This window comes from Polypterus senegalus, chromosome 3 (assembly GCF_016835505.1).
Source record: "Polypterus senegalus isolate Bchr_013 chromosome 3, ASM1683550v1, whole genome shotgun sequence".
NCBI lineage: Eukaryota > Metazoa > Chordata > Cladistia > Polypteriformes > Polypteridae > Polypterus > Polypterus senegalus.
In genome coordinates this window covers 67,175,433-67,247,521 of record NC_053156.1, presented here as the reverse complement: position 1 = coordinate 67,247,521, position 72,089 = coordinate 67,175,433, and the positions used below count along the sequence as shown (strand labels likewise).

Genomic DNA, 72,089 nt, shown 5'->3' with positions numbered 1-72,089 from the left:
AAAATTTCTGCTTGGAAGTAAAGTATGCTTTAACCATGAATTTATATATATAATTCACTAAGTCCATGGCAAGCAAGACGCACGCAAGACAGAGCCACGCCCGCCAACTCACAGAGACCCGCCCACCAACGCTAAGACCATGGGATATGATGACAACTCACAGAGCCACACCCAGCAACTCTAAGAATTCACTAAGTTCATGGCAAGAAAGACGCATGCAAGAGAGAGCCCCACCCACCAACAATTCACTAAGCAGCCGACCATGGCACACGAACGACAGAGCCACACCCGCCAACAATTCGAGCGAGAGCGAAAGCATTTGCCAAGAATGTTTTCATTAATCAAGAACGAAAGTCGGAGATTCGAAGACGGTCACATACTGTCGTAGTTCCGACCATAAACGATGCCAACTGGCGATCCGGTGGCGTCATTCCCATGACCGGCCGGGCACCCAACCGGATAACCAAAGTTTTTGTGTACAGGGGGGAGTATTGTTACAAAGCTGAAACTTGAAGGGATTGACGGAAGGGCACCACCAGGTGTGGAGCCTTTCACTTAATTTGACTCAACACGGGAAAGCTCACCCGGCCCGGACACGGAGAGGATTGACAGCTCTTTCTCGATTCTGGGGGTGTTGGTGCATGGCCGTTCTTAGTTGGTGGAGCGATTTGGCTGGTTAATTCCAAAAACGAACGAGACTCCTGCCTGCTAAATAGTTACGCGACCCAAGAGCGGTCGGCGTCCAAATTCTTAGAGGGACAAGTGGCTTTCAGCCATGTGAAAATTGAGTATTAACAGGTCTGTGATGCCCTTGTATGTCCGGTACTGCACGCGCACTACACTGAATGGATCAACGTGTGTCTACCCGGCGCTGAGAGGCGTGGGTAAGCCGTTGAAAAGTCAACGTGGCTCAGAGGTGCATGTGGACTGTACCACAGACAAAAGCAACTCGGGTAAGGAGTTGGGGGCGGGCACATGAGCAGGCAGTGCGTACTGAACAAGCGCCGTCCAGCCCCCTCGCTCTGGGAAGAGAAGGTGCGATGGCGCTCCTCCAGTTTTCAGTCATGGACAATTATATGTTGGTTCATAGCGTGCATTGTTGTAGTGTTACTTTTCTTGGTGGTTTATTTAATTACGGATATTTCAAATGCTAATTTTTTCCCCCGTGCTTAAAATTCATTAAAAAAGTGGTGTGATTATGCGGGTGGGTTGGCTAGTATATTATAATTCTGTTGTGTGATTTCAGATGCCATTGTATAAGTAACTGTTCTAATAAAATCGTGCAGTGTGAAGAACAATATCCTGCGTGTAAAAAGTGAATCAAATGCGACTTAGTGCATGTATATAGGTGTTCACATTTTTTTTTTTTTTTTTTTACTTAGGAGCTGGACACTCACTTTATACATATAATAGCCATCCCCCGTGACTCAGCCCGCGTAGTAGTGAAAGAGGACAAACTTTAAAAACCAATAAACAAAAAGGTACCTCTGCCTAAGCGCGGGCAAGGTACAATCCAAAATGCAGAGGTAGACTGACTCCCCACTCTTGACGTCACTCTTCCCCTCCCCTCAGCCTGCAGTGAATATATCGATCTTTGATTCTTAGCGCGATGAGAGAAGTCACAATATCAACCAGAATATTCAAGCAAATTCTAGAAAAAAACCCGATCTCAATCTGTTAAGTAGTTCTCTCGTTCGCTAGCTAAGCAGATGTAAGATACACCCTGAGGCTGGCACGTGAGTGAGCGGGCCCCTCCCCCCTCCCCTCAGCTTGCTGCGTCTTGCTTGGATTCTCGCAAATAAATTGGTAACGCAAACAAACGATGATACGTAACGCGATGATAGAAGTCGCACGGTAATGTTCAAGCAAATTATAGAAAAAACCCCAATCTAAATCCGTTAAGTAGTTCTCTCGTGAAAAGCGAACAGATGTACAGACAGACGTTCGATTTAATATATATATTGAGATATTTTGTGATTGAAAAAGTATAAATTACAGCAGCATACCAGTGCTTTGTCCGGCCTGTTTCCTGCCTTAGGCCGGTTGCTGCTGGGATAGACGTGAGCTCTCTGCATTCCTGAACTTAATTAAGCGGGTTTGAGATGGTTATATAAAAATATTAGCATACTGTTTATCATGAGATTGTTCGCGTTCAAAGAAATTTGTAATTAAAACATTATCTTCTGTCGTATGTTAGACATAACCATTTATATCTGAGGTAGACTCCAAAATTACAGTATTGACTCACTATGTGCTGGGAAATAAAAAGTCATGACCTCTGCACTGTTTGCCAGAATAATTTGGTTATTTTTTTTCTTGTGTGTGTATATAATGAAAAACCTGGCTTTATTATAACTTATCGTTTGTTTGTACTTATGTGGTGGAGTACATTGAACTGACACAGTACCTCTCCAAGAGGCCAAATTTGAATCCTGGAAATGTTATTACTTCTGCACAGTGTGTGTATTCTGTCTGTCTGAGGCTGGGAGGATTTTTCTTCAGGTGCATTGGTTTTCCTGTCTGAATTCAAACGTGAACAAGTCAGATTAACTGACAGCTCCAAACTGACCCAGTGTTAAGAACATTAGACCAATCCAGATGAGAACAAGCCATTCAGTCCAACAAAGCCCACCAGTCCTATCCACTGAATTCTTCCAAGATAACATCAAGTTGAGTTTTGAAAGTCCCTAAAGTGCTACTGTCTACCACACTATTTGGTATCTTATTCCAATTGTCTGTGGCTCTCTGTGTAATGAAAAACATCCTAATGTTTATGTGAAATTTACGCTCAACAAGTTTCTAATCGCGTTCTTTCAGAGCTCATTTTAAAGTAACAGTCTCGGTCCACTGTACTAATTCCCTTCATAATTTTAAACACTTAAGTCATGCCAGTTAGACCTCTTTCGCTTAAACTGAAAAGGCTCCACTTGAGTGAATGTGTATGTGTGCGTGTGTGCACAAGTGTTTCAAGGGACTGGCATCTTATTTAAATTGCTTGCTTCCTAGTTTCCAATGGTGGCAGAATCGGCTCCAGCCTCACCACAATCCTATATTTAAGTTAAGTGGGTTTTAGAAAGGAAGGGTGGATGGTTTTACTTCTGTATAACTGCTTGTTAGGTGGATTGTTGACTTTAAACTGGAGAGTGTAGATGTATGTTTGAGTGCGTTTTATGGTGGATTGGCATTCCATCCAGGGTTGATCACTAGAGTGTCTACTTGATATGGACTCTGCATTGGAATATTTGTGTCACTGAACAAAAGAACATTTTTTAGATACTTAAAAGTTTGAGGAAATTATCAAGTACGTAGCCCATTGTCAGAGTCGCTTGAAATTTTTTAATTCTGTCCTCATTTTCATGAAACATGCTTTTTTTTTCCACTTTACATCTGATGACTTTACCACCCTGGATGCTGCTTTTTTATTTGGCTTCCTGGGCAGTGCCAGTTTTTTGTGTATTACTCCATAATTTCTCTTTTTTTTGCCTGGACACGTCAGTGCCTGTATTTGTTTCCATGAACTGATCTTTTTTTTTTTTTTTTTACCATGGGGTTAGTGACATGTGGCTTCATTTTATCACAGTAGGTGTGGTTGCTCTCAGTTTGATGGTACAGCTTGGCACTAAGCAAAAAAAAAATCCTGTAATCAGTGTGAACAGCCAGAAACTTTTAGAAGGAAGTGTCTGTTTACTCTTCGTGACATATAACTCTATGCCAGCATAGTTAACAGCAAAGATAGTAGGTGACCATGAGCACCTGTTGTTCAGCCCTCTTCTAGCTCAACAGGATCAAATAGTAAATCATATCAGCACAAAAAGCTCAGTTTTATGGCTTGTGAGGTCAAGCCAGTCCCTCTGGTTACATATTACCAGCATTCTTCTTTGAACAGTACAATAACTTAGTGTCACAGCTCCAAGTACAAAGTAGCTCTTGTCTATCCTGGCACCAGAAACATGGAGATATATAGTAATGGCTTGAGGGCATGTCCCATTTTTAAAAATTGAAAGTATCTTCTGTTTTTCCTTAAGATTAAAACACAGAAAGCCAAAGTTAGGAAATTATCCTGATTCTCTATCAAGTGAAACCCCTCAATATATATATGTTTATGGTAGACACTCCTAAAGCTTAGAGGACAAAATCGGCCTATCCATAATTGTCATGATGACACTGTTCACAATTCCAAAAGTCTGATAAATGATCTTCCTTGTAGGTGTAGTGTCATTTGCTCCAGCATTTATATTAACACTAAAGATTGCCTAACCCAGGGGTGTCCAACTCCGGTCTTGGTGGGCCGCAGTGCCTGCAGGTTTTCATTCTAACCGTCTTCTTAGTTAGTGAGGTATTTTTGCTGTTGATTCACTTGACTTGCCTTTATTTTAATTGACATGACTCAGATGCCTTAGTTGTTTCTTTTTCCTTAATGAAGATACATAAAGAAAGGTGAAGATCTCAGTCATTTTGGTCTACTCAGGTCACCAAAACATCTTAGAAAAAACAGAAGCAGTCTGCTGTGGCAGCAACACATCCTGATATTCAATAAGGGCTTTAATTAACAGCAGGAATTGGCTTCTTGTTTAGAAACTGGTTGGAATGAAACTGGCTGGAATTTGACGTTCCAATTAAAGGTCTGATGTTGGCTCGTTTCACATCTCATTTGTGTTTGGCGGCCATTTAATGAAGAAATGAATCAATTCAGAGGACTGAATCCTTAACAACAGGGTTATTAAAATGAAGGGAAAAGGAGTTAATTAGCAGTGAAAACTGGTCGCTGATTAAGAAAAGGGTTAGAATGAAAACCTGCAGCCCACCAGGACCAGAGTTGGACACCCCTGGCCTAACCTCACCTCTATGATAATGTTAAAAAAAAAACCCCATCCGCAGGCCCAGCATTATCATTTCCATGACCATACTGTTACCTTTACCGTCTAGACACAAATGGTTTCTTGTTTGTCTAATTGTACCCAAGCCTTCTTTGGAGCTGTAAACTATGGCATATACCATATTAAGTGCTTGATTGTATTTTTAAGAAGCATAAAGGGTCAGATTTTTATGAGGTACTTTTGCTTGTTTTTTTCATGCCTTCTATCATTGTTTAGTAATGTTTAATGGGTGACATATGTATGTTTTTTAGTTAGTGATTTTTGAGTATCCAGGTGATTCTGTATGCTGTTTTTAAGATCAGAATCGGAACCACTTTTATTCGCCAGTACTTAATGTACAGGAATCTGCTTATAACAGAACATAACATCACATACAAATAACATAAATAGCTTAAGTTAAAAAGAAAAACTTCTAACAAAGTTGTAGAATAATAAAACTATAAAGGAGATGTCCAAATGATGATGTGCAAGTGAAAAGTGTGAGTGTGTAATGTGTATGCACATTAACCCTAACCCTAATCTGTGACAGACGGGTATCAGCAAGAGTGAAAGGGAAGGTCTACAGGACGGTAGTGAGACCAGCCATGTTATATGGGTTGGAGACGGTGGCACTGACCAAAAAGCAGGAGACAGAGCTGGAGATGGCAGAGTTAAAGATGCTAAGATTTGCATTAGGTGTGACAAGGATGGATAGGATTAGAAATGAGTACATTAGAGGGTCAGCTCAAGTCGGACGGTTGGGAGACAAAGTCAGAGAGGCGAGATTGCATTGGTTTGGACATGTGAAGTGGAGAGATGCTGGGTATATTAGGAAAAGGATACTAAGGATAGAGCTGCCATGGAAGAGGAAAGAGGAAGGCCTAAGCGAAGGTTTATGGATGTGATAAGAGAGGACATGCAGGTGATGGGTGTAACAGAACAAGATGCAGAGGACAGAAAGATATGGAAGATGATCTGCTATGGCAACCCCTAACGGGAGCAGCCGAAAGAAGAAGAAGAAGTATAATGTTTATGCACGTGCACACACATATATGTACATACACTATACACACACACACCTCTTGATAAGTATATGACAGACCACATGAATATACAAAGAAGACCGGCTAAGTTACTGGTTTGACTGGGCTATTGAGGTGTCTGTTAGTTTTAGTTATGACCTGACCTGAAGCATTTACCAGAGGAGAGTTTTTGGAATAAGTGATGAGCAGGGGAGATGAGTCCGTGGCGAAAATTTGGACATGGTTAGTGACACGAGATGTATACAGGTCTGCAACAGATGGAAGGGCACAGCCAATTATTTTCCCAGAAGCCCTCACAACATACTGTTATTTAAATCTGGAGTGAGCTGTTGCTGAACCAAACCGGACCATGATGGAGAATGTTATTACACTTTCAATGACGACTTTGTAAAATTGAACTAGGATTGGCTGGGAAATATTTAGTTTGTTTAGTTGACATAAGAAGTAAAATGGGTGCTGTGCATTTTTAGTGATGGAGGTGGTGTGAGTGTCCCAGCTTGAGACTGTTTGTGATAGTTGTGCCCAAAAAAATTAAAGATTTGTGTGTCTTTATAGTGAAACAGTGAAGATCAAATGACAATATGTCATGCTTCATACTTAAAGTTTTTACCACAATTTGCCTTACTGGACGGGTTAAAAAAAGAAAGGTTTTTTGGGGACTTATCTAAGCGACTCATACAGGCTTGTAACTGTTTCTGTTGCAAGGTTGTATCTAAGGCTTTTATTTCATTGCTGATAAGATAAAATCAGGTTCAATATCCACTCGTTGTCATAGGAAAAGCAAGGACAGCCTTACGTCAGCAGGGGTATATAATCCCAAATGAGGCAGAAAGTTCACTTTTTCACTGAAGCGTGTGCAGGAATAGTTTCCTGCTCCCAGAAGAAACAACATAAAAGTGAAAATTCACAAAAAAACAAGAACTACTAGAGAGCATTTAAACAACTGGAACCTCTGAACCTGTATCTGGACCTTTATCTCTAAAGTGTTAGCAGAATCACTGGCGTGTCAACATGTGTACTGGAAAGTGTGCCAAGTTTATTGGGGTATCTTTGTACCCCTTGGCAGTTGCTGCGATCATCTGTAACATTTTGCTCTTCTTTCCTGCTTGGGATACTAAATACGTGCTGGAGGATAATAAAGGTGGCAACAAGACCATTACAGAAGAAGTGAAGTATATGGGTGGCCTCGTTGGTGGAGGTATCATGGTAAGGAGAGGCTGGGTGGGCATGTGTGGATGACCCGTTTACAGGGTTGATGTGAAATATTAGAAGATGCAATTTTGCAAAACAATATTCTGTTTATTTTTTATAACGATCTCTCCTTTCTTTTATAAGCTAAGAATCCATTTTTTTTTCCTGTGTGGGGTTGTAGCATATCTGGGCAGGATCAGATGTAAGGTGAGAACTCACTAAGAAGGAGAAGCCATTCCGTTACGTAGTTTAGTTTAAAAAAAGATCAATATACACCAACAAAACTACAAATGTATACATTTAAGTATAGCCTTTCAAAGATTCTTAAAACTTTTAGAGTAATTGTAAAGGGAAGAAAAGAAAAAAATTCAATGTACAGCAGGTCTCAAAGAAAAGTCTCAAGGGACCACACGTAACGAATCTGTAGAGCAGTTGCTCATTCAACCCCTTCTTGGCCATTTTGTGCAGACTACTGGAAATTCTTAGTAGAATAAGCCAGAGCTCATATGACGATAGAATATCTAGGATGAGATTGTGACCTGGAGGTCAGGATGGATGCCACAAGGCAGCAAGAAGACGGAGAGAATGAGAAAGTGAAGGCAGCCACTAATGGTTATGATCTCAAAAATTATTAAACACCCACACAGGCAGCTTTAAGAGACATATGCTATAAGATGTCCAGTGTTCACTTCACACAGGTCAGTGTTATTACTATCATTAAGCGATTTGACTAAAATGCCAAGACTAACAGAGACCCCTCTAATATTGGCAGGTAGATTATTTCAGAGTTTTAGTGGCCCTTGTGGCTAATGTCTCTGCCTCTTTATATTATTCTTGGATTTTGTTTATATAAAAAAAAAAGAATGGCTCTTGTAATTGTAATGTACATTTTAGAGCTTGAATGATATGTAGTTCAGTAAGGAAAAGGCAAGGTTTAATCATGAGGTACAGAGAACAAGCTTCCCAGTTCAAGGTTCAAATCTTTAGTACCTGAAGAGCCATACTGCTACAGCTACAGGTTCAATCATTAAGCTTATCGCCTTTACCAGACAGTGCTGAGAGAGCTGTTATCACACAGCGCTTCCTGTGACATTATAAAAGAAGCAGCGTTGTGCTAACAGTGGAGATTATGGCAGCCTAATGGGACGGTTATTAGCAGTGCTGACTCACAGATCTAGCTTTGTGGGCTCAAATTTCACTATCTGTGTGAACTTCACATGTTCTCACTGTGTCTGCGTGGGTTTTGTGCCCACATCCTCAAAGACATGAGTGTTGTGTTAATGCCCCGACATCCAAACCTGAATTGCTTATGCCATAGGCCCTGGCTAGTTACAACCTTCAAGTGGATTGCGCAGATATGACTATGCTATGTTAATTCTCCCGGTTTTCCCTGGCTTTGTATTCCATATTTGTTTGTCTCCTCCAAGTGTCCAAAGTCATATGGATTTCTAACAGCTTTCCATAGCTTTTTTCAGCTGGAGCTACTTTGCTGAGCGCTGGCGTCCTACATGTTTGGTCATATAATGCAGGACCCGTACACAACTGGTTAATATGACACTGTTTGTTGTGCATGTAAGACTCTTATGGTATGTGTTATGGAGAGTGTTAGTACTTTATTTGTAAATGTGTTCATAAAAATAGAGTAATAAAATACAGGGCTTTGACTCAGTGTGGGGTGGAGTACTATAGTTAAAGTAAAAAACAGGTTTGTTCCAAAAGGACGATGTCCTCTGATTTTTTTTTTATGTGTTATCAGATTGTGCCCTTTAATTGATGCCAACAAAAACTGGCAACAGCTGTTTAAAGCCAGTCCACTACACCACAAGTGACTAGTGTGAACAGGGCAAGGACCTCAAGGGTCTGAAGCTGATTTAACACAAACCCCTTGTGTCAAAAATCATGCAATTAATGGGAACAAGGACCAGTGCTCCACAGAGACCAGTAGACAAAGGAAATGGAAACGTAACAAAAATGTTAATACTGAACAGTGTTAGCAAACATGCCAGAGAGTGGCAATATGCAAGGAATGATTTCACTGTACTCGGTACATGTGACAATAATGTCCCTGTAATATGCTAAAGGCCTAATGGAAATAGACTCAACCCAGTGTGCACAGCTAACTGTTCATGGCAATAGGTTACTGGTTAGTGGCACAAAACGTGGCATCATTTATCTCATGAAAACAGAGGCCTACATCAGGTAGAAGGCCTTAAATACCAAAAACACCCTCCATTTTGCAATAAAACTAGCAGGTTGGGACCTACCTGTGAAATACACATTCACTGGAGGTCAACACTTCATGGGAGTCCATGACCTGTACACCTCTGTCCTGAGCCAGGCTTTAAATTGCTAATAGGAAGGAGAGGAGCAGTATCCATTGGAAACTGGAGACTGGAACCTGTTTGCTAAAAAGCCTGAATGACTATGCTAGATGCAAGAACTAATCTGGTAGCAACCGCTGATTTTTAGAAATAAGATTATTAACTGAGGATATTATAGGACAAGCTCCTAAAATGCCATCTGAAGCTGTGTACTAATATGATATTCAGTTTGATTAAGTAAAATGTCCTCTGGAGTGCTGGCCCCTTTTTCACATTGGAAATGTGTCATTGACCTTGAACTTTGTGCTTCATGCAACTTGTGTAAAAGATAAGCAATCGATTGACTTCAGGACCCCCCTGTCATTTCATTCTCTTGTACAGGGTATCCTTGTGTTACAGCTAACAGGCATGTGCTGTGGTGTAAGTGGACCCTCATGATCATTGTAGCAGACGTGGGTCACAATGGCATTGCTGCCTTTGGCTGATCTCTGTTCATATATATTTTTTTTTCTCTCCAGGTCTTGATCCCTGCCATTCATATCCATGCCACAGGGAAACAGGGCTGCTGTGCCAATCGATGTGGGGTAAGTTTGCCAAATGGGGAATGGGGTTGAGGGAAATCAATATGGCAAATAAAGGGTGAAGCAAGTGGGGAAAAAGAACAGTTTCATGTCATACCTTTTGTATCTTGCAGATGTTCCTGTCCATTGCATTTGCTGCAGTAGGGGTTGTTGGCAGCCTTTACAGTTTGGTGGTGGCCTCTCTGGGCCTTGTGAATGGACCAACATGTCTATTTGAAGACAGCGAAAAACAGCTTACATGGGGCACTCCGTTTATGTCCAACAAAGAGTTTGGGTAAGTTTGGAGTAACACTAAACACTTAAGATATATAAATACACACTCCAGGATCAAAGTGGTGTTAAATCAGAACCTTTGTTCTGCAACCAGACTAAATGCTGGTAACATGTTGCCCATAAATGAAAAAAACTAGAAACTCTTCATCCTTCTAGTCCTTATGACATAATGCACTTCATATATTTATTATTACTGTTTATCTATTTTAAATGTTGTTATGGCTGTGCACGAAGCAAGAAGGCAGGGACAATCTCTAGATGAGACACCGGTCTATTTCAGGGCACAGTCACACACACCCACCCATACTCATTTGTGCAGTCTCCAGACTACCTGACATACTGGATTTTGGATGTGGGAGGAGACCCATAGACAACATGGACACCCCACACAAATGGAACTGTGAAGCAGCACTACCCCAGTGACATCATACCGCCACAACTAAGATGGATAACTTGCAAACAAATTTGGTTGCTGCTTTTGTTATGTGAGATAAACAAATCTGAAAATGAAAATTTGATATTTTTCCATAGGCACCACTAAAAATGTTCGCCTTCTGCTGCATGTCTTCTTTCCACAGGAATGACAGCTACTTGTTTGATCCAAATTCATGGAACAAGTGCAAACAACCAGAAAACGTGGTTGAGTTCAATGTTATCCTCTTCTCCATCCTGCTGGTACTCGGCATCTTGGAGACGCTCCTGTGTGCCTTTCAAATGATCAATGGGCTCTTCGGCTGTCTGTGTGGCACATGCGGGAAGAAAGGGGTGAGTACCTGTCCTTAGGAGGCTGTTCATGGGCCTCCTAAACATCATGGGTTCATGTTTTGTATAGAGCCATTTCAAAGAAAAGCCCATTTTAACTAATTCTAAGTAGAAGGAAGAAAAAAATAGTCACTCTATCCCTAAACCGGGGTGTGAAAAAATCACAAAAGTAAATGAATGTTCAAGAAGAATGCTGAGCATCACTTTTTTTTGTTTTTCTGTTTTTCCAGCGGCAAGCCTAAGACTCCATTTTGAACTCCTTTCACCCTGATGATGGACGCATTGATGGTCATTTTCCAGTTGTTTGACTGAAGGCACACACCAAATTGAGCTGAATGTAGTTAGTCATTTATGTCACAAAAAGAACTTTTTAATGTATGTTCGTTCCTTGAATTGTTTTTACAATTGTGCTCAGCAAATGTTAAATTCAAACCCTGCTTTATTCTCGGAGATACCTAAACTGACAGCAAAGTGCAATTTACAAGGTGCCCTTCCACAGATAGGGTTAAGATGGAGTAGGAAAGTTGTGTAGGCTAGGGCCATCTTAACATATGGGCATAATGGGCAATGGCCGAGGGCATAGGGCCCATGAGGTTTCTGATGCCTATGCATGTTATCAAAACAGGGGCCACAGTGCACTACTTTGCTCGGGGGCCTATGATACTGTGAAGACAGCCCTAGTAGGCCCTTCAGGTCAGCAGGTAACCGAAGCCATTACTGAGAGTGTTTCAGCCCTCATGCTTTTACAGAAAACCCCAACTTCTGCTGAGCCAGTCTTCATCTTGTGAGAGAAGACTGCCTTTATTTCACCAAAACTATGTTGTTTTTGGTTGTAAATACCAAAAAATTGACCACCACTCAGAAACGTGTACTTTGAACATGTGAAAATCACATCCTGTGTGTTCCAATTTAACTCCTGTCCTAAGGGTGAAAGTGGAGGTGACCGTCTTACAAGGGTCTTTATCGACCATTATCCTGTAAGATTGGCATTCCTAATGTCACTGTATATACTTGCAAACAAATTTAACTTTTAAAAAATAAAACCTTAAAGCATTGCACTTCTACTTTGAATTTATCAATCCATCCTTCCATTATTTAACTGGTTGTCCAGTTCAGGGTCACAGGAAGCTAGTGATCACCTGAGTATTTGAGAATCAGTCCTACAGAAACCAACCAAGTTTAGTTTTAACAATGATTTACATAAAAAACAAAACAGATAAATAATAAGTAAATGTAAAATGAGAACAGGACAGCTTGGTCTTTGATGAGATTTCTTTGTGGCCGTATTATCCTTAATGATTAAAGAAATGTTTGGTGTGCACCAGCTCTCTGCTTTTTAAAGGAGGACGAGGTGGAGGATGAGGAGGCTGCCTCCTGTGGCGAGTTGTTTGCACATTTGCTATGTGTGTGAAATGGTGTCAAGAAATGGAGAAGGTAAAGGACAGGATATATATTCAGTGTGAAAACCTAAGCACATGAAAACAATAAAGCTTTATCATTTATAGAATACTGTTAATTTGTATATATTGCATAGTACTGCTACGTTTTTATGAAAGAATGAAAATATAATATTGTATTACAGTTTAATGTTCATGCAGATAATATATATATATATTGTTGCATATGCTGCAATAAAAAGAGCAATATTTTAAAAGACACACTTTGCATTTGTTTTATGTTTCAGTGTATTCTTTAGCATTTTGTTTTATTCTTTTAGTGTTGATAATAAGAATAGATAGATAGATAGATACTTTATTAATCCCAAGAGGAAATTTGCATACTCCAGCAGCAGCATACTGATAAAAACACTATTAAATTAAAGAGTGATAACAATGCAGGTATAACAGACAATAATTTTGTATAATATTAATGTTTACCCCCTGGGTGGAATTGAAGGGTCGCATAGTGTGGGGGAGGAACGATCTCCTCTGTCTGTCAGTGGAGCAGGACAGTGACAGCAGTCTGTCACTGAAGCTGCTCCTCTGTCTGGAGATGATCCTGTTCAGTGGATGCAGTGGATTCTCCATGATTGACAGGACCCTGCTCAGCGCCCGTTGTTCTTCCACGGATGTCAAACTGTCCAGCTCCGTGCCTGCAATAGAGCCTGCCTTCCTCACCAGTTTGTCCAGGCGTGAGGCAGCCCTCTTCTTTATACTGCCTCCCCAGCACACCACCGCATAGAAGAGGGCACTCGCCACAACCGTCTGATAGAACATCTGCAGCATCTTATTGCAGATGTTGAAAGACGCCAGCCTTCTTAGGAAGTATAGTCAGCTCTGTCCTCTCTTGCACAGAGCATCATTATTGGCAGTCCAGTCCAATTTATCATCCAGCTGCTCTCCCAGGTATTTATAGGTCTGTACCCTCTGCACACAGTCACCTCTGATGATCACGGGGTCTAGGAGGGGCCTGGTCCTCCTAAAATCCACCACCAGCTCCTTGGTTTTGCTGGTGTTCTGTTGTAGGTGGTTTGAGTCATACGATTTAATAATAAGACATGCTGTAAGCCTCAGTTGCAGCAAGTAGCAGGAATGGGACATAAAAGTGCCAGCAAACAAGGCAGACATGTTGATGAGAAAAACACAAAACATGTAGACAAAGATAGACTGACAGACTGAGTACTGACCAGACCAGGACAGCCAAGATTGACTGACATGCTGCTTCGCCTGAACCATGCTGAGCTGCTTGAGCTGAACACGGCTGTCCCGTCACTGAAAACGCAAAAAGCAAGGTATCAATTTTAGAAGTTTATGTCAAAGTTGCTAACTGATATTTTGCATGTAGTCCTCTGTGATGGAAGCCTCCTAAGATGCTTGTAATGTAACATTGTCATTACTACAAACCAAAATGAGCAACTACAAGCTTAGCAATTAGGAGAACAGGGACAACATTTGTTTTCAGTAATAAAGAGGGACAGGAAGGTGTTGTGAAACAAGAAGTGAGCATCTTTCACTGACGTCACACCTCACAAATACTCTTATGATTTTCAGTCATTGTGTTCTTTTATGTAATTTTAAGGAAAATCAAAGTGAGGTTTAGACTATCGTGGCATGCACCATTTACTATCAGTTGTGTTGTGTGACACCTCCAGTGATTCAGTCATACCACTCTTAACAGTCCCTATAACTCTCTTCAGTTCAATAAGACAAAATCAAACTGGTTTAATTTTCTCACAGTAAGTAACAAGAGTTAAAAGCTAATGAGTGCTCTATCAGAACTACAATGCAAAAGCTGTAAAGAACAATGGCACCTGCAAGGAAAGATGGAAGGTTAGTATTCTGGGCTGTGCAAACAGACAGGTTGTCGTCAGTCTTTGAAGCCAGCTACCATGTCACGTAGCTGAAGCAGAAATCTTGACAACTTTAAAAAAAAAAATAACTGCAGGAGATATTATTATTACTTAGCCGATGCCTTTATCCAAGCCAGCTTATAACATCTGATATACAATTGGTTACATTTCTTTTATTTTTCTAGGCAGGTAAAGTGACAAACTATTGTCACACAGTGTCAGTAGGGGAATTTGAATCCACAGCCTCAGTCTGAAGTCCAGAGCCTTAACCACTATGCCTGTCAACTGCACAATAACAGCACAGCTTAACCCAACAAACTTAATTGTCTGAATAGTCTCTTCTTGTTGGTGAAATTAACATGTCATTTAGCCCAGCATAGCTTGTCAATAGCATAACTCTCTTGAAGATAGAACATCAAGTCAAAATTGGCCTTACTAATTTCTACTGTTCGCGTGAATATGCATTATGGTCTTCCCTATGTTTTGAGATCTACCACCAAGTAGCACATAAAATGCAGCAAAATCCAACAGACAAGGATAGACCTGGGGCCTCATAAAGCTTGCGTACACACATTTCAAGCCTTGGGATTTATAAAACAAAACTTGGGGGAACATGTGTATGTTTATGGCAACACTGACCGATGCTATGCAACATTTCAGAGAAGCTGAGAACTGATGACACCCTTGACAAAGTATAGAAACGCAGCCACACCAGCTAAATGACAAATCACATTTATAATAATTCATATCACCAAGCTGTTATTAAAATATGTGTTGACATGAGAAACATATTAAAGCTCATAGGTGATGAATAACAGCAGTAAGTCGAGCCCGTTTCCAGTGAAAGTTGGACTCTGCCAGGGCTGCCCTTTGTCACCGATTCTGTTCATAACTTTTATGGACAGAATTTCTAGGCGCAGCCAGGGTGTTGAAGGGGTCCGGTTTGGTGGACTCAGGATTGGGTCACTGCTTTTTGCAGATGATGTTGTCCTGTTTGCTTCATCAGGCTGCGATCTTCAGCTCTCTCTGGAGTGGTTTGCAGCCGAGTGTGAAGCGGCTGGGATGGGAATCAACACCTTCAAATCCAAGACCATGGTCCTCAGCCAGAAAAGGGTGGAGTGCCCTCTCAGGGTTGGGGGTGAGATCCTGCCCCAAGTGGAGGAGTTCAAGTATCTCGAGGTCTTGTTCACGAGTGAGGGAAGAATGGAGCGTAAGATTGACAGGCAGATCGGTGCAGCGTTTGCAGTGATGTGGGCTCTGCATCGGCCTGTCGTGGTGAAAAAGGAGCTGAGCCATAAGGAAAAGCTCTCAATTTACCAGTTGATCTACGTTCCTACCTTCACCTATGGTCATGAGCTATGGGTAGTGACCAAAAGAACGAGATCATGAATACAAGCAGCTGAAATGAGTTTCCTCTGCAGGGTGTCTGGGCTTTCCCTTAAAGATAGGGTGAGAAGCTCAGTCATCCGGGAGGGGTTCAGAGTAGAGCCGCTGCTTCTCCGCATCGAGAGGAGTCAGATGAGGTGGCTTGGGCATCTTATCAGGATGCTGGACACTGGACTATACTGGACACCTTCCTGGTGAGGTGTTCCGGGCACGTCCAACTGGGAGGAGGCCCTGAGGAAGACCCAGGACACGCTGGAGGGACTATGTCTCCCCGCTGGCCTGGGAACGCCTCGGGATTCCCCCGGAAGAGCTAGAAGAAGTGGCCGGGGAGAGGGATGTCTGGGCCTCTCTGCTCAAGCTGCTGCCCCGCAACCCGACCTCGGATAAGCGGAAGAAGATGGATGGATGGATGGAAGGGATGAATAATGATTTCAAGGGGACCAATGCTATGTATTTGCACTGCAGAACTTTTTTGTTTATTCATCAGTTTATGTCAGCTACCTGTTGTCACTTCTCAGGGAACTGGCCAACAGGTCAGGAATATCTCAGCCAGCTTCACTCCATCATGTCTGCTGTGCTGAAAGCCATTTAACAGCCAGCAAACCGCTACATCCAGTTTTTGTCAACATAAAAAGGCAAAATGCAGGAGGGTCTGGTGAAAGTTTGTAATTTACTGCACTCATATTGCAATAAGGGCACCTATCAAGAATAAAATTGCTTTTGCTAACTGTGAGCAGTGGCATTCCATTCATGCAAAATTCAGCTAAGATAAGTGGCTAACAAATGTTAAGACTCAGTGGCCTGTATCAACCCATGATTCTTTATTTTAAGGCAAATTCGCTTTGATGGATGTGACAGTACTGTTTCTGGTGAATGACTTGTTGGTAAGGTAACTGGCTGAACCTTTTCATGTGGGCTGTACTAGTCATTATAACAGCAATCATTACATGTGCCAGGTGATAGTGTCTACCTGCTCAGACGATGGTGCCTTACACCTATCCTGAACCACCAGAGTGCAGAGGAGAGGTAATTTAATGTTATGCATTAAAGCCAGGTACTCTTGAAGGTGGCATGGTCTCGACGTACCCGGAGGGAGGCTGCTCTACCAGCCAATGAAGTTCAGCAGCATTGTGACTGCATATTTAAAAAGTGATGGGGATTTACAAATGGTAAATTACATTGAAATGTGTGTATGGCAGGTTTTATAAATCTTTTTTTTTTTTTTTGGCGTGCATATTTTTTCTGGTTTTTTTTTGGCATGTTTTCACACTTGAACTCACGCAAAGTTTTATAAAAAAGGTCCTGCCCTAAACATTTGGTCTGATCCTCAGATATCCTGACCCCAAACTCAACATATGCAGGCTTCAGAGCCTACACAGGCTCCAAAATGTGCAGAAGGATCTTACATAATAAATGTCGCAAAATATTTACAAAAAATGGAGAAGGGGAAAACCAGCACACCTTTGATTCAACAAAAAAAAAAGATAAGAATATTATATTTAAAAATAATTACAGAGATACTAAAACAACTGCAAAAATTAAGGCAGGAGCATAATACAGAACAAAAATAGGTTTGCCAAAAAGGCAGCAGCTAAACAAAACCAGTACCTTTAAACAAGTCATGTAATATGGTTTAAAAATCATCATCTACTTTATAATAAAATGCGACTCTGTGTGTGTGTGTGTTTCGGGGGTCCGGTCCCTCCAAGCAATCTGATTGATCAGGCTGGCTTTGGTCTGGCTCAGTGGTAGAGGTGATGACATGATATTTTATGTGTTCAATTCCAGATTGTGTCATTTTTTTTTATTTTTTACAAAACTAAACAGCTAAAACTGAGTATTTTAACAACAACAAAGCAAATGAGTTACTAACTGACACTGGGTTGCTAAATACTAATGAGGTGATACCCAAGGCACCTTCAAAGAAGGAATGTATCAGCAGAATATGAATGATGTCTTCACAGTGAGTAATGGAGGAACACTATACCATTGGTAATAGTCAAAAAGCGGACAGGAGGCAAGCAACAAACCTCACAATGGCAGAATCTGAGAAGCAGGCTTTACAGAAACGTAATCAAGAGAGGAAGCACCAGCCATGACAAACTGAGACACACAAGGATACAGACAAAAAGGCTTACGAGGACTGCTGAGGGTAAACGTAGATCAAGAAATATTACGTTTTTTTTACATATATTCTATTACCTCTCTTTGACAGGTAAGGTAGCTGATATTAAATAAATAGAATGATAAGACTGAACCAAAAACATAATAAAATGAAAAATGATATTTAACAAATAGCAAAACTTGGACCAGGGCAACAACCCTTACTATACTATAACAATCTGAGCCTTTTCTCTCAATATTCTGAATTTTTATTCATTCGCTTGACACCATTTTTGTTTTTGCATGGTCACCATGGCACAGCTGCAGCCATGCTGTTTATAGCTGCTGACACAGAGATCTCGCTTCACCTGTATCACATGGCAGTGCCCAGCAGTGTGCGTCCGAGTTTCGGATCTAATGCTAAACCTCCAGCCTCTTTTCTTTAGCAATAGTGGAAGTTAAAAGGCACTTCTGTGAAAATTTTAGTATTAATCAGTCAGTCATTATCCAATCCACTATATCCTAACACAGGGTCACGGGGGTCTGCTGGAGCCAATCCTAGCCAACACAATTCGCAAGGCAGGAAACAAACCCCAGACAGGGTGCTAACCCAATGCAGGGCACACACACCCACACACCAAGCACACACTAGGGACAATTTAGGAACACCAATGCACCTAACCTGCATGTCTTTGGACTGTGGGAGGAAACCAGAGCACCCAAAGGAAACCCACACAGACACGGGGAGAACATGCAGGATTTTTAAAATGTTTACTTTCTATCTCCTATTTATTTTGCATTTTGAGTTCTTGTACTTGGTTCAGATTGCTGTTTTTGCTTATTTTGATCCTCACTCACCCCCTAACTGTGCTCTTATAAACATGAATCCATATGCTAGCTTTTCAGGGATCAGTCACAACCTTTAGCCCCTGTTGTCTCTTAGGTGTTCAGTACAACTATCTCCCACACCAATCAGTAATATGTTTCAAGTGTCTATGGTTCTCTGCACAGAAGAAATAAATATAATTTACCCCTAACCAGACTCCATCTGTGTCCTGTTTTCTAGCTGAAGGACACACTTTATGAACAGGCAACCATATTGGTACTAATCAAAGTGTAGTGTGAAATATTTTAATATGACTTGGGCTAATTTGTTGTAGTAAAGTTACAAGAAAACAAATTCTTCTTTCAAAGTTTCAGTCTGTGTTTTGTTATGAGCTTGAGATTTCCCAAGCATGTAAATCCCAAACAGTTCCAAATATGGCAACAAGATAGGTGGCTAGTAACACACAGTTCTGTTTGACAAAAATTAGCTCTGATGTACATGAAAGCAAGAAAGAGTTGCGAGCAAAGGCAATCCAAGGAAAACAAAGTTCCAATATTCCAATATGAAATGCAAAAAATAGTCAAAATTCAGAACATAGAGGTTAAATATCTAGTAAACAGCAAAGCAGAAGAATATCACCACTCCCAGATACACTCCAATGAACCGCAAGGGACTGTGGCTTGCTCCTGCCTTTATAGGGCTAGGGGCCATCCCTTCGGAAATGACCTACAAAACACAAGGAACACAACACAGGCATAGGAAACACAGCAGATAATAAACAAAAGTAACATTAACATAAATCAATGACTCAAAGATTAACAAAAAAAAATAACATAAAGAATAATTTGAACCCCAGCCAGGGAAATATAACTTTTTTCTATTAGTCCACAAATAAGTTTTCATAAGCTGACATTAACATTAAATTTGTTTCAGTTAAACACATGGGAGGGTGAACACTAATGCAATATAAAAAGTTCAGTTGACATGGAATGAGTGGCTAATTTGGTGGCGAAGCTCCATTCTCTGATTTGAATAATACAATTGAATCAAGCCATGAGTTTAATTAATATTATTGATATATTAATTCAATTCAACTTATTGTCACTATAGCTTAATGTACAGGGGAAAATATTTGTAGGTAGTCTGGTCTGAGCAGGAACATCAAAGAAGGAGTGAAAATAGAGTATAACATCATACAAGAAAGCCAGATTACTTTCATTTCGACAGGCCTGGCTGCATGTCAGTGTTTTTACTAACCAGCCCTGTGTACTGACTGATAAACTGAACAAGGTGAATACTAATACATATATTGTATTATATTTGCAGATAGTTAGGGTATCTCAGTACATCACGGGAAACACTCACTCACACACTCACACACACACACACACACGGCTAGTTTAGTCACATCTACCAGAGACCACACAGCTCAGCACTCCTGCAAAGCAAACCACTAACCATAAGCCTCATCCTCTGTTTGGACTGCTGTGCAGAGCAGACAAATTTCATGTTTTCTGATATAAGCCTGACAAAATTAAAAAGCTAAAAATACATTATTGATACACAGATCTCTAAAGGCCTTAATAATGAATGTTCCACATATTAAATATCATGCATTTTAGTGAAAGAAGAAATGTACTTTATGACATAGCAACACGTCTGCATGTTTCATATTCTTAAGAACACTATACTAATACTGGGTAGGGCATCCTTTAGCTCTCAAAACAGCCTCAATTCTTTGTTCTTTGAGATTCTGAAATATGTTGACATGATCACATCACACAATTTCTGTCAGCTGCACATTCTTGCTGTGAATCTTCCTATTTCTCACCTTCCAAAGGTGTTCTGTTGGATTCAGATCCGGTGACTGGGAAGGAAATTGAAGAACACTGAATTCATTGTCATGTTCATGAAAACAGTTTGAGATGACTTTTGCTTTGTGACATTGTGCATTATCATTCTGCAAGTAGCTATTTGAAAATGGTTAAAATGTGGCCACGAAGGGATGCACATGATCAGCCACAATACTGAAATAGGCTGTTGTATTCAAGTGATGACTGATTGTTATTAACAAGCTCAAAGTGTTCCAAGAGAACATTCCCTACACCATTACATCACCACCACAAGCCTGGACTGTTGATACAAGGGAGGTTGGCTGTGCGGATTCATGCCAAAATCTGCCCCTATCGTCTGTGTTCCTGGGCAGAAAATGAGATTCATCAGGTCGGACTACATTTTTTTCAGTCTTAAGCTGTCCATTTCTGGTGAGCCTATGCCCAGTGGGATCTCAGCTTTTTGTTCTTGGCTTACAGGAGTGGAACCTGATGTGGTATTCTCCTGTTGTAGCCCATCCGCCTCAAGGTTTGGCATGTTGTGTGCATTGTAAGATGCTTATCTGCTTGCCCCATTTGTACAGAGTGGTAATCTGAGTTACTATAGCCTTTCTGTCATCTTAAATGACCAGTTTAGCCATTCTACTCTGACCTCTCTTATGGAAAAAGGTATTTCTGTTCACAGAACTGCTGCTCACTGGATGTTTTTTGATTTTCACACATTCTGAGTAAACTCTAGAGATTGTTGTGTGTGAAAATCCCAGGAGATCAGCAGTTACAGAAATAGTCAAATAAGCCCATGTGGCACCAATAATCATGGTGGAAATCACCAAGGTCACATTTTTCTTCATTCTTGTGTTGGATGTATTATGCAGGTGCACATAGGAGACAGCTGAAGGGCTCTACTGACTGTAAATCCACTGCCACACCATGGGTTGGTGCTGTGTCTTAACACCTGTCTCTCTTTCTCCCACTGCAGAATGGATGATTGGAGGCTAGAACACATCTGACATCACTTCCGGTGTCTGTCCACCTGGACTCACCTCTTTGTGTCAGGAGAAGTGAAAGCCGAAAGCTCCACTATCTTCACCAGATCTGTTTTGAACTTGTGTCTGCACTGACAACTACATTATAATTGCGTGTTTTTTTTACTTTTGCTGCATCCGGTTACACAGTGTGGTCATCTTGGTACCCCAATTCTTTATCATTGTTCTTTTTTTTTTATTATTAATTTTATTACAATCCATACAAAGCAATCAAGTTTTTACAAAAAGAAGAATTGAGTTAAGAACAGATCAATCCCCACCCCTGAGAGAGAGAGCAAGCCAAACGGCGTAAAATTTAAGGCTTGTAAACATACCTAAATGAATAAATTCTGTGCTTTATAAACTTATTTTAAAATACTACTGATTAGATCCTGCCATGTTTTGAAACAAGTCTGTACGGATCCTCTAACTGAGTATTTGATTTTTTCCAATTTCAAATAATATAACACATTGGTTTCCCACTGACTTAAAAGAAGAGAGTTTGGGTTTTTCCAGTTTATCAGAATAAGTCTGCGTGTCAAAAGAGTAGTGAATGCAATCACAATTTGTTTGTCCTTCTCCACTTTAAGTCCCTCTGGAAGAACCCCAAACACAGCTATTAATGGGTTAGGAGGGATTGTGAGTCCAAGGCTGTCTGAAAGGTGATTAAAAAGTTTTGTCCAGAATGATGTTAATTTGGTGTAGGCCCAGAACATGTGACCCAGTGAGTTTTAGTCGAGACAGATGTGCTCGATATATAATTTTGAGTTGTATAATTGTATGCTTTGCACATATGGAGCTCGAGTGAATTCTCTGCATTGCTACTTTCCACTCCTTTTCTGATATATTAATTGAGAGGTCATTTTCCCAGTGTCCTCTTGGATCTTTGAAAGGAAGGGATTGTAAAATGATTTTATATATTGTAGAGATGGAGTCTAATTTCTTGAAATTAAGCAATATTTTTTCCAGTGTGGAGGAGGGTACAAGATGAGGAAAATTTGGAAGGTTCTGTTTAACAAAGTTCCTGATTTGAAGATAGTGAAAGAAATGTGTAGCTGGAATGTTAAATTTGGAATGTAATTGTTCATAGGATGCAAAGACGTTGTCTATATAAAGATCTCTAAGCAAGTTAATTCCAAGTTTTTTCCAGATATTAAAAACTGCATATGTTTGTGAAGATTGAAAGAGGTGGTTCTCTTGCAGAGGTGCCACAGATAGAAGCTTCTCCGTCTTAAAATGCTTTCTACATTGGTTCCAGATTTTAAGTGAGTGGAGCACAATTGAGTTATTAGTGTATTGCCGATAACGTGTGTTTATTGGAGCGCAGAGCAAGGAATACAAAGAAGTACTGCAGGATTTTACTTCTATTGCAGTCCAAGCCTGTGTATGTTCTTCTATTTGTGTCCAGGTTCTTATCGCCTGTATATTTGCTGCCCAGTAATAAAACTGGAAGTTAGGTAGAGCCATGCCGCCTTCTGCCTTTTGTCTTTGTAGGGTCGCTCTTTTGATGCATGGATGTTTTGAATTCCAAATAAATAAGGTTATTGTTGAATCTAATTGCTTAAAGAATGATTTATTAATGTGTATTGGTATTCAGAATTCACTGGAAAGAGTACACTTTTATTCAAATTAATTCTGAGACCAGAGATCTTTTGAAATTCTGTGAGTGTTGCTAAGACTACAGGCACAGAATTTTCTGGGTCCGAAATATACAATACCATATCATCTGCATATAATGAGATTTTCTGTTCCAGTCCTTCTCTGCCCCTAATCAGTCCCTTTATCTGATCAGTATTTCGACAATGTATTGCCAGTGGTTCAATGGCAATGCAAACAGCAGGTGACAAGGGCATCCTTGTCTAGTGCCACGTTCTAGTTTAAAGTAGTCTGAGCAAATGTTATTGATGCAAACTGAAGCTTCTGGGTTAGTATACAGTAATTTAATCCATGCACAAATGTTCGGGCCAAACCCAAACTTCTCCAATATAGTAAAAAGGTATTTCCATTCAATCATGTCGAATGCTTTTTCTGCATCCAATGATAATAATATTTCTGGGGTGTTTGATTTAGTTGGTGAGTATATTACATTAAACAGGCGTCGAAGATTTGAAGATAAGTGTTGGCCCCTAATAAATACAGTTTGGTCTTGTGATATTACGAGGGAGCACTTTCTCCATCCTTCTAGCTATGATTTTAGAGAGTATTTTAACGTGTTATTCAGAAGTGAAATTGGTCTGTATGATGCACATTGTAATAAGTCCTTATTTTGTTTTGGAAAGACAGTGATTAGTGCTTGGCGAAAGGTTTGTGGAAGAATTGGTTATCTCTGGCTTCTGTAAATGTTGCTAATAGGAGGGAGCTAGCTGAGCGGAGAATTTCTTGTAAAACTCTGCAGGGTAGCCATCAGGGCCTGCTGCTTTTCCACCTTGGAGTGACTTTATAGCATCTAGTAATTCTGATAATGCCAGAGGTTTATCAAGTTCCTCCACACTAAAAGCGTCTATTTGTGGTATCTGTAATGTATCCAGAAATGCATTAGATTGTATATTGTCTTCTTTAAACTCAGTAGTATATAGGGATTTATAGTAGTCTCTGAAAGTGTGCATTATATTTTTGTGTTCATGATTTTATCTCCGTTCGTGTTAGTGATTACCGAGATTGCGCTATGCACTTCTTGCTTGTGAATTTGTTGAGCTAAAAGCTTATTAGCCTTCTCTCCATGTTCATAGTAATGATGTCTGGATTTGTAAATTAGTTGTTCAGTTTCTTTAGTTGTCAAGAGGTTTAATTCTGAATGTAGAGCCTGCCTCCTCCTATGTAGAGTCTCACTTGGTAGTCTGGCATGTTCTTCATCTATTTTAGTAATTTCGCTTTTATCTCTGCTACTTTCTTCGCTTCGGATTTATTTCTGTGGGAAAGATATGAGATAATCTGTCCTCTTAAGAAGGCCTTAAGAGTTTCCCAGAGTATTCCTGCAGAGATCTCGGGGATGTATTTGTCTCTAGAAAGAATTTGATTTGTTTGGATATAAATTCAGTACAATTCTCGTCAGCTAATAGAAGCGGTTGAGCGCCATCTGTGGGTGAGTGTATGGGGCTTAGTAATTTCAGCTCCAAGATCATAGGTGCATGGTCCGAAATAACAATAGCATCGTATTTACAAGATTTAATCTTAGGCAAGAAGTTATTGTCTATAAAGAAGTAATCAATCCTTGAGTAGCAATGATGTACTGGTGAGTAGAAAGAATATGTTCTTGAATTTGGGTTTAAAAACCTCCAGGGATCTGATAAGTTGTGATCAGTTATAAACTTTGTAATTATCTTTGCGTGTTAGTTGCCGTTCCCCTGTGGAGGAAGTCTTATCTAAAAGTGGATTTAAACACAATTAAAGTCCCCAGCCATTATAACTTTATGAGTGTTCAGATTGGGAATGGATGCAAATAAATTTTGTATAAATTCCTTATCATCAACATTAGGTGCATAAACATTTATCAAAATCATTTTACAGTTAGATAAGTCTCCCATGACCATTACATATCTCCCTTCAGGATCCAATACTACATCTGATGCTACAAATGGTACTGTTCTATGTATGAGAATTCCCACCCTCTAGTTTTCTTCGTAAAACTAGAATGGAACATTTGGCCAGTCCAGTCTTTTTGCAGCCGGAACTGATCCTTGCTTAGTAAGTGGGTTTCCTGTAAAAATACTATTTTAGCATTTAGACCTGTTAGGTGAGAAAGTACTTTCTTTCTCTTTAATTCGTGATTCAGGCCTTTAACATTCCAGCTTACGAAGTTAACTGTCCCATCATGGAGACACTGATTCTGAGTTTTTGATGTCATTTTATAGTCTTAACTGGAAGTGAGATAGTTTAGGTCTTAATTTCCTATTTCCCCAAGAGTTGTTGCCATGCAGCTTATTATTACGTTGATAGTTATAATTATAAAGATTGAGAGGATAGATTAGGTATAGATCAAGCCTGCTCTCTTTCTCTCCCCTTAACCCCCCACCCTCCCTTTTGCCTCCCCAAGTGAGGCTAAAACCCACTTCACACAGTCCCAGTCCTCTGACATACCCAGAGACAGAGCACGTCCAAAGCACAACAAGCCCCCATGCAGTGGCACTTTAGGTTTAAAAGATAGTGATATCTGTTACCAATATAGTCTTTAAAAAGAAAAAAAAAGAATTTTGCACTTAAAATATATATATAGTCTTCAGCAATTTTAGTGCATTAAGATGATACACCCAGATAATAAACCCAGGTAAAGGTGTTAAAGATATGTCCAAAATAAGCATAACAAGTCTTAATGCAGTAATAGCAATAACAGTAAACCAAGGGTATGATCATTGTTCTTTCTTTTACAGATGTGAACATTAACTGAAGTTCCTCACCTGTATCTGCATGATTTTATGCATTGTGGTGCGACCACATGGTTGACTGATTAGATCATTTCAAGGATATGCAGATGTACAGGTGCTCCCAATAATTTCCTGAGTGTGTGCATTGTGGATCTATAAAGTCTTTAAGTCTAAACCTGTGACACCAACTGGGCAGATCCCTCCAAAAGCTGATCTATCATACTCCCATCTTCAAACCTGTTAGTAGATGGCAACAGCTGTCCTATCATTAGAAGATCTTGTGGAAGTTAGGGGGGTGGAAAGTTGTTACTTGTTAATAAATATGCTCTATCTATCTATCTATCTATCTATCTATCTATCTATCTATCTATCTATCTATCTATCTATCTATCTATCTATCTATCTATCTATCTATCTATCTATCCTGGTATGGATTCACTATTAAGAATCTAAAAATATGGCTGTTCACTGTAAAGTAATACAATTGAAAATTAGGGAAAGACAGGTATCTTTTTTAGGCCTCCAAAGACATTTCCTTATTACATATGACAATGTTTAAATATTTTACAATAGTATAAACTATTGTTACATAAATGAATGCTTCTACTTTCATGAAAGTGGATTCACTGGTAAAAGTATGGAATATACAGTAGGTACGATATTAATTTCAATAATTTTCCTTAACTAAATGCAGGTCTGGCTATCAAAATTTAATTTAACATGTACCAGAACACTGCGGTGGGTTGGCACACTGCCCAGGATTGGTTCCTGCCTTGTGCCCTGTGTTGGCTGGGATTGGCTCCGGCAGACCCCCGTGACCCTTTCAGATTCAGCAGGTTAGAAACTGGATGGATGGATGGATGTACCAGAACAATGCACAATAAATATTTATTTATTTGTATGATTGTAACTCTTAGGTAAAGTGAAGCAATGAAAGGGAAATGTTCAAAAGTAGACTTATTAACAGATGTATTAACTAAACTGACTGTAAACCCCAAAGATTATATTGCACTCATTTAATCTGCCTTGTGTTTGATGCTGCCAGGACAGGCTAAACCCAAACCATAAACCACAGCTAGACTACTACATTCACACTACTACAGTGATTTTAAACAAAACCATCTCCATCCATGCTAAAATGACCAAAGCACATATGAAGTAGATATTTGCCTGCACAATGATGAGGGTGCATACAGGAGGGAGGTAAAAGACCTGACCATATGGTGCCGTAACAACAACCTCTTCCTGAATGTTGACAAAACAAAGGAGGTTATTGCAAAGGCATTCACACACCACTCCACATCAACGGCTCCCCTGTCTAAACAGTTAGCAGCGTCAGGTTCCTGGGTGTCCAGGTCAGTGACTGAATACTCAAAAAGACAGAGAAAAGTCTCATCTTAATGAGGAGTTTAAAGAGCTTTGGGGTGGGAACCAAAACACTAGTGAACTTCTACTACTGCACTATTGTAAATTATACTGGCCAGATGCATTACAGTTTGGTGTGGTAACCTGACGTGTCAGGATCTCAAAGTCCTCCAAAGGACTGTCTTTACAGCTTCTAAAATTATTGGGGCTGACCTTCCACAGCTTCATACCATCTACTCTACCTCATGTCTAAGGAGAGCAAAATCCATCGTCTTAAAAAAGAGCCATCCAGCTTTTCCCATTTTCACTTCTGCCTTCTCTAAAAGCACTACCGGAGTTTCCCCAGTTGCTCCACCCACTTCAGGTACAAGTTCTTTACCAGGCCAGATGGACACTAAACTCTCGGTAACCTATTCTTACATGCCCCATACTGTACCTACCGGCTGATTTACAGGTATGTGTAATTGTACAGTACATTACATGTACACTCACCTAAAGGATTATTAGGAACACCTGTTCAATTTCTCATTAATGCAATTATCTAATCAACCAATCACATGGCAGTTGCTTCAATGCATTTAGGGGTGTGGTCCTGGTCAAGACAATCTCCTGAACTGCAAACTGAATGTCAGAATGGGAAAGAAAGGTGATTTAAGCAATTTTGAGCGTGGCATGGTTGTTGGTGCCAGACAGGCCAGTCTGAGTATTTCACAATCTGCTCAGTTACTGGGATTTTCACGCACAACCATTTCTAGGGTTTACAAAGAATGGTGTGAAAAGGGAAAAACATCCAGTATGCGGCAGTCCTGTGGGCGAAAATGCCTTGTTGATGCTAGAGGTCAGAGGAGAATGGGCTGACTGATTCAAGCTGATAGAAGAGCAACTTTGACTGAAATAACCATTCGTTCGATGTATGCAGCAAAGCATTTGTGGAGCCACAACATGCACAACCTTGAGGCGGATGGGCTACAACAGCAGAAGACCCCACCGGGTACCACTCATCTCCACTACAAATAGGAAAAAGAGGCTACAATTTGCACGAGATCACCAAAATTGGACAGTTGAAGACTGGAAAAATGTTGCCTGGTCTGATGAGTCTCGATTTCTGTTGAGACATTCAAATGGTAGAGTCAGAATTTGGCGTAAACAGATTGAGAACATGGATCCATCATGCCTTGTTACCACTGTGCAGGCTGGTGGTGGTGGTGTAATGGTGTGGGGGATGTTTTCTTGGCACACTTTAGGCCCCTTAGTGCCAATTGGGCATTGTTTAAATGCCACGGGCTACCTGAGCATTGTTTCTGACCATGTCCATCCCTTCATGACCACCATGTACCCATCCTCTGATGGCTACTTCCAGCAGGATAATGCACCATGTCACAAAGCTCGAATCATTTCAAATTGGTTTCTTGAACATGACAATGAGTTCACTGTACTAAAATGGCCCCCACAGTCACCAGATCTCAACCCAATAGAGCATCTTTGGGATGTGGTGGAACGGGAGCTTCGTGCCCTGGATGTGCATCCCACAAATCTCCATCAACTGCAAGATGCTATCCTATCAATATGGGCCAACATTTGTAAAGAATGCTTTCAGCACCTAGTTGAATCAATGCCACGTAGAATTAAGGCAGTTCTGAAGGCGAAAGGGGGTCAAACACCGTATTAGTATGGTGTTCCTAATAATCCTTTAGGTGAGTGTATACTGCCATCTACTTTTTTTATTTAACTGTATTTATCTTCTGCCACTCATATTTATTCACTGTATTAATTTATACATCATTATTACCAGCAGCCATATCACATGCATTTCAAAACAGGTCAACCACCTGAAGCATGTTCAGGCCCAGCCAGTACTTGGATGGGAGACCGTGTAGGAAAGCTTAGTTTGCTGCTGGAAGAGGTGCTGGTGAGGCCAGCAGGGGGTGCTTACCCTGTGGCCTGAATGTGGACCCAAATGCCACAGTGCTGTGATGAGGACACTGCTCTGTAAAAATGGTGCCATCCTTCAGATAAGACTGAAAATTGAGGTCCTTACAGATCTAATGTGTGGTGCACGTACTCGTGCAAAAATAGCTGATGGTGCATCATCCAAGTGGATGTTAAACATTAGCGGTGGTGGAAGTGGTTCCCAATAAGGAATTATTATTATAATTATTTTATTATCTTATTGTATATTATTGCCTGTACATACTTTCCTGCCCCCATCCCTCTCGCTGTAACTATGACACAAGAATTTCACTATTCTCTTGTTGTGTATCTGACAATGAAGATCTCTAATCAAATTTGCTAGACAAGAGCACATTGGTAGAATCCTTGAAGGGATCATAATGCCACACACCATGGGATTTATTGCAAAACTGGTAGATTATTTGCCTTTTGAGTGTGTATGCATGTAGCATTCAAACTGTATGAAACACAATTTAGATGCTGTGAAGGACAGCCGGGTCCCATGCCCGGCAGGGACGCCCCTGCTGCTTATGTTCCGGGGGAGCTACCATGGGCACTCCAGTACCTCCCCTGGGACGCTTGGTGGCAGCCTCCATGGCTTATGGTGATTCCCCAACCACCCGCAGGACTCCATGGGAGATGGAGTCCTCCACAGCCTGGTTGGGGGCTCTGATGGCCGCTAGGAGGAGCTGCATGGACTCAGCAGCCTGGCTGGATGAATCTTCAGCCCCACCCGGAGGTGCAATTAGGACCAGGTGGTCAAGCACCTGGAACACTTCCGGGTGGGTTATAAAAAGGGCCAGCCACCACCACTCGAGGCGCCAGGGTCGGGAGGAGGAGGACTGCGCTTGTGGAGGAGTGGTAGTAGTGGAAGAAAAGTGTGTTGCGTATTCTGCTTGTGTTTTGGGACTGTGCATTGCCTGTGGGTCACGGGGAAGACGTGCGCCCACGGGTGAAGAAAAATAAAGTCTGTGTTTTTATACGTGCCTCCGTGTCTTTCTGTGTCAGGTCAGGTGCCTATATAGCGCCTTTGTTACAATGCATATAGTTAAGCAACATAATAAGCACCAAGCATCTATTCTATGTCCACTACGTGGGTTGAAAATGCCAGGGTAGTGTAGACGAAAGGCAAAAATGGAGACTAATGTCTGCACATTTAAACAGAAACCTGGTAGTGTGGATGTAGCTTCAGTGGATCTGAGATTGTACTCTACTAGCAGTATCAAGACTAGACTATGTACTACGATACTACAGGAGGTGATGCTCTGGTGTAATTGTTGCAGTGAACATGGCTACTCCCACTGTGGTCTCGGGTTTATAGTCTGTGTGGTCAGATTAGCGCCTGCACACCAGTAACTAATGCGGCTCGGCATTCTGCTATGTTTTAAGGGGCAGGGCACAGAAAGAAATATCAACCTCATGAAACCAACTTAGAGGCACTATTAAATCGTACATCTGCATAAATATTATTGGAAACATGTTACATTAAATTATAGCAAAATGTAATGAAGAGGCGAACTGCAGGTATATTGTAAATATTTATTTCTAAAATTATGAAAAGGCTTTGAAATTCTCATATCAGTACCCTCCAGGTCAGGTCGGGGAGCATGCACTGGTACAGTGCGTTGCTGCTCTCGCCACACAACAAAACAGTCTGGGATCCTGGTTGGCAACCCCTCACCCAGACACATGGTGCAGCTCCACCCTCCGGAAATGACCCTCTATCTGCCGCAGCCAGGTGTTACGTGGGTGTCCCCTTGGCCAGCTCCAGCCACTCGGGTCTCCAACAATGAGGATCCTGCGAGTCGGATCACCCTCGGGAAATTGTGCCACATGGCCGTAGTGCTGTAACTGACGCTCCATCGCAATGAAGGTAATGTGCCTCATTCGGGACTCCATGAGAAACCGCTCATTCAACACAAAGTCAAACCAATGGTACCCAAAGATTTTCCGAAGAGACACAATACCAAAGGAATCCAGTCTTCTTCTCAGGTCACTGGATAGCGTCCATGTCTCACAACCATATAGCAAGACAGGAAGCACCAGGATTCTAAAGACTTGGACTTTCTTCTTTTGCAAAGATATCAGGAGTGCCACACACCCCTTTCCAGCAACCTCATGACCTCCCATGCAAAATATCTCCTGAAAAATACTGAATCAGGTATTTAATACTGTGTTAATACATTCACGCTTTATCTTGTGTAATCTTATCTTTAGGTCTGATGTCTTAATTTTGTACTGTTGCTTGATTCATTGATTGAAGCAACATTATCAGGAAATCACATATTCAGTAATTATGGAGTTAACAGAAACAAAATGGAATAAGTGGAGAAGAATTTGAATAGTTACACATTACTAGAATTACATCTTACACATTATTGCTTTTGTTTGATTCTTTTTCTCATTTTGTTCAATATATAGAAATGCCGGGGAAAAAACACTTGCCAAGTCCCTGATAATTCTGATAATTGTCAGCCAATATATGCACCACTTATTCTAATAATGTTCATAATAACTTTTTCTTGAATCACTGGCACACCCCCTCCCAATTTTAAGGATGTGGTCTCAGTCTTGCCAGTGGGGTGCTGCCAGTCAGACTTCTTGTTGCATCCAGCCTGTGATGCTCTCACAGAGAGCTGCCTTCCAGTCCCACCTTTACTCTGCTAGAATATTTTCTTGCAAACTGACCCTGATAAATTTGTTTTTACACCTTACAGGCATCAATGACATAATATGTTACATTGGCCTCTTGTAACATGGCTGGCAATGGACATAGTGACTATGATGTACATGGCTGCAGCCATGAAATAGAGGGGCTTGTGAAAATAAACCAAAAGAAAATATCAAAAGAAAACTATTAAATAAGTGTAGAAATGAATTCAACATGAATCAAAACTCCAAAAATCATAACACTGGGTTTTTAAACGTACAATATGTATACATTTGTTATTATTAGAAGTCTTAAAGCATGTAAGTTCCAAAAGCACTTCCAAAAATGCACAATAGAGGGGAAAATCCAGTTAAAAATTCTGGCTAGATGCAAAAAAGGATCATGTAGAATATTTACAAAATAAAAGATTTATTCTTTACAAAAATGCTCTTCAAAGAAGCTCAGTGGAGCACAATGGCAATAGGATTTGCCTAAAACAATAAGGCACTCCAATACAAACAATGTCCCAATGCAGAAAACCAAAATGAAGTCAAAAACACGGCAGGAAGTCAAAATCTGAAAACCACAAGAAACGTAGAATATCATAGTAACTCACCACTCCCTTGGTGCTCTTGAACAAACTACCTAGAACGTATGGGAATCCTTTGCCTTGGTAGGGCTGAGGGTAGTCCCTGGTTGTGATGGAATGAAACAATGGAATTAAACAAGAACAAAGAAAATATCAGGGATTAATACAATGTAACAAATACCAAAAAATATAAAGCAAAGATATGAACTCCAGCCAGGAGAGGAACCCTAGCTGGGATATAATTATATTTTCACAACATGGATACTGCCATTTGATATCCATGTTTTGTTCATAATGTTTGCTCCAATGACTAACCCTGGACTAGCATGCTTTCCTGGGTTGATTTCACCTTCAGATATTCTAGTCCCTGAGACAGAGTCAGACTTGCTGCCCACCTAAAACTGGAATAATTAGGTTCAGTCAGGGCCGGATTAAGATGAAATTGGGCCTGATGCTGCAGTGCAAAAAAGGCCTATTTTTTCTCGGCATTGGTGCATGTGCATTCGACACTCACCGTACATACACACTCAGACTGACCAAGGAGCCTTAATTGCTTGCGACGCAACCAGCCAGCCTTTATTGAACATGAATAATAATAACGACGTAGTATTGTAACAACTCGAGATTAACAACAAACTATGTAACATCAACATTCAATAGCAATTGTCTGAAAAGTGAACCTAATGCAGAAAACCTATCAATGAAATACGCAAAATTTCGCAGTTCTCTTATGAAACAGAGTAAGAAAAAAGTGACTCAGTTCAGGCTCTTGACTAACAAACTTTCAAGGTGAAAAATTTACTATGTGGCACTTACCGAACAATAATAAAGTGGCAAGAATCCCCAAGATATTGCAAAAAACGCAGCTAAATTACTAAGTAAACTGTTTAACGTAAAATTGATAGCATTAACTTGAAATCTTTGGTTAACAATAAACACAACGACGTTATACAGTAGTTACGTCACAGCGCAAAGAACAATAGTAACTGTATAATAAGTAACTCTCTGTCTAGGTGTCAGAGAAAGTCAGACTCCAAATTTCATTCTAAGAATTATTTTGAGGTTAATATAGCAAAGGAAAACTGTTCAGCGTCTGGAAAATCTCGTCTGTTTTCATCTGGGCCTATTTCAGGAATGGGCCAAATGCTGCAGCTTTAATAGCACTCACCTTAATCCGGCCCTGGGTTCAGTGAACAGATGGCTTTGTATTCATCTCTATTAGATAGAGACAAGTAGAAATGTCTACAAAGTGGTCAAATGGTTCTTAACAAATACAAATTAGCTATATTTTTTGGGATTGGCCCTTGACAGAATAATTAATTACCAGGCTGCAGGAATGAAGCCCATGTAAAGTTTATGTAGATGCACCATTGTGCTAAGGAAAGATTGAGAAAACAGCCATTACTATATCTGTTGAACATGAGTATGAAAAGGTCAGTCATGTTTCTCATGACAATTGCTGAAAACTTGTTTATTACTCATTTCTTGGAAAGTGCTGTTGAAAGAGTGGAACTCATAAGTCTATTTTGTGAAATATCACATCACAAATTATGCAAGAATTAAACAATGGAAAAGCATGATGCAGTTCAGTATGCACCACAATGAAGTGAACTTTGTTTTTTTCTTTTATGAAACACAGAACTTTGAAACCTTTTACTGCAATCAACAAGTCCTGAGAGATCATGTATGGCAAACTTAAAAGCAATAAAATTAAGAAGTTAGTGAGTGTCAGTGTGGGTTTTTTCTCCAGTAGCATAAAGATGTGAAAGTTAGATAGTGTCACTGCTCAGGATGTTGCTTAGTGTGACACCCCACCTCCTTTATTCACACCTCCTTGCTGAGACAGTGGCAGGATCGCGAATCAAACCAGTTCTGCCACATTGCTAAAGAGCAATTCTGTATAGTTTAGCTTACTGAGTTGGGCTGCTTGTATCCCCAAGGTCCTGGATTCATGTCCCACTGCTGTCATCTCAGGAAGAATGTGCGGTGTTGTCTCCCTGACTGAATTCCTGAGAACAGACAAATACATTTTAACTTTAAACAAACTGAATTGTGAGTGAGTGCATTCAACAATGAACTCACAACACGTCTAGATGGTGGTTCCATTCCTAATGCTGCTGTGATGGGATCTGCTCCCTTGTGATGATGAATTAAATTCAGCCTGTTGGAAAATTATAGAATGGGTGAATTTAAGCTAGTCTACAATAAAGGGTAAAGGACTGACAAAGGGGATGTGTGTATATTAGCCATGTAAATTGTTTTGATTTCTTATTCAGACTTTGGGAAATCAGCTCTCAGCAATAAAATATTTGAGTTCTTTGCTATGAATGCATTTTCATTTAACTCCTAGAAAACATAGCACCATAGATGAAGTGGAGAGGAAGTTGTAAGAATGGAGAAGGGCTTTGAAAGACAGAGAACTGAAGATAAGTAGGAAGATGACACAATATTTGAGGTTTAATGATGATCAGCATTCAGAGATTAACCTGAAGGGTGAGCTATTGAAAAGAGTAGATCACTTTAAATACCTGGGACGAGTGGTACCTCGAGATAAAAACTAGATGCAGAGAAGACCCACAGAGTGCAGTGTGGATGGAACAATTGGAAGAAGGTATCAGGAGTATTGTGTGATCGAAGAATTAAGGCGAAGCTTAAAGGTAAGGTTTTTAAGACAGTCATAAGACCAGCAATGACGTATGGATCTAAAACATAGGCAGTAAAGGGAGTACAGGAGAAGAACTTAGATGTGGCAGAAATGAAAATGTGGAGGTAGATGTGAGGAGATACAAAAAAGGACAGAATAAGAAATGAGACAATCAGAGGTACAACAAAAGTGGGAGGGATATCTAAGAAAGTACAGAAAAGTAGGCTGACTTGGTATGGATATGTGATGAGGAGAGACAAGGAATATGTGGGTAAAAGAGTGATGGGGGTGGAAGTACAGGAGACGAGAAAGTGAGGGGGGCCAAAGGGGAGGTGGATGGTGTCACACGTGTGCACATAGGAATCAGATTAAGGGCTTTTGTGATTGTAATTCTCCACCGAGACATGAGGGGGCACTGTGCAGTTATGATCTCTTTTCTCCTTTCCCCTCTGCAGAAAGGAACACTAATATATTTCCACTCGTAATGTCACTTCCGGGATCTGACCTCCTGGACCCACCTCTTTCTCCCAGGAATGAAACACTATCATCTTCGGCAGTCTAACTGACTCTTCAGCATGACTCAATATTGCGTTATACAGTGCGTCTTCTTTTATGCCTTTTGCATACTTATTAATATATGCGGTTTGCTTTTGAGGTGAACCAAATCTCTTTCGGTGGCTTTTGTGACTTTACAATGGATAAAGTCAAAGAAAAGGGCTTGATTGACGAGAGAGGTGCAGGTCCAAGCTGTTTAGAGAAAATTGAACAAGCTCATCAATCCCATATAGAAGTAAGAAAAGATAAAGAGGAAGAAGTCCCAGTTAGTGTTCATGTATCAGAAATGTTATCATGAGACTAATTTCTGTGTCTGGCTACTTTACATGTGGGGTATGAACATTCTCCCTATGTCAGGATTGACATTTCGCCCACATCCCAAAGATGTGTCTGGTAGATGAGTTGCTGATTTAAGCTTTGGCTTGTCCAGGATGGGTTTCAGTCTTGTGCTGGGTAGTGATGCGCAAACCCTACTGAATTTGTTTCTCAACTCAAATTCATCAAAAATGAAGAAATTTTCAGGAATTTCTGCAAACTCTGAAAAATGCACGGAAGTCATTTGGGAAGGAGACACTGAAGTAGTTTTGAGTGGAACACTGAACTAGTTTTAAGTGCATTACAACGGCACAATGGTTTTATTTAAGTGTCTCTGAGAGCTGCTGGGCTGATTATTGTGGCCAAAAATGTGACTTGAGACCCAATTAAACCCCAAGTCATTTATCTCTCACAGTGTCTCCCAGGCTCATATATGTTAAAACTTCAGATATTTCTTATTGTTTTTTGTACCATTTCAATGACATTTTGGGGAGTTTGACAACTGCTATATTGTTTATTGTTTGCTAGGCAACTGACCAAGAAGTCACATGTCCACACTTCTGAGGTTAAATGTAAAAGAATTTTCTCATAATCGTTCATTTGCTATCAAAGTTTGCAGATAAACTAAAAAGAATTTACAAAGTGCCTTTATTATTTTGTTACTGACCCCTTTTTCTGATTCTTAGATTTTAGTCCTTGGTTAGTATTTTTACACTTTTGAAACACAGGATGGACCATAGGTTTTGATCTTTGCATGTCTCCTGGTGTTTCTTTTCTGGTCACCTCTATTATTTTTCAAAGTTTATCCCTGTGATAAATTATAACACTATCAATATGACTAACTAAAACTGACAGGGCCTGTGATGCAGGGAATCAGCATTACATTTTTGGTGGGCTGGCCCTGTCACTTCCTAATAAATGCTACATAGTGAGGTGCATAACATGCCTGATTCAATAGTAAAGACACAATGTACAATAAATCTAAGCAGAACAATAAGTATTTTCATAATTTTCTCACATAATATACTCCTCAAATGAAAATAGTGTGAGGTTTTTTTTGTTTTTAATTCATGTGACATCTGACAAGTGAGTATATGCTATAAATTATTCACACACATATAAAGAAGATCAGACAGCGCTGTAAAAAGTAAGGTAGAGTACTTCTACACAAATTGGAGAAATAACACAGATCGGGTAGTGACATTCCCAACCAACGTGGCTACTATAGCTCTGTGATGTCACACTGGCCTTGTAAAGCATCATGATGCACTGGGCAAAAAACGGTTACGAGAATTTTCAGGAAAACATTCAGAGAACTGGTCAACACTATTGTTGGGATAGGGTCTGGTCCTGCACAACCCCAAAATGGATTAAGTGGGTTGTGATATTTTATTAAACAATACAAAATGTAATGGTTTGCATTTTTCTTACAGACAGTACATACAGTGTTTATTGCTATCTCAAATTCTACTTCAGAGGATACCAAAAGAAAAGTCAATTTTCATTAAAGTCATATTATCGTAATTATGGTTCTGACTCACCCACACTCTACAGAAGGGTTTCTTAAACTATGGTGGGTCACCACCATTCAGTTGGGAGTTACTGTTGTACTTAATGGTAATGGATTGAGGATGGTTTGCAATAAACATTACTCCGAAGGTTATCCTTGAACACCACCACCCCCATGATTGTCCAAGGGAGAACATTGACAATTGACTGGACATTCAACAAGGAATGAGTCTCAGACACTACAAAGGGCAAGACTGGGTTGAGACAAAACAAAAAAGTTTAAGAAACTCTGCTTTAGGGGATGAAGTAGAAACCAATATTAGTTGTTTTAGGTAAATCAATTTTGATAATCACTATACTTTTAAATGACAAAGTCAAATAAGTGTTAATCTTTTGCCTGTGAACATAAAAAAAAGAAAGGTTATTAACTGATAATATGAGCAATCAGCATTAGCTAGATAACAATGAGATATTTTGCCAGAGTCAGCATTATCTGAGAGGGGAATTTTTGCAAAGCAACATTTTGCTGAATGTTGTCAAGTAATTTTCGTAATCTTATCAAATATAACCAAGGACAAGATCCTATGAAAATGCATAAATGTGACTTATTGAAACTGGACTGAACACCATGACTTTGTTGTCCTACTTATATAAGCATCTTCTCTGTTAAATTTTTTTATGTTTAATTTCCTGGCTTCCCACCCTCATCCTCCCTTAAGATGGATGTCTTTTTAAAGCTCAGCTAAATTGAGGAGCCTGGGTGAGTGGGGTCTGTGGTAGACTGGTGCACCACCCAGGGTTGGTTCCTACCTTATGTCCAGTGCTGTCAGGATAGACTCTAACCTTCTGTGACTCTCGCCTGGATTAAGTGGTTTTAGAAATGGTATGCTGTTAACTATATATCATCCATCCATTATCAAGCCTGCCTAATCCAGTGCAGGATATCTGTTTCACACTACAGCTAGGATAGCATACTCTGAAGAGAAGGTGTACACAAATAAACCTTCACTTTCTCGGTTTGTGGTTCAAATGTAGTAAAAGACTACTTTTCAACTAACTAACAAGCATTCATGCTGCAGTGACCAAAATAACACAGCTTATCCATAGCATAAGGATAACTGACAATGGTTATATATAAATATATATAGCTGCAGGGCAATAAACAAATCACACACAACATAAATCTAATTTAATCTGGTTTTCTCCCCTTTCTCCTATAAAGTTAGTCACACTGTTAAATGTATTCATTTCTTTAATTAATGTCTAAAGAATTGCCCAAGGAAACTTTATTCATTCAGAAGCAGCCGTTTAATACTTTTGTAAGAGTGGTGGTCTGTTAGTCGATTAGACAGATCAGTCCTTATCTTGTTGTAAGTTTCCCAGGGTCTTGCCAGTTTGTTTGAATTTTCTTCACAGCTCACCATGACAACTCTTCTGTGTGTATGTGTGTGTGTGTATCAAACACTCTCTGAAGCTGGAAGTTGCTGTGAACTAATGGGACGTGAGTTTAGTTTTTGTATTAAATTTGGAAACTTGTAAAAGCTAAAGACTTATCCTTCACATGGGTTGTTACTTTCAATAACACCAATGACCAGAAATACACGTGGTAATACTCTCACTGTGTAAATTATTAGGAACACCTGTACACCTGCTTATCCATGCAATTATCTAATCAACCAATCATGTGGCACCATCACAATGCATAAAATCATGCAGATACAGGTTAGGAGCTCCAGTTAATGTTCACATCAAACACCAGAATGGGGAAAAATGTGCTCTCAGTGATGTCGACCATGGCACAATTGTTTGGCTGGTGCCAGACAGGCTGGTTTGACATAGGTAGCAAGCCAAACATTTGATTATTTCTGTAACTGCTGATCTCCTGGGATTTTCACTTACAACAGTCTCTGGAGTTTACTCAGAATGGTGTGGAATACAAAAAACAAGCTGGCAGAAAGGCTACAGTAATTCAGATAACCACTCTGCACAACTGTGGTGAGCACAAAAGTATCTCAGAATGTGCAACACACCAAACCTTGAGGGATGTGGTCTACAACAGCAGAAGACTACATTGGGTTCCACTCTTGTCAGTCCAGAACTGGAAGCTGAGGCTGCAGTGGGCACACACTTACCAAAACTAGACAGCTGAAGACTGGAAAAATGTAACCTGGTTTGATGAATCTCGATTTCAGCTGAGGCACACAGATGGTAGGGTCAGAATTTGGCACCAACAGCAGCAATCCATGCACCCAATCTGCCTTGTGTCAACAGTCTAGACTCAGTGGAGATGGTGGTGGTGTAATGGTGTGAGGAAGTTTTTCTTGGCACACTTTAAGTCCATTAATACCAATTAATCATTGTTTGAATGCCACAGCCTACATTTTCAGAAAACCCATGTTCAAATGGTTACTTTCAGCATGAAAATGCATCATGTTACAAAGCAAACATCATCTCAAAATGGTTTCATGAACATGACAATGAGCTCATTGTTCTTCAGTGACCTTCCCAGGCACCAGATCCGAAACCAACAGAACATCTTTGGGATGTAGGAGAACGGGAGATTCGCAACATGAATGTGCAGCTGACAAATCCAGCCAAATTGCATGATGCAAGCATGTCAGCATGGACCAGATTCTCAAAGGCATGGTTGAAACATCTTGGGAATTCCAGGCTGTGTTGAGAGCAGGAGGAGGTCCTACCCAGCATTAGTATATTTTTCCTAATAATATGCTCAGTGAGTGTATGTTGGCTGGCTTTACCCCAAATATGCTGTTATAAACTATACCAGTTTTGAAACTAAGTATAAAGTAGCAGTGTACTTTTGGGTTGTGTGACTACTATTGTCTCAAAAGGGTGGAGGTAATGCTTTTTCCTGATTCCTCCAGGGCCCATGTAGAACTTATCTTTAGGACGATGGAAGATGCTGACAAGCAAAAGTTGTCTGGATGCTTTTCTATCTCTTGGTTTTAATTGTTGATTGTGATTTTAGTCTTTGTCATTTCGCACACAGTGGTCTTCTTTTGCTAAATGTAAAATTCATCTGCTGGAAGCTGCTCATCAGGCAACTTTTTTTTTCAGTAGGATGGAAGTTATTTTTACATATGGTCTATCTTGCTTGTGCACCTTGCTGTCCTTTAGTGAGGCTGGACTCAATGCTACCACATCCAACTCTGTTATGGATGGTTTTCAGCTGTCACAGCTGAGTAATGTAGGAGGGTCACTTCAACTTTCGTTATAGCCACACCCTTGGCAATAGGGTGCCTGCTACAGAGAGAGGGTAAAGAGCACACAACTAGTGCTGGCAGAGGGTTGTAAAGGAAGAAGTGAATATTTGGCCATTGGCTACATGTGCATACATAAGCCCAACTTTTTATTAAATAAATGGCACAAAGTTTTTCCATCGAGGTTCACAAAGATGAGCCATACCATATTCCTCACTGACCACAGTGGTAAACAGTACAAGATCAAGATATCTCTAAGCCTTTGATATACCATCGCCAATGTCATTTAACTGTGATGGAGTCACAGATGGAGGTCAAGATGTTGCAATCCAACAGGAGGCCTCCTGTGTAGCAGTTCTGTGAAACTTGCACTTTGGCAGAAGTTATGTGTCAGGTGGTAGGGGGAAAAAATCTCATGTGCCATGCCAAAGGAAAAATTACGGTTATTTATTTATTTATTGGAGTTTACCTATCAATGGCTAAATGAATATGATTTGCACCAAAAGAGGCAGATTCTGTATTCTGCTAGGAAGAGCAGTCAGCGAAGTCAAAAGGAGATGACATGAAGTTTAACCAGAGCAGCGATTACATGATTAAGCTAAAAGAAGTTAACATGGGCAGCATGCTAAATGTTTGTGTTGGTGCTATTGTAATTTAAATAGAAAAATAAGATCTTGAAGGCTTGTGCCAAATTATCATACTGGATTTTAGATCAAAATTGTATTTTCGTAAAGGCTTACTTCTTGGTTTGAATCCTACCTGGCAGGGAGAAAATTCTTTGTTAGTTGTGGTAATCACAACTCAAAGACGCATGATATTCTATATGGTGTTCCACAAGGCTCTATCCTAGGTCCGCTTCTTTTCTCAATCTACATGCTCCCGTTAGGTCAGATTATCTCAGGGCACAACATGAGCTACCACAGCTCTGCTGATGACACACAGCTGTACTTATCAGTAGCACCTGATGACCCCGACTCTCTCGATTCACTAACACAATGTCTTACTGGTATTTCTGAATGGATGAATAGTAATTTTCTCAAGTTAAATAAAGAGAAAACTGAAATTGTATTGATTGGCAAAAACGGATTCAGTGAGGTTATCAGAAATAAACTTGATGCATTAGGATTAGAAGTTAAGACGGAAGTAAAAAACTTAGGGGGTAACCGTTGACTGTAACCTGAATTTTAAATCGCATAATAATCAGATCACTAGGACAGCATTTTTTCACTTAAGAAATATAGCAAAAGTTAGACCTCTTATATCATTGAAAGATGCTGAGAAATTAATTCACGCTTTTGTTTTCAGTTGACTAGATTACTGTAACGCACTCCTCTTAGGACTACCCAAAAAAGACATAAATCACTTGCAACTAGTGCAGAATGCAGCTGCTAGAATCCTAACTAGGAAAAGAAAATCCGAACACATTTCCCCTGTTTTGATGTCACTACACTGGTTACCTGTGTCTTTCAGAATTGACTTTAAAATTCTGCTTATAGTTTACAAAGCCTTAAATAATCTCGCCCCATCTTATATATCGGAATATCTGACACCTTATATTCCAAATCGTAATCTTAGATCTTCAAATGAGTGTCTCCTTCGAATTCCAAGAACAAAACTTAAAAGAAGTGGTGAGGCGGCCTTCTGCTGCTATGCACCTAAAATCTGGAATAGCCTGCCAATAGGAATTCGCCAGGCTAATACAGTAGAGCACTTTAAAACACTGCTGAAAACACATTACTTTAACATGGCCTTTTTATAACTTCACTTTATCTTAATCCTGATACTCTATATGTTCAATTCATCATAATAACTATTCATGGTGGCTCTAAAATCCGTACTGACCCCTAGTCTCTCTTCTGTTTCTTTTTCCGGTTTCTCTGTGGTGGCGGCCTGCGCCACCTCCACCTACTCAAAGCACCATGATGCCCCAGCATTGATGGACTAAAAGCCAGAAGTCCATGTGATCATCATCATCATCATCAAATCCTTCCGTGAAAACCATAAATCCAAAGAGGACTGTTTCATTTATGTTAGGTAGAATGCCTAGAAGGGACTTGGTGGTTTCATGGCCTGGAATCCCTGCAGATTTTATTTTTTTTCTCCGGCCGTCTGGAGTTTTTTTGTTTTTTCTGTCCCCCCTGGCCATTGGACCTTACTCTTATTCTATGTTAATTAATGTTGACTTATTTTATTTTCTTACTGTGTCTCTTATTTTTCTATTCTTCATTATGTAAAGCACTTTGAGCTACATTTTTTTGTATGAAAATGTGCTATATAAATAAATGTTGTTGTTGTTGTTACTTAATAAGCAGCAACTTGTGGAACCAAATCTGGAGTAAAGTCTGCAAGGGCAGTTTGGTAACAAAGTGTCAGACAAGAGGTGATCTACCAGAACTCATCTTTATGATTGATTTTATAAAGATGACTTCATGCCCCTATTACTTCTAGTCAAGTATGGGACCACCTAGAATGATGCCAAGTATTTATTTTTTTCAGGTCTCACCAATACAAACATCAAGACATCCCCTAATATTCCTTTTTGTCTCACTCATACAGATAGATTGTCACTATTATGATTCAGTATGTTTAAAATGGCAAAAGGGAATGAAGCTGCCTAGATGCCAGAACTTTCTGTAGCCTGTTTAGAAATAGGCCTCACTTCAGGCAGCCAGACCTCAAACTTTATTGGCTGGCTTCAGCCCACACAGGCCTGAAAGGGGTTTTGACATTAAAAGATCAAAATATATCGGAAATGTCCCAAGCTTAAATAAAAATGACCCTCTAGGCAAAGGAACTGTATAATCTCTCTCTAGATGAGAAAGATCCAAAACAAAATCTGTATAAATTAGGGAATATTTATTCTCAAGTCAAGCAAAAATTGCAAAAACAAGATAAAAAGAATTTGCCTATAAAGGCAAAGCAGAGCAAACAAATGCTAATATGCAATTCAATAATTCAAAACCAAGAACAGAAGCAAGATAATCAAGAAAAAAACAACAACCCCTGAAAATTCATTACATACAAACACTGTGCTCTAGAATGACAATCAATGAACCATTGGAGGACAGCCCCCAGTGTCAAATATACATGCTGAGGATGATCGTTCAACAGTGACATCATAGTGGCCCTGTCTCCGGGGCCTCCACCTACAAAACACAAAGAACAAGGGAGAACACATAGATAGTAAATAAATAAACTGAATAAAAGCTGACGCTTTTATCTAAGTCAACTTACCGGATACAATTGATTGAATTTCTTTCTGTTTTCCAATTGGAGCACAAGCAGACAAACAGACTTGCACATGGTGACACAGTGTCAGTACTATTGATCCCCCAACCTAAGGGTTTGAAGTTCAAAGCCTTTAATACTACACCACACTGCCTGCATAAAGCTTTTATGTTTTAGCCAGGGTTTCTTCATTGGATTGTTTTTGTGTCCTTTTCATTCATTTAGTTAATATGTTTAATGTATGGATTTTGTTATGTTTAAAAATACATATATACTGTAATATCTTTAAAGGTCTTTAAATATGTGTTTGTTCCCTGTATTTTATGGATGGTTTCCCAAGAGGTAGGGCCATCTGTTCATCACAGCTGAGGGACTTCTCCCAAGTCCAATAAAAGCTGATGGGTACTGCAGACCCACCATTCATTGAATGTGCTTTGGTCTCTTTTTTTTAACATTTTCTGTCTCCGTTTTAAGGATTTAGTTTTATAGTTTATAAACCTGTTTGTTCAGAATTGCCTTTCAGGAAATTCCTTTTGCCTCATTTTATGATATTGTTTGTTGTTATTTTGTTAAATTTTGTCAATAAATCCTCTTTTATAAAGATTCTGGTGGACTTGTCTCTGTACAAGACAGAGTTTCACAACACTACCACTTCTGAGCAATATTTTGAGATATTTGAGGATGTCTTTTGCACGTTGAACTTTAAAAGCGCGTTTGACATGTTGAGGACTAAACAGGCCTGAAGCCTCCCAAATTCGTGTGGTCAGGTTTCAATAGGGTGAGACCTAGTTTTGGCCAGTTAGGCCATTTTGAAGACCTCACCTATTTATGCTGTTTTTGTGTCAGAATCTTCAGAAAAACATGCCAGACCTCGGGAATGAATCAGCGACCTAAAGACATGCAATAAACATCAGAAAATTAGTGATTTAAAATAAACAAAGAAGAGGCAGAAAAGGAAAATAAACATAAGACATGGAACACATCCTGGCTAAAAAATGACAGTCACCCAGTGCTTACTAGGTGACAATTGAGAAAGTCACATTGCAAGAATGGTAAATGTAAAAACATCCATTCTTTTCCTAAGGTCTTTGTCCTGTTTAAAGTAACACGGGGGTGGTGTCTCTCAGGAGCTTTGGGTACAAGCCAACAACCAAACCAGAATGGGATGGCTACCATGATGGAAATGTGTTACATAAAGATGGGTCAATCACGCATAAAAGTATATCACACACCATATTATTGCAATCATAAATAGTTTGTAACCTGGGAAATGATCTTATCAAGTGCATAACACTTTGCATATTGAAATTACACCTTACCCAGCTCACTGTGTAACTCTGAGCAAATGATATCACCTGCAAGGTCACCAGATGTGGTACTAAAATAGATCTGGACTTTGAGATCATGATCATAATGATTATATTAAAAACAGACCGAGCTTCCCTTTATCTACCATGAAAGGACCGTGTTGTCTCACATCCTTTCATACCTAAAAAAGGAAGAAACACATAAAGGCCTGTTAAGCTCAGATTAGTAACAACTGCACCCCAATAGGTTAAGATCTTTGTTGTATAGCTCGCTACTCCTCTGCTTCCATGGTATCTCTACAACATGTACAATCCTGCTGATATGACTCCTGATTTATTTGCTGTGGTGTCATCAGCCATATTGAAACTTGGCAGGTGCGGCTGAAAGTCAAAGTGTAATAAACCTGTCTGAGGTTTAACGTTCAGTTAACTTAGCTGGGCTCATTACTTCCTTTTTGAAAGCCCCATAATCCTTAATCTTCATTTAGTGACAGTTGATGGTCATCCAGCACCTGTACCAAGACAAAACCTGAAAAAGCGAGCAGGGAGGAATTGGCGTGTACTTTTTCATCAGAACATCGGACCAGGTGAAACTTAAAATTTTCCTTATGGCATTTCTATACTGAGTTTCAGGAAGTACTTTGGCCAGCACGTTGGGCACAGCTCTGTGCTTTTATAGGAGTGGCTGACCCACTTAGATTGCAGAAAACTGAATGGAAAAATTCAGTGTAGTGTACTGTTCTTCTTTGTGTCACTACTAACTGTGTATTATAAAAGTGTCTATTGAGTGAAAGTGATGTTAGGCTAGGGAGAAGACTGCACTGGAAATTTGGGGGTGATGTGGGAATAATGAATATAGAGATAAGATGAAAACAAGGTAAAAAAATACTTTTAGACAATAGCAATCTTAGTTAAATGCTAAAGTGTATGAAGAATTCATGGAATCTTGAGATAAGGACATACAAAATATAAGGGCATTCCTACATTGTTTCTTTTTCTAAGGGTGCAGTGCACCTAGTCCAGATCAAATGCATTTTTTATATATTGCTTTTGAGCACTTTGAGCTACATTATTTGTATGGAAATGTGCTATATAAATAAATGTTGTTGTTGTTAAGCTATGCCGTCAAACAGAGACTCTGGAGGGCACCAGTGGCTATAAGTTTTTATTCTAGCTAGTTTCGTAATTAGCAGCCATTATGGTTGTGAATAGAATATACTTCTTTATCTTTTTAAATTTCACAACCTTTAATAATTTTTTTTCCTTTAACCAGCAGCGAACAATAATGAGATGGGAAGAGCGCCAACAGATGAAATGCTAACTTGACCCTCGTTTTGTGCCTGTGTGCCCACCATGCAATATCTGTTTCAAAAAAATATGTCAAAAATCTAATGTTTTTGATTTTAATAAAATAATATATACTGTATATAATAGATAATATGGCAAAAAAAGTGAGAGTCTGATATATATCGATCCCCTTTGGTCCTTAAACCAAATAAAAAAATTAACATGGATCTGTCTGGTGTTGCAGAATGAGTTTTTAAAAGATATAAAATTCAATAACAGGTTTTAACAAAACAAAGAACAAGCTTCTAACTAAGAGGCTACCTAAATTGAAAACGATGACCTTCCAGGAATTAAGTTTCTATTCATCTGTTGGATTGTTTTTAATCTCATTCTTATTTAAATGTGGGTGAAAGGGAAAAAAAATGGTCCTGCATTTTAAAATGCAAGTCAATTAAAATTAAGGCAAATGTAGGATGTTCAAATAGCAACAGAAAATGGCTGGGAAAACAACCTGAAGCCAAGATCAGAATTTGATGCTACTGCGTTAGGATTTTTGGGTACTCATGAATAATGGTTTTCCTCCAGCAGGAGGCTCCAAAGCACCAGTTTTGGAATACCTGACGTATACAGTGGGATGCAAAAGTTTGGGCAATCTTGTTAATAGTCATTATTTTCCTGTATAAATCGTTGGTTGTTACGATAAAAAATGTCAGTTAAATATATCATATACGAGACACACACAGTGATATTTGAGAAGTGAAATGAAGTTTATTGGATTTACAGAAAGTGTGCAATAATTGTTCAAACAAAATCAGGCAGGTGCATAAATTTGGGCACCGTTATCATTTTATTGAATCCAAAACTTTTAGAACTAATTATTGGAACTCAAATTGGCTTGGTAAGCTCAGTGACCCCTGACCTACATACACAGGTGAATCCTATAATGAGAAAGAGTATTTAAGGGGGTCAATTGTAAGTTTCCCTCCTCCTTTAATTTTCTCTGAAGAGTAGCAACATGGGGGTCACAAAACAACTCTCAAATGACCTGAAGACAAAGATTGTTCACCATCATGGTTTAGGGGAAGGATACAGAAAGCTGTCCCAGAGATCTAAGCTGTCTGTTTCCACAGTTAGGAACATATTGAGGAAATGGAAGACCACAGGCTCAGTTCAAGTTAAGGCTCAAAGTGGCAGACCAAGAAAGATTTCAGATAGACAGAAGCAACGAATGGTGAGAACAGTCAGAGTCAACCCACAGACCAGCACCAAAGACTTACAACATCATCTTGCAGCAGATGGAGTCACTGTGCATCGTTCAATCATTCGGCGCACTTTACACAAGGAGATGCTGTATGCGAGAGTGATGCAGAGGAAGCACAAACAGAGCCGCTTGAGGTATGCTCAAGCACATTTGGACAAGCCAGCTTCATTTTGGAATAAGGTGCTGTGGACTGATGAAACTAAAATTGAGTTATTTGGGCATAACAAGGGCGTTATGCATGGAGGAAAAAGAACACAGCATTCCAAGAAAACACCTGCTACCTACAGTAAAATATGGTGGTGGTTCCATCATGCTGTGGGGCTGTGTGGCCAGTGCAGGGACTGGGAATCTTGTCAAAGTTGAGGGACGCATGGATTCCACTCAGTATCAGCAGATTCTGGAGACCAATGTCCAGGAATCGGTGACAAAGCTGAAGCTGCGCCGGGGCTGGATCTTTCAACAAGACAACGACCCAAAACACTGCTCAAAATCCACTAAGGCATTCATGCAGAGGAACAAGTACAACGTTCTGGAATGGCTATCTCAGTCCCCAGACCTGAATATAATTGAAAATCTGTGGTGTGAGTTAAAGAGAGCTGTCCATGCTCGGAAGCCATCAAACCTGAACGAACTAGAGATGTTTTGTAAAGAGGAATGTTCCAAAATACCTTCAACCACAATCCAGACTCTCATTGGAACCTACAGGAAGCGTTTAGAGGCTGTAATTTCTGCAAAAGGTGGATCTACTAAATATTGATTTCATTTCTTTTTTGTGGTGCCCAAATTTATGCACCTGCCTGATTTTGTTTGAACAAGTATTGCATACTTTCTGTAAATCCAATAAACTTCATTTCATTTCTCAAATATCACTGTGTGTGTCTCCTATATGATACATTTAACTGACATTTTTTATCGTAACAACCAACGATTTATACAGGAAAATAATGACTATTAACAAGGTTGCCCAAACCTTTGCATCCCACTGAATAACATTATCAAACAGTTTAGAGTAGCAAGGGTCTCCAGCCTGCCCTAAAAAAACTGGGCAAAAAGCAGGAAGGAAACCTGCAGAAGGTGCCAGTCTGCCACAGAATCAACAGTCAAACACATACTCAGAGAGCAAATTTAAAATCACCAGCTTATTTAGAGAGTGATATAGGCAACAGATGTTACTAAATGTCACTGGGCTAAAAGGATCAACAGTAATATACTATCAAAAAGGGTGACCACACTGGCAAAAAAAGTAATTTTTTTCACTCCCAACAAAAGCTTTAGGTGTTCTTTACAGATTTACAACATCTTTTTTAAATGCGCTTTTCACTGAGTGTAGGTGCAGAGAACAATTCTCAGCTAAAATACAAATATAGATTATACATATAACTAAATACTGGACTGGTACACATATAAAAACAGATTTGGTAAAACACACAGAGAACAAGTTAGAAACTGATTAAACCAAAAGGGTAACCAACAATATCTGTCCATTAATTAACTAACTATGGCCAGTTGACAATGGAGGAGATTAAAATTGTAAAAGAGAAAGTGAAAGGCAAAGTCAGACACAGTCACAGTTCTGGAGACTTTGGCCGACAGGCCCCCTACCCGCTCCTCTGTTTTCTATAGTGGAGTTTGTGCTGAATGTCCAATCTGATGAGATAATCTTTTCATCTGATAATTCCAATTCTCCTTTACCCAAAATGACTTTTCAATACACAGGAGCGCTATCCTGGCAATAGAGAAGTGACACCAAGTGCCACATCCAGATACCAAGTAATTAAGCATCGTAATGATTACTTGAATAATCATTCTATTCTTGACAAGTTTCAGTCAGATTTTAGTACAAAACACAGTACAGAAACAGAACAGAGGAAGGATGGTAACAGTTTATTAATATACTTATATTTCTGTACAAATGTCAAATGGAGATGCAGTATGCACAGCTGATCAGCAACTCTACTTGGGGTATTCTGCACTAAAGTAGTGAGCCCATAGACCATTGTACAGTTTTTGGGTCCTGTAACTAAAAATCAACCTCCCACTGTTATTTTATTAATTCTTGCAATCATAAGTAGGCCAGCATCATGAGATCTTAATGTATGATCAGGTTTGTAAGTAATGAGAAGTTCAGATAAGCAAGCAAGACCTTGGCCATTTGTGGCTTCATATGTTAAAAGGAGGATTTTGAAATCTGCTCTAAACTTAGCTGGAAGCTAGCGTAATGACTTAAAAACTGAAGACGTGTTCATATTTTCTGGTTTGTGTATTAATTCTTGCAGGAGCATTTTGAATTAATTGAAAGCTGCGTGAAGAACAATTTGAATAGCCTGTGAACAAAACATTACAATAGTTAATACTACACCCATAAATGCATGAATTAATCTCTCAGGGTCTTTCCTAATTAAAAAAAATCTTCTTAATCTTTCATCATTTTTAAGATGGATAGAACATGTTTTGAATAGATTTGAAGGATCTGAACAAAATTATTTCTTTCATAGCATTTTTTCTCTGAAGGTGCTTTATAGTGGAGTTACCAACAAATGTCTGCTAACATAGCCTCACTCCACTTTCCACTTGTAACATCTCCCTATCAGAGCAATGCCTTGGTGAAACCTCTTCCTGTGTTCATCTGCTCCTGAGTTATTGGGGGAAACCCCAAATGAGAGTGTATTAAATGGACTTTTAAAGACATGTTGCACCCAAGTACTTGGTGCATTTTTAAAAACACTGCTTCCTTAATGGCACTTTATTGTGTGCTATGGTGCCTTGTAGAACCTTTGTTGGACAAAGAACCATTTCAATCTGAGGAAGGTTATTTGGGCTTTGACAATGTTCCTAATATATGGATAACAACTGAAATAGCTAGCTACCCCAGCAAGATTATAACTGATCAAGAAAACCTGAACTCAGTTTGTGTTATTGTATGTAGTAAAAATCCATTTAAATCACAAATCTGTTAACATCTATTCATGGCTATTTATGGAGCCTTTTATGATCTAAATCAGGGGTGCCTAATGCGTCGATCGCCATCGATCGGTAAATCGCAAAGGTAGTGCAGGTAGATTGCGTTGCATTCAAAATAACATTTTTTAAACGTTAGTCTACTGTATAATATATCCTCCCTATGGCATTTGCCACTTGATTGACATACAGGGTGGCCAGTCTGAGATCTCTTCTCTTCTAACTGGTCATCCCGCACGCACGATAGCTACTGCAAAACTCCGGCTGTGAGTTAGCTTTCCAATTTATATTGACTAAAGAAGGGATTTAAAAATTGTTTGGGGAGGTTATGGATTGGATGTGGAATTGTAAGAGGATTTTTTTCTCACAATGTTACAATCGAAGTGCGTTTGTCTGATCTGTCAATCTATCATTGCTATTCCAAAGAAGGAAAATGTGGAAAGGCACTTTCGAACTGTTCATAAAAACTACGAAACTGACGTCGTCCTAACACGTCATTTTTCACTCGGCTGAATTCAAAAGCTCCTTGACTGCATTATTCGGCTCTACTTATTTATGTGAGTCAGCCTTTTCCCACATGACGATTATTAAATCCAAATATTGTAGTGACCATAAATATAATGAATTGTTATTGTGCCATAAAGGTTATACAATTATGCAAGGTACGACAACATACATTTTATGTATAAAGTATACTCAGTATATATACTGTGTAGTACTGATCTACCTACATTTTTAATGTAGGTAGATCATTTCAGCCTGGTCATTTTAAAAGTAGATCGCAAGCCGAAAAAGTGTGGGCACCCCTTATCTAAATAAATAAAAGTACTCTGTGCAATTGTTCTTTTAGGAACCAAAAGTGGCTCTCCTATGGTATTGCTCTGGAGAACCACTTTGACACCTTTATTTTTAAGAGTGCAGAAAGAGAGAAGATCCTCAACTAATTCCTTATAGTTTTCTGCTTTTGTATTCTTAAGATTGTATTCTATTTAAAATTGCTTAATATTTACCTGGTCAGTACTTTGAATGGATCAGCCTGACCTTGCATACTTCTGTAAATAACATTTAAACACCTTTCTCTATTCTGGATAACAAAAATACATCTTTCTAACCTTTTACATATAAAGTCTTGACTATTTTGTAGTAATACGAAGAGAGAAAAAAAAAAATAATGATTGAGAGCAAAAAATATGTAGCAAATACTTGATGTTGGGTTGTTTCCACCTGAACTAATGTTAAGAAAATGGAGGGCTCTCATTTTACAGCTCATAATATACAAATAGTATTCTGAGCATGAAAAATACTTATGCCATAAAACATAATGTAATTTATTTTTACAGAATCAACAATTTTTTTTCCAAAAACGCTGTTTTTCACTAAATTTAGTGCCTCGTGGAAACAGTTTGTGGTAAAGAAATTCCAGTTTCAGAAATGGATTCAACACACCTACATTTTTTTGCTGACCAGTGTCATTCGTTTTTGAATTATTCTTCTTCAGTATGTAATAATTTAGAGTTTTAGTAGAAAAAGTAAAATTTACATATTGTGGGTTGAGAAAAGCAAACTGACTTCAGATAAGGGTTGCTATCTCTACAGACAGGGAGCCTAAAGGATGGGGGATGAGAACAACAGCACCATGAAGATAAGAATCCAGAAAAGAATTTCTGAAAACTGCATACCAGTACTGAAAGGTGAGGTGGTGTTGATTTGGTCCTTTGACTTACAAGCAGTGCAGATCACACCAGCAAACTACCATTTACTGACACACTCCCACATACAAAGCTACACAACTATGCAAGGGGGCCATAAAAACTCAATAATGTTATGATGTGAAAAACAAATTGTTTTTACACATACTGTAACTGAAGAGCTGACTCACAATATAGGTCTCTGTCTAGAATAATATCAAGGGCACTAAATGCTGCTCATCAATAAGGATATGTTTATTTCCCTTAAAAGGCAAAAGAGAAGGTCAAATAAAAGCTTGGATAAGGGGCTAACAAAAAACAAGAAAGGAAACACAAAGCAATAAAAAAATCCCACTATTCCACTTGGCCTCTAAGTCTGACTGAATGTTAGGTACTTTAGTTATTTTCCCATCTGCAACTTTATTGCAACAAAGTAATGTGGTGTAAGCTGGCTTGCCTGCTGTCTACGGTTAGCTCTGCCTTGTGCACATGCACCTCACTAATGTACTTCAACAATTCTGGTTAGCTTTCTCCCTGGCCACCAAGAGCTCTTTCTACCATTCACAGTGACATGTCCTACTTCCTTCTACTGCCTTATCTTCTGAGACTGGTGTGCTGAGGTGTTCTGTTACTGCCAGTGAAGGTCTCTTCAAGAAGTTTATCATAGGTCTTTTCTCTTTCCTTTAGCCCTTTAGTGACTCTAAAGTTTCTGGGAACCTTTTTGTCAGTTGGGAAACTTGACATAAAATATACCAAGCTGCTTAAATGTTTATGAATGCTAAATGAAATTATTTGGTGTATTTTTACTATGAAATCATTATCTAATCATTTTACATTTATTTGTGTAGCAGATACTTTTATCCAAAGTGACTTACAAAAAGGTCAACATAATTAAGTAAACATCATCAGCTACTCCTTATCATCCACTGCCTTAAACTGGTATAACAGATTAGTGTTTACTTTCTATCCATTCACCCATTCAGATGGTGACAGCAGTCTAAGCAATGATGACTGCAATTCAAACCTCAATGCACCAGGCCCTCATGACTCCTCCAGTAGGTGGAACAGACCCATACTGCTCCTTTGGACTGTGCATCACCAGGTTCCACGTGTAAATGACTGACCACAAGGTGCCGTGCCCCCACAGGCCTGGCTACAGAGCGTGGCCTGTTCCCCTTTTCCGGCTCAGGTTACTAAATCCTAGTTGAGACTTTTCATAGAGGTCAATATGAACTGCACTTAGTCTGGACCAATTTGCCTTGGGTGACCTTACGAGGGCCCACTGCCCCAGACAACATAGCTCCTAGGATCATTGGAATATACAAACCTCTCCACCATGATAAGGTGGCCTTTATATTTACATGGTCTTTAAAACAAAGTTGACAAATTCTGTGATTTATTTAGAGGAAAAGAATTTGAAAAATAAGAATTATCTCTTGCTACGGCCATCTTAACACAAGGGCACGCTGGGCAGTTGCCCGGGGGCCCCACAAGCATAGGGGACCCATGCTAATCTATGTATGTGGTGACTTGCTGAATGGTTGTGTACATAGGGGCCCCAGTGCACTGATTTGCCCGGGGGCCTATTATGCTGCTAAGTCGGGCCTGTCTCTTGTGTAAAAGTAAGAAAGCCACAAGATTAATTAGCTTAGCCAACAAATCAAGTCTAGTCAAATTTAAAGAGACCTCAGAAAGAGTATTCTGCATATACAGCAAAACATGTTGGTAATTATTATTATTCATCTGATAAAATGTCTAGAAATGGAGAATATTTTAGATCTGCAGTGGATATCAAATCCTGGAGCTATAAAGGCTGAAATTAAAACAAATCATGTTAGAAATATATTATCATTAAGAAGATCTTGTAACTACGTATATTTAACTGAAAACCAATCATTTTCAAAAAATATCAAAATAAAAAAGTAGTGCCTTAGTTGCTTAAACTTTATAATGGCGTTGACTTTTAAACAGTCACATCCCATTACAAAGGTAGCTGATCTCTACTTGACATCAATTACATCAACTGAAGTGATTCTTGTCATTCCTAAATAAAATTAGCTGCTCCTGTAGGATTTATCTGGAAGTGTTTTGCTTGCACATTGCAGAGATATTCATGGTCCACAAGCAGCTAAGAAAAAAATATATGTGATTTTACAGTTTAAGGTTACTGATTAGAAGAAGTATAAAAAAGAATCTCAAAGACATCACAAATATCAAGAAACATTGTAGAGACCATTGTTATGAAGTGGAGAACATATGGTACACCCAGGATGCTGGAAAGATCAGGTTATCCTCAGAAATTGATGACTGTACAAGGAGAAGGCCTCTTGGAAGTCTCCCTGATGAGCTAATGTCCAACCTTAAAGGAACTGCATGAATATTTGGCAGGAACTGGCCACACCTTACATACTGCATCAATTCTGAAAAGTCTGATATGTGGAGTAATGGGGCAGGATGTAAGCCATTTCTCTCAAAAAAGAATATCCAAGTTCATACAAATTTTACAAGAAGACATATTGACTCTCCCAAAACCATTTAGGAAAATGACATATGATTTAAAAAAAAACAAGGAAAACCTTTTTAGCTTTAATTGTAAATAGTATGTTTATCCCAAAGCCTAAATAATTCATTACCCAAAGAAAGTAACACAGACACTGGTTTCACAAAGTATTCAGACTTTTACTTTCAGGACAATTTAATATGTCGCAAGTTTAATTTGACATGGATAAATTAGCCATTTTTGACTACTAAACTATGCTCCATAAGGCATAACTACAAAGTACAATTATGTTTTCTTAAAGGTTTGCAAATTTATTAAAAATCAAAAACTGAAATCTCTAATTCATATAAGCATTTGGACCTTTTACTCTCGCTCTTGTTTCCTTTAATTATTCTTGAGATAGGTCATGTCAGGACAAAACTGAGCCATGCAGTCCAATGAACTCTCTGTAGACCTCCACAATCAAATTCTGCCAAGGAATAGATCAGAGTAAGGGTATAAAACTACTTCTAATGCTTTCTGTGACCTCAGGAGAACAGCATCCTTAATAATTGTAAAATGGAAGAAGTTGAGAACCACCAGGACTTCTCCTAAAATTGTGTGCCCAGTAACTCTGTATATCCAGGCAAGAAGGGCCTTGGTCAGGGAGGTGACCAAGAACTCAATGTTTACTTTAACAGGGCTTCAGACGTCCAATGCTGAGATGGGAGAACTAGTCAGGACAACCATCTCAGCAGCATTACATCAATCAGACATTTATAGCAGAGTGGCTACACAGAAGCAACTATTGAGTAAATGTTTACTAAACTGCATTTAAAGGACTCTGAGAGCATGAGGACTGGCCTTGACTGGTTCGGTTAGAGTCCAGACTTAAACCCCATAGAAACTCAGTTAGGAGACGTCAAGATGGTAGTTTACAAATGCTCCGCAATCTAACAGATCCTGAGAGGAGGAAAATGGGATAAATATACTATAACGGATGGGATACACTCCCCAAATTCAGGTGTGCCAATCTTGTAGAGTCTTACTCAAGAAGACTTGACACTGCAATTACTGCTGAAGAGGCTTCTACAATTAAGGGTCTGAATACTTACAGGAATGAGAGATTTCCATTTTTGATTTTTATTAAGTTTGCAGACCCTTCTGAAAGCATGTTTTCACTTTCTCTTTAAGGATTATTGAGTGTAGATTGATGGATAAAAATGGCAAACGTATCCATATAAAATTAAATCAACAACAAAATAAAGTGAAAGGGTCTGAATAGATTCCTAATCCACTGTGCCTTAAAGCATGGCTGTGGGAGCTCTATTCTGTGAGACTGCTTCTCTTCAGTTGGGAGAGAAGCTCTGATTAAGAATAGAGGGAAAAAACTGCCAAAAATCTCATCTTTCGTCACGAATAGTCTGAAGCATGCTGGAAACCCAACCAATGGCAAAAAAGCATGGCCATTGTTTTGAAATGGCCCAGTCAGCAGCTTGACTTCAGTCCTATGGAAAAAAAAATCTATGGTCTTTTCATGAGGGGGCCATGCATTACAGATGTGAAATTGTGTAAAATGATACAAAATTCATCTATATGATGGTGATAGAGACTTATCAAAAGATACCTTAATACTATCAAAGAAAAAGGAGCTTCCATTAAGCATCAGTTAAAGGATGTACATACAAATACAATGGGGTTTTAAAAAAATTTTCATAAAATTTGCCTATTTGTTGTTTACTTCAATATGGTTGGTTAAAGGATCTTATTAAAGGTGATAGCAAGTCCATACAAATTCAAGTATAACCAATTCAATAATTATTTTATCATCAGTTATAAAATTGAGAAGAAAAATTAACTTATAAACACTATATATATATATATATATATATATATATATATATATATATATATATATATATATATATATATATATATATACAGTATAATGCTGGGAAGCTGTATACTTTTATTTTAACACAATTTTTCAAGCACAAGACATTTAACCGAGTTGTACAAATTCATTTTCCAGAAAAACATTGGCTACAAAATGTTTTGCACCCTTACAAATAAGCCTCTCTCAGAGAGGATAACAATGTAGAGTGAATCTTACAGCACTCCCCAGAAAAGAACACCTCAAAATCACTGATAGTCTAAGGTGTGTAATATGCTCTCTTCAATTCAGACCACAGGCCTTCAACAGAATTTGAGCCTAAACTAGTGATTATGCATTCCCACAAACGTTTCTGTATTTTAAGCCCAAAGTATGACTTATTACATATGTTGTTTGTTTTCCAAATTCATTATTTGCTCAGTCAGCCAGGGCTGATGGTTACAAGGAAGTACTTCAGTTTTGGTACAAGTAATATTGAGGGTTAGAGGATTTTGGAGTTTGGTGATGCAATAGAAATGGTTATATAAACACTAATGAAAAACAAGAAGGAAAACAAGATGGTGACATTTGAATCTGTTCATAAAATAGCACAACTCAGTATTTGTTATGGAGGGGAGGTGATCAAGGAGTACTGAAAAATGTGAAGATGATCCCTGGAAATCTTGTATATACGGTAACAACACAGGTTGATAGTAGCAGATTTTTAATATGAAGGCATGAAAAAGCACTGAGGTTGAAGGTCTTGAAGTTGAAAGAGTTATGAACATAAGCTTGCACAAACATTGGAAATACGAGTGAATCAGGTTTCAGAAGCATCAGGTGTGAATGGTAAGTGAGAAGCAATGAAGAATGTCTACTTGAAAACAATGGAAAAGATCTATAGATAAACAAACGTGCAGCTGAGACACAAGGCAATGTGGTACAATGCTGATACAGAGAAGGCAAAAAAGAGATGCTATAAGAAGTGGTACAAAGGAAAGGTAATGAGGTGATGTACTGTATAAGGAAGCCAAGGAAAGCAAATAGTTAGAAATGCATTTGCAAAAGCATGAGAGGCCAAGATGCTATAGTTTACAATTGTGCTGCAGAATGAGGAAGGAAAGGGGAATGTGTTCAGGATCACAAAGCAGATGGAAAGACCAGATGTAGTAGATGTGAATTGCTTGAAAAATGTTGCAAGAAACAATGTGATTGATAGTAACAGGATCAAGGATCAAGCGTACCTACAAATCTGGAAGAAGTGTATGGAGATGTTACTAAATGAAGAGAATGAATAGGGTGAAAATGTTTGATATGCCAAAACAGACAGGTCAAGATGCAAGTTTAAAAAGAAGTTACAAAAGAAAAGATGATAAAGACAGATAAAGAAGAGGGTCTAACTGGAAAATCAGCAGGTCCAGGAGTTGAACATTTGACAAACCTACAAATCATGAGGAAGAATCTTGAAGACTGGAAAAGAAATGTTCTCATTTCAAGAAGGGTGACCAAGTCAAATGTGGGTCATATTGAGTGATCAAGCTTTTGGTGCAGGTAATCAAGGTGGTTGAACATTAGAGAAAAGAACCAAGGATCAAGTGAAAGTTATCAAAATGCTGCCTGCTTTCATGCATGGGAAGGGAACAAAGGAACAGGAAAAGCATCAGATAATAAGAAATAATCTCCATTATGCATTTGTCGATATGGAGAAGACATTTGACAAAGTGGCATTAGAGGAAATATGGAAGGTACTGAAAAAGTTAGGTGTGGATTAGCTGTTAGTGTCTGTGGTGATTTCAGTTCAGTTCAGAAAGCAAAAATGATGGTTAGAACAGCAAATGGAAATATTGAAAGTTTTAAAATGAAGGATAGCCATTATAGTAGAACATTGATCTCACATTAATGGAAAACAATAAAGTGGGAAAAAATGAAATGGAAAGTTTCTTTGGAATTGAAAAGCATCAAGATCAATAAAAGTTCGATCAAGGTGATGGCTGGAGATGACAGGCATGAAGCATGAAAGAGATGGATACATAGCCATGATATATGGGAAACGTAATTCAATGCATGAATTTTTAGAAGTGAACGCATAAATGATGTGGTGGTATGAATGGTAGTCTGCAGAAGAATGTGCGTGGTGGGGGGGGGGTGTACAGGATGCTAATAAAGTAAATGTAAATTTATGTATTAGTAAAGGAAATGTTTTGGGGAAAATAGAGAAGTTCTGCTACTGAGGTGAATGTTGAGAGTAGACAGAAGTGCAGGCACATCAGTCATATAATGAAGGTACAAGATAGAAGAAATTCTACAAGCTGTCCTCTGTTCTTTTTTGTAATCAAATTGTTTATTAAATATGTTAATTGGATAAAAACAAAAAACATGACATTTTTACTATTTTATAGTTGCTGTTTACTTTTTTATAGTTAACCTACCCTTTGGGCAACCGATTTCTCAAAGTTCCTAGCCTTGAGAAATAGTAAATGTTATTTAAAGAAAACAGAAACAGAAGGAGACAGCAGTCCTACTAAATAGCAGAGACTAAAGAATAGTGAAAAAAAGACAGACAAATGGGAAACTGCACTGTGGGGTAAACCCTCACCCAGCTTCCGATCAAGTCACTAAACGGAGCTGCTGATCCCCAATGCAGAGAGTTCCAAAATGATAACAGTATGTTAAGAAAGAAAGACTTCTAGTAGGCCAAGGAAAGACTAAAGGGATCTCAGAAAGGAGCCAAAAATGGATTTGCAGCAACAGTGGCTAGAGCAATCACCCTCTGCTGGAGCAGAGAGAGTGGAGAAATGCAAAAGAAGGAGAACCTGAGGTGACAGGGGACATGTGCACAAATAATTGAAGACAAATACTGGAGAAGCAACTAGAAAACACTGCCAGAACATATGGAAGAAACACTTAAAGAACAAAGATGATAAAGAACATAAGAAATTTGACAAATGAGAGGAAACCATTCAGGGTATAAGGCATATTTGGTTAGCTAATAGTTAAGCTCTCCCAATATCTCATCAACACACTTCTTAAAGGTAGTTAAGGTTTCTGTTCCAACTATGTGTCTTGTAAGGTTGTTCCAGATCTCCACAACTCTGTGAAAAGAAGTGCTTCCTGGCTTCATTCTTTAAATGCACTCCCCCTTAATTTCCATTAGTGTCCTCCAGTAAGCAATTCACCCTTAAGCTGAAAGAATGTTGCTAAATCTACTTTATCAATGCCTTTGAAGATTTTAAATACTTGAATAAGGTCCCCATACAGTCTCCTCTGCTTGAGAGTAAACAGGTTTAAATCTCTGAGTTTATTGGCATCAATATGTCCTTAAGTCCTGGGATGCACTTAGTTGTTCTCCCTTGCACAGCTTCAAGTGCTGCTATGTCTTTTTTGTACTGTGGTGACCAGAACTGCACACAGTATTCCAATACTACCTTACTAGTGCATTATATAGACTTAACATAATGTGCGTTGATTTATAATCAACAGTTTTTACAATATAACAATATCTTATTTGTTATTTCAATTACTTCTTCACATTGCTTATATGATGAAAATGTTATGTTAACATAAACCCTAAATCCTTTTCAGATGGTGTCTCCTATAGGACAGTGTCTCCATCTAATCTTTATAATAGACATTCCATTTACGTATGTGTAGCACCAAGTCTTCATGAATTTTTTGCTGCATTTTCAGTGCCTGCCATTCCTCCAACATTATCTGCAAATTTCACAAGTTTACTAACTATACCAAAATATGGCACTTGTGGAGGTGTTGAATATTAACAACTTGTAGTTTAGAACAGGGTGTGCTGGAAGTTGTTGTTTTTAAATGAGTTTTTAACATTTCTGAATATAGAATTCCAAAACATTGTTGTATGGAAAGGGAGATTGTAACAAAGGAGACTTTGTCCGGCAAAGAGTAAACAGCGGAAACAGGTTCACAGTTTAAGGATAAGAAAAGTGAGTGAAAAGAGAACAGAGACATATAGAAAATTCCACGTGTGAACAGCTGAAAATAAATGAAGAAAGAGGAAGCAGGAATGGCAAACATGAACGACAAAGACAGAACAACTCAAGTCCCGAACCACGGAAGATGTTTCCTAATGCGCAAATGCTCCTGACTTCTACAGGAGAAGGTAAAAGTTTGAGAGCTGTGTGAAGAATATTATGAATATATAGGTGTGACAAATGGAAGATAAAAGTGGAACATGAAGCAACGCTGGGAAGAGGAGTGATGAAAATGATCACATGACTGTGTGGAGTGTCACAGAGTAAAAAGAAGACAAATGCAGAGTTAAGAGAAATTATTGATGTGAAAATGGTACTTGTTGTGCTATGGAGATACATGGTAAGGTGGTTTGAGCATGTGGAGTGAAAAGTAGAGGATGACTGGTTGAAGAGGTCCACCAAAATGTAATTGGAGGGGATGATGGCCTAGTGAAAGGTTGATGAAGATGTGGTCAAAAGTGGTAGCAGATGACTTGAAAAGAATGGGTTTCAGCCCAAGAAATACCCAGGACTGTGGATAGTGAAATAATAGATTTTTGTGTGTGGAGGTGCAACAGTCCAACCTGCCTAAATCAGTAAAATGACCATTGAGCCAGTTGTAATGACTCTTGTTCAGTTTATGAAGAATGACGATAAATCTTGACTTGACTGTAATTTCAAAAATCTCTTGCAGCAGCCAATGCTCTTGTTTATATCACAGTAATACAACACAAGCAACATAGTAAGATTATTCACGGAAACAATATTTGCTTCTTACAGGTTTTCTTAAATAAACTGAATTTTGCAAAATGTTTCCTTGGAAAGACAAGAACAAAATTAATCACAAAAAATTGCCATGGGTGGAAAAACATGACATTATCTACCACTGAAGCAACCTTATTCCCAGTTCCACATACAGGTATGGTTATTGAAGTGTCATGATTTGGGTATGGTTTCTTCCAATGGTTTTGGATGACAATCAATTACTGATGGAAAGAATGAATTCAGAGTTACAATAAAATATTAAACCTAAAACTGTTACTCCAGGTTAACAATAATCCGAAACATTCTAGTGACTCCAGCTAAGAGTGAATTAAGAGAGAGACACTTTCTACTTTGGAATGGCTGAGCCAAAGTCTAGATCTCACTCAACTTAAGAGATATACACATTCATTTAAGAATGACAATAAACACTATTCTGTAAGACAATAGATAGAAGCCCACCAAAGTAGTTATAAAAGACTGATTAGTAAGCCCTGGAAATGGTTTGGGTGAGGCCATACCTAGTAACAACAACAACAACAACATTTATTTATATAGCACATTTTCATACAAACAGTAGCTCAAAGTGCTTTACATATTAAAGAATAGACAAATGAAAGACACAATTATAAAACAAAATAAATCAACATTAACATCGAATAAGAGTAAGGTTCAATGGCCAGGGGGGACAGAAAAAGCAAAAAAACTCCAGACGGCTGGAGAAAAAATAAAATCTGTAGGGATTCCAGACCATGAGACCGCCCAGTCCCCCCTGGGCATTCTACCTAACATAAATGAAACAGTCCTCTTTGGATTTAGGATTCTCACGGAAAGGCTTGATGATGATGATGGTCACGTAGACTTCTGCCTTTTAATCCGTCCATCATTGTTTGAGCATCATGAAGCTTTGAGTAGGTGCCACCACCACAAAGAAACCGGAAAAAGAAACAGAAAAGAGAGTAGGGGTCAGTACCGATTTTAGAGCCACCATGAATAGTTGTTATGATGAATTGAACATACAGAGTATCAGGATTAAGTTAAATTACGATTAAAATGAAGTTATAAAAAGGCCATGTTAAAGTAATGTGTTTTCAGCAGTGTTTTAAAGTGCTCTACTGTATCAGCCTGGCGAATCCCTATTGGCAAGCTATTCCAGATTTTAGGTGCATAGCAGCAGAAGGCCGCCTCACCACTTCTTTTAAGTTTTGTTCTTGGAATTCTAAGGAGACACTCATTTGAGGATCTGAGGTTACGATTTGGAATATAAGGTGTCAGACATTCAGACATTAAAGGTTACTACATCATTTGTAGCATTATAAGGCTTACTAACAACTGCACAAAAGTTAATTTAAATTTTAGTTAATTGTAGAAATGCAATATTTGAAGAAATAAAATAGAAGGTCATAAACCTTCAAGATATATATTTTCAAAGTGTTCCTTCAATTTTTTTGAGCAGTTGTATATATAGTGAAAGACAAGGGGGGCCACTAAGCTCCAAAACCCCAGGCACAACTAGACAAAGACAGTCCCAGGTGCAAAATAAATATTTTTTTATTCCACAAAAACCTTTTTACAGTCCACATCACAATATCCAATTCAGAACACTCCTTTTCCTCTTACATACGAGCTTTGCCTTCTGCACTCTGACTCTGACCTCACTGAAAGAGCCTGGACAGCTTCCTTATATGTTAGATCCAGGAGTACTTCTGATGCCCGGGCATGGCCCAACAGAAGCACTTTTGGATCAAATGGATGACCTCCGAAACACAGATTCATTCTTCCTGTAGCGACCTGCGGCTGCAGCCAAGGACCCTGACAGGGTTGTCCCTAATGACTATAAATCACATGGATCTCTGAGGACGTCCATACTGGGTCCACGCCAGCGGAGCACTGCCTTCTGTCATACTGGGGGAGGAACCACTCTTGATAAACAACCTCCCCCAGTCCATCCACTAATCCTTCCCCTTGATTGGGGTAATAATCTAGCCCCATCCTAGCCAGGTTATGCATCTTCTAATGTTGTCCTTCTGTTATTGCATCCTGGCCAGGCAAGGGTCCACCATAGCACTTACTATATACTGTGTGTGTGAATATATATATATATATATTGCATAGTTGTATATTGTATACATATAGTCTTGAAAGAATCTGTTCCAAGGAATCAACAAATTTTAGTCAATTATCTGTAACAAGGGCACTTGAAGACAAAGTTCCAAATGTTACACTGTATCTCTAGGCCAGTCTCCAGCATCTGTCATAAGCAGGTCTTTGGAGGGGCACTATCCCTCCTGAATGTAATTGGGGTATGAGGCACTAGAGAAGTGCCACTAAATAAATGATCTTATGGTTATGGATGCAGGGGAATCCTGACAACATTTCAAAAATAAAGGTCTTAGCTTTCCCAGTAAGTCAGTGAAGGAAGTCCTCATTGGCCAGGAAGCATAATCTGAAAAATATCCTGGGAATGCAGCAAATTCACATATTCTATAATGGAGTAGTATATTCTACTACATGCTGGATCTTTTATTTGTGGCTAGTCCTTATCACCTTTTTAAAGTACAATATCTGAAATGATGTGTACTAAAGCAATTATAAAATAAACATTGATAAAAAACTTTCTAAACAGACAAGCATGAGGCAAGTAAGCTGTTTCCAACACCATTTTTAAAAGGCTACTCCAAGCCAGTTATTTCCAATCAATGTACTTGGCTATAAATTCACAGCAGGGGTCAAAGCCAAACACGTCACACTCCCCCTCCCTTATTATAACCTTTTAAGTTCAATTATAGAAATACATTGTTTCCTTCAAATCCTTCATTTTGTATATCACCACTCAACATTTAAAAACCCTTGGCAAAAACGGCCTAATTGTAGTGACAGTAATTGCTGAGGGAGAAGTTGGATTTCATCCAAAACTTTCTCTCAAGTCTGATGGTATTCAGTGTTTCTCTAGCTACACAAAACGTAAACTGATCTCCAAGGACACTCTGTAGTAGAAGCATTGTTCCCCTTGGAGTGTTTCAGGCCTATTCACATGTTACTTTCAAAACATTCACCTAACCTGAAATTCCAAAGCCTATTTCCATTATTTCTCTGCTTCCACATCAAGAAAACAGTACACTTAAAAAATTTGAATCATTTCCATATATTCAATAATTTTGGTGTATAAGAGGAAATAGTGTATTTAGATTGTGCTTTAAGGCTTTTTGCAATTTCTTTCATGATGTTAGATGTTTTATCTCATCACACTGCAAAAAAATCCTGAACAATTCTAACACTGAAGATGTACTTGTTTATTTTTCTTAATTAGCCATAGTTACATGAAGTGCACTTTTCAGGTTAAAATATGTTAAAATGCTAAGTGAGGAATACTTTAGTGGCTATTGAATTCATCGTGCAAGAGACAGAACCCTTCACTTCTTAACACTGAAATGTACAGCCGATGAGAATTCCCAAGTCCTTGTTGTTAAGAGTGCTTGCAAGTAATCACATCTTTCTACTTCATTGATTAATTTTATATTGGTAAGTTGGAACAAAAATGTGTTTCATTCTAAGTATTATTTTCAGTTTGAAACATAAATACCCTCAATGTATCTGCATATCTTTAATTTATCTTTATGTTGTAGAGTTAGAAAAAATATATATATTTTCACAGTATACTAAAAGAGACTTCTGATATCCTTTTCTACATTGTAAAAAAATTAAACTGACTAAAAATCATAGATTTCTCTCACCTATTGATATTTTTCAAAGTACAATAAAATTATCAAATTCTGGTAAACCTTTAACTGTCTTCTTGTCTCTCTGTCAGGATTCTTTAACGCCCTAGTGATTGGCCTGTCTACTGCTGAAATTGTCGTTGGTGAGTAGAGTGAGATCTGCATCCCTACCATCAATAAAAGAAACAGGATCATTCCTAGAAAAAAGTTTGATTATAATGATCATACCAGAGCAAATTGCTTTTGGCTCAACATCCCTTTAAGATAACAGCAACATGTCAAGTGCCATTTTTAGGAACATGAATCCCAAAGCAGCAACTGGGGGAAGGGTTTTCTTGCTGTAGATAATGAGTAAGGATTTGTGTGGCCACGTGGTGTGGCTTCTACTGGAATAACAGTAAAAAGATAAATGGTATAGGACAAGCTGAGGTCATAAAAGAGACTGTTGTGTAGCTCTAGCTGAATTATCAGACAGCGCAGAACTATTTCTCAGTAAGAAAAATTTAAAGGTAGCAGCATGGGTCACCTTGAGCAAAGTAGTCACTGGGTTCATGAGGCTGGCACTGGAACATAAAGTATCACTAAGACAGTGGAGAATGTGACTTGTGGGAAACTTTACATAAGCAAATGGTAACATAAATAGGACTGGAATTTATAATCAGTCAGTGCTGTAAAAACATATGAAGATATCAATCCTCCTTAAGCAATGGCAGATTTGAAAGAGTTCGTTCCACTTAAAACTTTGGAAGGCCTGACTGTTGCTGAAAAACTTACATAAGGACTGGGGGAAGTGACAAGAAGTGATAATTAGCATTTGAGCTGGAAATCTTATTCATCTTGCTTATTTTTTCAGATAATTCAGGAAGTACTTCACTTCTGTAATCAAGACACTGTTCTTTGGTCTGATTTAACTGTTCAAGTTAATTTAATTATTATTTCATTAACATTAACAACCCCATGTAATAGATATACAAGGCTCTACAAACATTTGACACTCACTACTTGTGCAAATCTTATTATTGTTTTTTTATCAATAAAATTGTTTTTGACTGTACTAAGACTCCATGTAATATGACAAACATGGCTTCATCATTAAGTGAAGCATAGATTTGTTGGACAGGTTTAAAGGTGGCATGTATACCTACAACTAACTCAAAGCTTACAAAGTGAATATTGTGCTTATACTAAAGTGAGGTGGAACTATGGATAGTGCAACACAATTGGACAATGCTTCTCGTCAGAGCAAGATTGAGAGAAAGTGTGAAGCACTGGCAGTTTTTCTCAGACCTGCAACCACTGTAGATATTACATGTGATATCTTCATATGACAGTGAGGCCTTGAAGAGAATGGAATGTTTTCAACTTTTCCAAGCATGAGTTTGTAACACCATCCATCTTTTTGTAGGTGCTGTGTATCTGGAAGACTGCCCAGTCCAGAGATACATCCCTCTTTACCTAATAGTCATGGGAGTGGCAGTGTTGATCACCAGACTATTCACCTCTTTTCAATGCTGTGAGCAAAAGAGCAGACTATGCCAGGTGTGGAAGGGAGTTCTGTTTTCATTTCTTCTGATGTGGTTCATTTCAGGTGATTTTTTTCCACTCTTAATTTCTTAAAGAAAGCTACCATGTGGACTAAGGTAGAAACTATGCAATTAGTTAGGACACCTGTACCTGTTGTTTAGTAATGTTATTGTATGTGGTGCAAAAACTGCCTCTAACACTGCTCTGCTGTTATAGGGAATGTGTGGATTTACAAAACTAAACTGCAAGTACTGGACAAAGAGAAGCCTGATTATTGCAACAAGTCCCTCTACCTATTTGCCTTTTGGATGACTACACTACTGTACACCTTTCTAGGATTAATGCTAGTTACGGCCTGCTGCACACTTGGATGCATTTATGCACTGTATGATGAGAAAAGCACCCAGGTTCATAAAGCACAGGAACAGCCTCAGTCACTAGAGCTTGCTGGTAGTCAGGTGTAGACCCTACCTGACATATTCCAAATTTTCAAAAAGTATGGTATTTTCAAATCTTGGTACCAGGACATAATAAATGGAAATAATAAAGATGTTGGATTGTGTCTAAGTAGCTCAAAAAACTTGAGGTGTCAGCTCGTCTGAGAACAGCAGAGGAACACAATCCTAAACTTACCATTGACTCAGAAATCCTAAATCCTGTTTCATCTGGAGGACCTCATTATCAATCTGTCCCTTAATTATCATCGATAACGTCTCTCCTAAATTTTGTTTCTTCATTTCCAAGTATAGCTAATATGGATACAGACATAGGATTTTCTTCTGCTTTTGGTACTGGGCTTTTGGAACTGTCACATCCAAGTGTCTAGTCCTCGTTGTTGCCCACCTTCCTATCTATATTGAAAGCAGACCTCAAAATGGGACTATGCCAGCGTATCACTGACTTTAGGTAAGAAAAGGTTTAAGACAATATGACTAGTCAACTTTATTTTTTAACCTCAAAATGTGATTGGGGCAACACAGTTTCTTACATTTCATCATGTTAAAGGCATAAATACTACTGAACATTACCAAACCTTGTGGAGTCCAACAGTCTTCCAGACAGGCCCATCACCACCAACCTGACAGAAAATGCCACATTAACAGTACAGTGACACACTGGGGCACACTCTAAATAACTGACCTAGACAGATTAAAAGTGGCAGGCTACAGGATTGAGTGGATAAAGCCAGCCTTACACTACATGACTTTTACTACTATTTTCAGTCATAGTCTCAATATACATAATCTTAACAAATCACAGTGAGTTGTAGACATTCAGTCAGAGAATGCACCTGTTTCTAGCAGTTGTGTACAGTATGTGATATGCCTAGTGACTCGGTCATAGTGCTCTTAACAGCATCTACAAACACTGCACCTCAAAATGGAAAAAAAAAATTGTAACCAGTTGTACGTTGAAGGGGTGGTGTCTTGTATCTGTGAGAGTTAAGAAACAATGGGGACTTAAATGGACGTAAGATGTATACAATACCTACAAAGACTGAAGCACAATGGGGATTACAAAAAAAAAATCAGGCGTTTTGGACTATGCAAATGGATGACAGTCTTGGAGAACTTTGGAGCCAGCACAGGTGTCTTCAATATGTTCATTTATTTTTGTACACCGTTCCTCTCCTTATTCTGATTTGGTTTAGGTTGACTGACTGCCAGAGTTAACTTAAGGTACTTTTGTGGTGCAATTCAAGACTTGGAACTATTATGAAAAGTATATGATTTCCTCATGAATATTTAATCGCTGCAATTCCTAGTCATATCATTTTAGGCAACAAAGTTTAACAATTGTAGTTGTGAAATATGACATTCTCTATAAAAAGAACACATATTAAGCCCTGTAGTGTGGCACTAGCCTAATAGGGTGGACTTGAACATCACAAGGATATCAGCTTAGTTTCCAACCCTGACTCACTGTATGACTGTGAATGTAACTATGAGTAAGTCAGTTAACCTGAATACACTCCGCTTTTTAAATATATATATCTTATATATAAACGTCTATGCGTGGAAGTGTGTGTGTGTGTGTGTCTGTCTGTCCAGCTCGGAAGTGAGAGGTGGAGTCGGGGTAAGAGCTCCAACTCTGAGGAACAGAAAACTCGCTTAGCTGCTGATAACACAAGCAGGGACAGCGCATCAGCAAAACTAAACCTTAGAAGAAAGAAAAAGTTGCTTAGCCGCTAACATCAGCAAAACGGTATCCCTTTTAGTTTTTCTCCCACCGCTAATACATAAACGAGGTGAGTTCATCGGCAAAATGAATCCTCCTAGGAGAGAGATGCCTAGAGTAGTTCCTTACAATTACATTTAATTTTTTTTTCTGATGATTTCAATAGTTTCTAGTACCCTGGGCTTTTTAGAATGGGCTTACACAGCTAGTGTATATATATATATATATATATATATATATATATATATATATATATATATATATATATATATATATATATAGTGTGAACGGAAAGTATTCAGACCCCCTTCAATTTTTCACTCTTTGTTATATTGCAGCCATTTGCTAAAATCATTTAAATTAATTTTTTCTCATTAATGTACACACAGCACCCCATATTGACAGACAAAAAAAGAATTTTTGAAATTGTTGCAGATTTATTAAAAATAAAACTGAAATATCACATGGTACTTTCCGTACCCACTGTGTGTATATATATATATATATATATATATATATATATATATATATATATATACTGCTCAAAAGAATTAAAGAAACACATTTTAATCAGAGTACAGCATAAAGTCAATGAAACTTATGGGATATTAATCTGGTCAGTTAAGTAGCAGAGGGGGGTTGTTAATCAGTTTCAGCTGCTGTGGTGTTAATGAAATTAACAACAGATGCACTAGAGGGGCAACAATGAGATGACCCCAAAACAGGAATGGTTTAACAGGTGGAGGCCACTGACATTTTTCCTTCCTCATTTTTTCTGACTGTTTCTTCACTAGTTTTGCATTTGGCTACAGTCAGTGTCACTACTGGTAGCACGAGGTGATACCTGGACCCTACAGAGGTTGCACAGGTAGTCCAACTTCTCCAGGATGGCATATCAATACGTATCATTGCCAGAAGGTTTGCTGTCTCTCCCTGCACAGACTCAAGGGCATGGAGGAGATTCTAGGAGACAAGCAGTTACTCTAGGAGAGCTGGAGAGGGCCATAGAAGGTCCATAACCCATCAGCAGGACCAGTATCTGCTCCTTTGGGCAAGGAGGAACAGGATGAGCACTGCCAGAGCCCTACAAAATGACCTCCAGTAGGCCACTGGTGTGAATGTCTCTGACCAAACAATCAGAAACAGACTTCATGAGGGTTGCCTGAGGGCCCAAATGTCTACTGCCCTGTGCTCACTGCACAGCACCAGGGAGCTCAATTGGCATTTGCCATAGAATACCAGAATTGGCAGGTCCACCACTGGCGTCCTGTGCTTTTCACAGATGAGAGCAGGTTCATCCTGAGTATATGTGAAAGACGTGAAAGGGTCAGGAGAAGCCGTGGAGAATATTATGCTGCCTGTAACATCGTTTAGCATGACTGGTTTGGTGGTGGGTCAGTGATGATCTTGGAGGCATATCCATGGAGCGACTCACAGACCTCTACAGGCTAGACAACGGCATCTTGACTGCCAGTAGGTATCAGGATGAAATCCTTGGACCCATTGTCAGACTCTACGCTGGTGCAGTAGGTCCTGGTTTCCTCCTAATGCACGACAATGCCCGGCCTCATGTGGCAAGAGTATGCAGGCAGTACCTGGAGGATGAAGGAATTGAAACAATTGAATGGCCTTCACGATCCCCTGACTTAAACCCAATAGAACATCTGTGGGACATTATGTTTCGGTCCATTAGGGCGCCAGGTTGCTCCTCAGACTGTACAACAGCTCAGGGATGCCCTCATACAGATCTGGGAGGAAATGCCACAAGACACCATCCGTTGTCTCATTAGGAGCATGCCCGACGTTGTCAAGCATGCATACAAGCTCGTGGGGCCACACAAGATACTGAAAAGCATTTTGAGTAGCAGAAATTAAGTTTTTGAAAAATGGACTAGCCTGCCACATCTTCATTTCACTCTGATTTTAGGGTGTCTACACAATTGAGCCCTCTGTAGGCAGAAAACTTTTATTTCCATTAAGACTTGGCATCCTTTTGTTCCTAAGACATTGCCCTGTCGTTATTTGTATAGATATCCAACTTCATATTGAGATCTGATGTATCTAATGTGTTTCTTTAAAGTGTTCCTTTAATTTTTGTGAGCAGTGTATATATATATATATATATATATATATATATATATACACACACACACACACACACATATATATATATATATATATATATATATATATATATATATATATATATATATATATATATATATATATATATATACACAGGGCTATTCAAAATTAAAGAGCAGATTTCAAAAATTTATTTCAAACAAGCTGTATAAGACAGAAACACACTCCACAAATCCCTGGATAGAGGAAACTTCAAAGTTTAAAAATTCAACTTCAACAAGATTTGAAAGGCTTCATTTTCATGCAAGATGGTCCCCCGCCTCATTTCCACTTGGAGGTCTGGCGTTACCTGAACGACACCATTCCAGGACGATGGATTGGAAGAGGTGGACAAGAAGATCTTGCTCATTGTCTATGGCCTCCTAAGTCTCCAGATTTGTATCTATGGGGGTACATTAAAGAAAGAGTGTTTGTTCCACCTATGTCCGCTAATCTTCAAGATTTGTGACATTGAATTGAGGAAGCTGTTAATTCAGTAACTAGGGACCAATTGACTCGTGTGTGGCAAGAAACGGTCTACCGTTTTGATGTTTGTCACGCCACACATGGTGTTCATGTTGAGTGCATGCAACCTTAAGGACCAAACTTTGAGCTTTCCTCTGTCCAGTGATGTGTGGAATGTATTTCTGTCTTGTGCAGTTTGTTTGAAATAAATTTTTGAAATCTGCTGTTTCATATATATGTGTGTATATATTTGCCCCCTACTTGCTTTGCACGCTTCATGCTCGCCACTTTGCATCTCTGCCGCTTGTGTTGTGAAGGGGGGAGCTGAACACACGCTAAGTAGATGCACATGGATCAGCTGTTGCTACCAAGCTGTGTGTTCTGCATGTTGCACTGTGCGTCAATCATTTAAAAGCCTGTACAGAAGCTGCTGCTAGGAAGCTGCGTGTTTTGCATTTAAAATCCAGTACAGAAGCTGCTGCTGCCGTGCTGCGTGATCTGCATGTTGCACTGTGATCATTTAAAAGCCTGTACAGTAGCTGTCCTTTAAGCCAGCAGCTGCTGCTGCCGTGCTGCGCGATCTGCATGTAACGCTGCACGACGATCATT

General features: G+C 39.0%; 2 protein-coding genes across 2 annotated transcripts; both read left to right on the top strand.

Annotated features, from left to right (window-relative positions):
* Window positions 1–6,734: 6,734 nt before the first annotated feature.
* On the top strand, window positions 6,735–11,424 carry tm4sf21a (transmembrane 4 L six family member 21a). The gene is made up of 5 exons (XM_039747423.1): window positions 6,735–7,105; window positions 9,930–9,995; window positions 10,106–10,266; window positions 10,844–11,030; window positions 11,258–11,424. Exons 1-5 carry the CDS (start codon window positions 6,911–6,913, stop codon window positions 11,267–11,269), a joined length of 621 nt encoding a protein of 206 aa, XP_039603357.1. The 5' UTR covers window positions 6,735–6,910; the 3' UTR covers window positions 11,270–11,424.
* A 34,128-nt stretch (window positions 11,425–45,552) lies between these two features.
* LOC120526786 (transmembrane protein 272-like) lies at window positions 45,553–68,241 on the top strand. The gene is made up of 5 exons (XM_039749933.1): window positions 45,553–45,769; window positions 52,285–52,379; window positions 65,282–65,332; window positions 66,595–66,777; window positions 66,930–68,241. The coding sequence occupies exons 2-5, from the start codon at window positions 52,301–52,303 to the stop codon at window positions 67,175–67,177; spliced, it is 561 nt and encodes a 186-aa protein (XP_039605867.1). The 5' UTR covers window positions 45,553–45,769; window positions 52,285–52,300; the 3' UTR covers window positions 67,178–68,241.
* Window positions 68,242–72,089: the final 3,848 nt, after the last annotated feature.

Excerpts from the sequence above, each read along its gene's own strand:
- LOC120526786 (XM_039749933.1), top strand. The coding sequence starts at position 52,301 with ATGGGGGATGAGAACAACAGCACCATGAAGATAAGAATCCAGAAAAGA. Across the intron at positions 52,380-65,281 it reads CTGCATACCAGTACTGAAAG|GATTCTTTAACGCCCTAGTG; the intron begins GTGAGGTGGTGT and ends TCTCTCTGTCAG. Across the intron at positions 66,778-66,929 it reads TCTGATGTGGTTCATTTCAG|GGAATGTGTGGATTTACAAA; the intron begins GTGATTTTTTTC and ends CTGCTGTTATAG.
- tm4sf21a (XM_039747423.1), top strand. The coding sequence starts at position 6,911 with ATGTGTACTGGAAAGTGTGCCAAGTTTATTGGGGTATCTTTGTACCCC. Across the intron at positions 9,996-10,105 it reads GCTGTGCCAATCGATGTGGG|ATGTTCCTGTCCATTGCATT; the intron begins GTAAGTTTGCCA and ends TGTATCTTGCAG. Across the intron at positions 10,267-10,843 it reads ATGTCCAACAAAGAGTTTGG|GAATGACAGCTACTTGTTTG; the intron begins GTAAGTTTGGAG and ends TTCTTTCCACAG.